This window comes from Anomalospiza imberbis, chromosome 4, assembly GCF_031753505.1.
Source record: "Anomalospiza imberbis isolate Cuckoo-Finch-1a 21T00152 chromosome 4, ASM3175350v1, whole genome shotgun sequence".
NCBI lineage: Eukaryota > Metazoa > Chordata > Aves > Passeriformes > Viduidae > Anomalospiza > Anomalospiza imberbis.
In genome coordinates this window covers 9,601,700-9,673,788 of record NC_089684.1, presented here as the reverse complement: position 1 = coordinate 9,673,788, position 72,089 = coordinate 9,601,700, and the positions used below count along the sequence as shown (strand labels likewise).

General features: G+C 36.2%; 1 protein-coding gene and 1 long non-coding RNA gene across 7 annotated transcripts; one reads left to right on the top strand and one right to left on the bottom strand.

The window, feature by feature from the left end:
* The first annotated feature begins 23,455 nt into the window (after window positions 1-23,455).
* Window positions 23,456-40,378, top strand: LOC137472194 (uncharacterized). Of its 2 annotated transcripts, XR_010998058.1 has the most exons (7): window positions 23,456-24,379; window positions 24,564-24,614; window positions 25,741-25,856; window positions 26,337-26,393; window positions 29,807-29,927; window positions 36,906-36,967; window positions 39,477-40,378. It is a non-coding gene; the product is annotated as an uncharacterized lncRNA (long non-coding RNA). The 2 variants fall into 2 exon arrangements; XR_010998059.1 differs by lacking the exon at window positions 26,337-26,393 and having other exon boundaries at window positions 25,741-25,847.
* Window positions 40,379-42,290: 1,912 nt separating this feature from the next.
* On the bottom strand, window positions 42,291-69,622 carry HPGD (15-hydroxyprostaglandin dehydrogenase). 5 transcript variants are annotated; one of them, XM_068187055.1, is made up of 7 exons: window positions 69,498-69,622; window positions 67,632-67,755; window positions 63,907-64,013; window positions 52,376-52,472; window positions 46,320-46,396; window positions 44,161-44,324; window positions 42,291-43,095 (listed from the first exon to the last, which is right to left on the bottom strand). In XM_068187055.1, the coding sequence occupies exons 1-7, from the start codon at window positions 69,498-69,500 to the stop codon at window positions 42,957-42,959; spliced, it is 711 nt and encodes a 236-aa protein (XP_068043156.1). In that variant the 5' UTR covers window positions 69,501-69,622; the 3' UTR covers window positions 42,291-42,956. The 5 variants fall into 5 exon arrangements, with proteins under 5 accessions (XP_068043156.1, XP_068043155.1, XP_068043157.1 ...); XM_068187054.1 differs by lacking the exon at window positions 69,498-69,622 and adding an exon at window positions 67,925-68,475; XM_068187056.1 differs by lacking the exons at window positions 67,632-67,755; window positions 69,498-69,622 and adding an exon at window positions 66,474-66,492.
* Between the last annotated feature and the right edge of the window lie 2,467 nt (window positions 69,623-72,089).

The following is a 72,089-nucleotide window of genomic DNA, read 5'->3' as shown; positions in this document are numbered from 1 at the left end:
ATGGTGCTTATTACTGTGTCAAGTCAATCTGTGAGTATTTTACTTGCTAATACTTTCTTTTATGCCTTCAATTTCAGAAAAAGACAGCTATTGTTGTGATGGATTTTGTGTTCCAGTGAATCTAGGAACAAGGGAGGGAAGAAATTATCAGGTTTGGTCAAGTACCATGGCAAAAGTGTTGTTCTTGTTACCTAATTCAATTCTACTGGTAGAGATTCTGTATCAATTAGGATTATTTTTCAGAAATGACTGCAGGGGACGTTGTGCAGGCTCTTGCAGAATGTGTACCATGAGAGAGGTCATAGTCTAGAAAAGGTAAATCTGGTAAATATTCCATGGAAGCTGTAGATAAGCATACTAGTAAGATTGTGACTACATTTGCATAATTAGCACGACTGGAGGGAAAATACATAAACAGCAACCATCAAGTATGAAAACAATGTTTGCAGAACAGGAACAGGTCAATAGGAAAGGAACCTGACTATTTCCAATGTTATTTGGATAGGTAGACGTTAGCTTGAGATTCTGCATAAATCATACAAATACATTCTTGTCTTCTGTTTTCTGTTTGAAACCTGGATTCTTCAAAGCAAAATGTAATGTGTCTGATATTTTCTAAAGGGGCTATTTTGCCTCTGTGCAGTGTGATACTGTACATCCAGTATCTCATTTTTGCACAGGGAGAATCAACTTAGAATCCATTGCAAAGTTAGATTTGTCATGTATCTTGTTTAGTGTTTGTCAGCATTGAACTATTTCAGCAAATTGCTTTTTCACTCAGTATTTTCAGTAAATATTTTTTCAGCATTTCTGGTCTTAACAGCCTGAATATTATCAGCCAAAATGGTCATACCACAAGATAACCACCCCTTCCAGAACATTTAGGATTAGATTTGGATTTGATATTTCTACTTTAGAACAGTAGGAGCAGTACACATTAAATCTTTGTCCTAACGATCTCTTTTAAGTTTTCTTCAGCTTTTTGTTGTCTGACTCTTAACAAAATGTTATTCTAGAAGTTTCAGAGAATTTTCCAAAAGAAAAATTCTCCAAATTCAGGAATGTCTGCAATCATCAGAACCTCTTTGAAATTACAGACTTTTATATACACATATTTATCTTTCTTTACTTTTTCATCCTGATTTATCCAAGCAAAACAGTTTTGTCTTTTCCCTTTCTTTTTTTTACCTTCTTTAGGTCAGACATTGGGTTCTTTTTGGCATGTTAGGTCTATATGAAATGTGACCTGCAATGGAGAATATTGGAAGCAGAATATTAAAAAGAAGTTCTCACCTAAAAATCCATTCTAATGAAGATGTTGAAGAAGGGTTCTGTTTCTCCTTTTGAGTCCTTTGAGGGTATTATATACCTAATGTTTATCTGACTTGAAGAAAATTAAACATTTGTCACAGAAAAAATGGATGGATTCTAAGGAATGGGCATAGCTATCACATAATTGCAGCACAACTTTAAGTTTGAGTGCAGCATCTTTCAAAGGGAATTGAATTTCATACTGTCAGTAGTGTAAGATAACTTATTATTTGGTACTTAATAACAACTTTAAGTTGGAGGTAAATTTAGACTTCCATTAAAAAGATAAACACCTTAAACTGACCGCTCCGCTCACTTAACCATGGTGTCTGTTTCATATAAAAGACTTCATGAATTTTTTTTCTCTTTCTTTGGGTTTCTGAGGCCCTTTCTGGTACTAAGCTTTAACAACTTGTCTGCCCGAGACCTTAGGGCTACACAAAAATGTCTGATGAAATTGAGGAAGATTCAAAGCTCCTTACATAGCTAAAATTGCGTCAGATGACCTGTGAGAAACAGGTATCACTGCAAATTCAAGTTAATGTTAAGATTCCTGTCAGCAAAGGCAATCATTTAAGCCCTTTCTTGCAAAGCAACCAAATAAAGTATTACTCAAACATCTGTCAGCAGAGACTTGAGGTCTAGCCCTCAGCTAACCTAGAAACCCATAATGAGGGACACCTGGTCCAAACTGCTTTTGCTTAGACAAAGCTTCAGCGCATCTTTGATATATGGGTAGGCCACATTTGTGACAATAGAAATAATCTGTCCAACCTAATTTATGCAGTCTGATTAACTCTTCTTCATTAGGCCTTGCTATTTATCTTCACATTATAAAAATTTTCTACATCTGAATGTATTGTGCCTTTCTTTAAAACTGGTCAAATTTAAAGTGCTAGTTTTCACTTGTAAAGCAATTAAGTATTTAATAACTCTGCGATAAGTATAAGCCTTCTGATCTCCTTTCCATGCTTATTTACTATAGCAAGCCAGCAGGACCCACTTCCTTCCTTTTCTAAAATAGTCAATGTTCCACTATTTATCCATTATATTACCTATGACTTCTTCCTCTTCTTTGATGTGCATGTTTGCCGATGGAATCTTTTGTCACAGGATGGGTTTATTTTCTGTTGATTCCCCACCTTTTTAGGTACTCAGGTGCTTCTAGAAGTTTTTCAAAGCTCTGGTTTTCTAAAAGCTGAGAACTAAGACATAAGTCTTCATATTACATTTCCAAATAGGGGAAAAGGGGTAAGGGCTGTTTTTAACAAAACAGTGGATAACCATTGTCACCTCAACAGAGAATTTAACTGCTGCTCTTGACTTGAGATGGGATAGTTCATTTACTTGGAAAAAACATAAGAAAGGCCATTAACAGTTGTTTATAGAGCATGATGGATGTCACCTTATAACTACTGATATTCTACTGATAGTAACCTGAATCTTAAAGTTGTGTTGGGTAATAAAAATGTTGGAGTCCCACAGAAAACGTGATCTTTGTCCCATTTTTTCCCTCTTTTATTAAATGGTGCTACTGTTAAAAAGCTTTAAAGTAAATACCTAGTTGTTAAAACTATTGCTGAACCTGAAGATGTTTTACACTGTTAATTTTGTTATTCAAATTTGAATTTTATGGGTTTCTTATATTGCAAAAAACCTATTTTTTCTCTTTTAGCCTTTTTGTAGGGATCCCTGCTTCTTTGTTTCAAGCACTATCTAGAAACTCTTGAGAACAATTTAAATTGCCAAATGCTTAAGGAGTGATGATATCTCTTGTGATATCATAAGGCAGGATATTTTTTTGAAAAGTGAGTGTATACAATGAGAATCCTTAATTTTTCAACCATGTAGATACAAATCCTGAGGGACCTTAAAGATGTCGCCGTAGAGCAGGACGGTAACGAGAAGACTCCAAGTCAAAGGCAAGAGAATGAACTCTGATTTATTTCAAATGCACCGCTCTATTTATAGAGAACATCGTGTGGACTAGTTTCATTGGTCCTAGAGTAAAAACATCTCACACCATTGGTGTGCAGTGAATGACGCACGGTAGCAGAACATATCTATAAACAATGTGAACAACAAGATAGATTAGAGAATTATTTACATTCCTTTCCCAACTGTCTCCCAGGCTCTCGCCTGGTTAGAAAACTTTTTCTTTTTCTCTCTGACTGAACTGAGAATCTCCACATAAAGATCTTCTAGATCCAGCCTATCTGCCATGTAGGGGCCCCTTCCACTAGACCAGGATGCTCAAAGCCCCGTCCAGCCTGACCTTCTAGGGATGGGGCATCCATAGCTTCTCTGGGTAACTTGTGCCAGTGTCTCACCACCCTCAGAGCGAAGAATTTCTTCCTAATAGCTAATTTAAACCTGCACTTTTTGAATTTGAAGCTATTCTACCTTGTCCTGTCACTACATGCCCTTGCAAAAAGTCCCTCTCCATCTCTCACAGGCCCCCTTGAGGTATTGGAAGGCTGCTTAAAGGTCTCCTCAGAGCCTCCTCTTCTCCAGGCTGACCAACCCTAACTCTCTCAGCCTGTCTCCACAAGAGATGGGCTCCAGTTCGCTGAGCGGCCTTGTAATCTCCACTGTACTTGCTCCAACAGGTCCATGTCCTTATTTTAGGATCCTAGAGCTGGATGCAGCATTCTAGGTGGGGTGTCACCATAGCAGAGCAGAGGGGCACAATCCCCTCCCTCAGCTTGCTGGTCACAGTTCTTTTGATACAGCCCAGGGTGTGCTTGGTTTCTGGGTGGCAAGTGCACGTGTCTGGGTCGTGTTGAGTTTCTTGTCAACCAGAGAAAGCAATCTGTGATCAAGGAAGGTCTTGGCAAAGAGTTTATCAGCACTATTAAGTTAGTCTAACCCAGCACCATGTCTGTAGAGCATTTAAGTTAATTTTCCTTCTAATTAAGTAAACCTGAAGTATATCAGTGAAGGTTTATTTTCCTGGAATTGAAATATAGAACATAATGTAAGTGACTGAGTTGCTCACTAATTGAAGCAATCAGTCAAGATAATGAGGGAGGATTTTCTAGTGAGTGGTAGTGGTGGCTGGGGGGTAGGGGAGACATTCAGAAATTCCTTGAAAGTAGTAACATGATTAGTGGGTACAGACTCAGAAGGATTTGTGTTAGGTTTGGCAGTGAGGAAGTTGTGCACGCTGGACTCAGAAATGATATTTGAAAAGGTGTTGCTTATGTTTGTTGTACTAAACTGTTTTGTTCTCTCACTAAGCAGGTTTTTCCGATATATGGCAACTATAGAATAACTACGGGCTAAAATGGAAGAGTAACTGCATTTCTAATTTAAATTGAATTGTTACATAAGGGTGGAAATTTTACGTGCTTGCTGTAGTTCTTTCAAGTAAGTACGTGATCTGGATGGTGTTCAACACTCATTAATCATGTTTGCATACCTGTTTTACAGCTGGATTTTCAAATCTGGTATTAAAGTTCATTTAACATGCCTTCCAGAAAGTAAATATGTCAGTAAGTTTTGGTTGCTTTACATACTCATACTTCAGGTAGTTCAACTTGGTACAAATCTGTACTGCATTCAAACTTTATTCAGAGTTGGTCAAGACTAGTTTCATTTCAGATCATGGAGTGATTCAGGAACACCTGGAGCCAAGATTTATGTCTTTACCTAAATTTTGAAAGTACTGTGTTTTTATAGCTCTTTAGAGGAAAGGCAGGAACTGCATTAACACTTGTTAGAGCAACAGTTAATGCAATGCTGACTAGAACTTAACCCCCTCAAATATTAATGTTAAAATGTCGAAAAAAAGGGGGGGGGTAGGGGGGAGGGGGAATAAGTTTAAATATTTGTTCTTGGGAAATTACTTATTCTCCTTTAGTTAATAAGTAGTCAAGTTTTAAAATATTTGTGAGACATTATAGTAGTGTGAACAAGGTTTGTTTATTTATTTGCTGCTGGTCTGGTATGAAAAGTAAAGAGCTCAAGTCCCCCTAGAAGTTATTTCAGTGGAATAAATGTGTGAATATTTTAAAGCCTGACAGGTTATGTATACAAGTCACAGATTTTGAAACTGATGTATTTCTCAACTGAAATATATAATTGAAAATTACACTCTGGTTAGCTTTTTCTTATGCCAGAGAGATTCAGACCCAGTATGTAAGAAATCTAGATTTCAAGTTGCAAGGATCTGAAAACATCTAGCTTTGAGTGCTTCTGTATAGTAATGCTATATTACTTAGAAAAATTGTGTCTGCATAATGTTGTACACATATTTAAATCCTTTCTCAGAGATGATGAAGATTACGGTGTGTAGCCTCAGGTCCCATAATCTACACTGTGTAATTCCCTTGCTTAAAATAGATAGTAGAAGGCCACAAGCTATAGAAGTTCTGGCAGGTTTCAGCACTTCAGCCTGCTTTTCCAAACTGTTAAATAGAGAAATGATACCATCTTCTGCTTTCTTGAGAAAATTTCGATCTGCTGGAATGGTTGTTCATCACTGACACCACTCCATTCAGTATCATATCACTTGAGTCAGGGTCATAAATCATACCCTGCAATTTCTCTCAAGAATATAAAACCATTCCAACACTACATCTGTTTAGAATATAATGCTTGTCTTTCTATGCAGCAGAATGTAGATTTAATCACCACAGCACCATTTAGAGGTGTTCATTCATGTATTTGAATATTTTGACTAAGCAAGATGGGTTACTTTCTGAATAAGAAACAGATATGTCTTGGGATAATCTCTTCTATTCAAGATCTTTTCTCTATGAAAAGAGATTTTCAGATATACTTGTTTAAAATACCTTCTGGAACTTGAAAGCAGCAAGTGTTTCCACTGTTTCTGCAGCTGTGTGAAATGTTTTGCACCTCAAAATGAAGGTGATGAATTATGGTTATACAAAAGGGGCAAGCAAATTCTATTAAGACAGTCTGCAAAAGTTGGTTTTGTAACTTCCTTGAAAATGATAAAAATTCTCCTGTTAAAAATTACTACAAAATAAATGAAAAATTATGTATTTGAATTTTCATTTATTTTTATGACAGTACTGTGATGCATTATTTTTGTCTGCCTCCATAAATATGTTCTGGAGAAAACCAATTTTTTTTTCAGGTATTAGAGTGACTTAACAAAAGTTGACAAATCTTATCTAAACAGACTATACACTTTTCTTGCCTAAATCCCCATGACTCATTCATACATTATCTTGTCTCCTCAACCTGTAATCTTTTTGCCCCTATCCTAGTTTGTGCTCTGGACTGATCTTACTCCTTTGCAGCCAGCGTGACCCTATGGTGTATAGTCTGCATTCTCTGATTTGGGTTAGACCCAGTTTGTCCAAATAGACTGAATACCTGTCAGTAGTTTGAATGTTTTAGCTCCCTCACATCCAGCAGCTGGCAAACTTGTTTTTGTTAAATCTGACCCATTTAAATTTAATCAGAGGTATCTGTAAATTTGCCAGATAAGTGACAAAAAATTAAAACAAATCTAGTTTCACTTGTGACACTAGCATGAAGTTAGTGCAAATTAATTTGCTAGCATACATTATAATATCATTGTTTGTACTTTTAATTTTACACTGTGACTGCAGTTTGAACAAAATGATGATCAACTTAAATAAGGACGCCTAAGCACAAAGCTGTCTCTCAAGAGACAAAAGAAATATTAAAATATAAATTCATATAATCTAGAGCTTGATAAACTTGAACATCTCTTTTTGTCCAGTTTTTACCAGTGCTCAGAAGCTTTTCACCCAGTCATTATCCAAAAGCAATCAGCTTATTTACACATATTTCCTTGGGGATTGGTCTGATAGATGTCCTTGGAGAGCCCACTTAGTGCACTGGTCAAGCAAGACTGGTGACAGGATTATGAGGGAAAGACTGGACTTGTCTACCTGAACTTCAGCAAATCCTTTGATGCTGTCTCTCACAGCATTCTCCTGGGAAAAAACTGCCATCCCACAGACTGAACAGATGCACAATTCACTGGGTTAAAAACTGGCTGGATGGTCAGGAGCAGAGAGTGGTGGTGAATGGTGCTACGTCCGGTTTTCAGCCAGTCACCAGTGGTGTCCTCGTCTGATGCCTGTCCTGTTTAGTATCTGTCTGGATGAGGGGATTGGGTGACTCTGATTTCTGAGGGAATATTGATCTGCCGGGGGGCACCAGGTTATTCAGCAGGATCTGAACAGACTGGGTCATGGGCCAAGGCCAATTGTCTGAAGTTCAAGGCCAAGTGCCAGGTTTTGCCCTTGGGTCACTATGACCCCATGCAGCACCACAGGCTGGGACAGACTGGCTGGGAAGCTGGCCAGAAGAGAAGAACCTGGAAGTGCGGGTTGACAGCATCTGAACATGAGTCAGCTGTGCCCAGGTGGCCAAGAAGGCCATTGGCATCCTGGACTGTATCAGCAATAGTGTGGCCAGCAGGACCAGGGTAGGGATTGTCCCTCTGTACTGGGGAGGACTAGTGAGGCTGCACCTCATGGACTGTGCCCATTTCTGGTCCCCTCACAACACAAAGGACATTGAGGGTCTGGAGCATGTCCAGAGAAGGGCAATGGAGCTGGTGAAGGGTCTGGAGGATAAGTCTTGTAAGAAGTGACTGAGGAAGTTGGGGTTGTTTAGCTTGTAGAAAAGGAAGCCCAGGGGAGACCTTATTGTTCTCTACAACTCCCTGAAAGGAGGGTTTAGCCAGGTGAGGGTTGGCTTCTTCTCCCAAGGAGAAAGTGACAGGACAAAAGGAAATGACCTCAAATGGCATACGCAGAGGTTAACGTGAGGCATCAGAAGGAATTTCTTCATGGAATGGGTTGTTAAGTGTTGGAACACAACACCACCAGGGTGGTGGTAAGTGTTCAAGAAGTAACTGAATGTGGCACTTAGTGCTCAGGTCTAGTTGACAAGGTAGTGATTGGTGAAAGGTTAAAGTTGGTGATCCTGGAGGTCGTTTGCAACATAAATGATTCTGATTCTGATTCTGAACTTTTGAGTTATGGCTTAGGACATGTAGTAGTTTTCTCAGTGATGGGAATGGAAATATGTGTCTCTACTTTCAGGAATTGTCTTAGCCACCAGTCTATAGAATAGTTCTTATAAGAAATGTGGTTTGGTGGTTTTTTTCCTGCTTCACAAAACTTTTCACTTCTTATTGCATTATATGTACAGCTACAAGGTAAGCAGTCTTGGGAAAAACAAATGGAATGTAAACTGTCTCTCTGAGAGATTCCTGATGACTAGACCAGAATTTCATGGAATTTTTTGTCATTGTGGCCCAGACAATTTCCTCTGGATTACTTTATAGATGTCATCACCACATGTGTTTTAAGAGAAAAATATCTTCCTTCCAATAATAAGTAGGTACTTGTAGCTTAGTGTTTTTTTCTGTGATCACAAATAGAGAGAGACACTTAACTGGAGGTAAAACACCTAAGCACCAAAGATTTTTTTTTTTTTTGCGAAAGTTTTTTATTATTGGTTTATTTCAGGGAGCAGCTTAAAGGAAACAAAGAATGGCTGGGGTCAGGGAGGAAATGCATGCGAACATCTTAAACTGGCTTTACTGTCTGAAGACATGACAATGAATCATGAAACTACACTCTAATACAGATGTTTGTATTCCTTTGAAGGAGGAGCTGGTCAAGTGCTTAAGTAGTTCTGCAGCACCTCTAAACTTTTTAGATGTGAAATTACAATTTATTGGACTGTGGAGTGCTTCACAGTCCCTATCAAAACTATATACTCTTAGCAGTACAAAAAAAATCATTTTTATTTGATAACTTTGCATATAGTCCCAAATGTAAAACTGCATATTTTCATAACCAGCAATTAAGGTATTAAAATATAGATAATATAGATAAAACCCCCCAAACAAGCAAACAACCTCTACAAAACCCAAGTTACATATAACCCAAGAGATAAGTGTGTTGAATACAGTCTGTGGGTTACTTTTTTTCCTTTTTTCCCTCCAAGAACAGTTTTAAAACAAAAGCATAAATTCATCACCCTTGGCCAAAGTGTTCATATTCAGGGAAGACATTTTGTAGGGAATGAACTCTTCTCCCTGCCACCATGCACTTGGATCTCAAATGCTTTTCTGACTTGAGACCTCTGTCAACTCATAAATGCAGAGGAAAACAGGCAAGATTAGCAAGTGAGTTGCTAATAAGAAGGATGGGAAAACGGAGAAAATTACTTGAGGAATATCATTTTATGATAGCTACTTGCAGGTAGTAGTTGTGTATATTTGCTGTTCCTCTTCTTGAGCAGTCCTTGTCAAGAGAGATTATATGCATCAACTACTTTCCCTGATTTAATTTAAAGTGTTTTACTAATTTTGTCTCCATTCAAATGGCACAAACAATTAAAATGATGTTGCCTTTATTTGCAAAGATCACAGTTTGTTCTGCTTTTCTCTGAACTGTTTCATGTTTTCTTTCTAATGCCTTATTTTTTTTTCAGATGTCTTTTGAACACATGCTCACCTGCTTTAGAGGATCCAAAGCTGCTAATAAAAACACCCCATAATATATAACAGATGCAGAAGTGAATACAAGTGGAAACAGTTGAATAAGGGGAGCAGACCCAGAGCTGTCATCAAGCTCTTCACAGTCACTAGATATTTTTTCACCTGCTCATGCAGTTCTTGCTCAAGACCTGTTGGCAGTGACTATGTTTCATCTCTCACCATTTTTTTCTCCCTCCACCTCACAGGCTTTTTCTGAAAGTTTGTGAGTATATTAAATTCATCTTTAAATCCTGCTAAATGTACTAAACAATGTAAAGTGGTCGCCATTAAAAAGACAAATATATGTGCTGCCAATATTTTAACTAGGACCTCCTTCTAAAATCTGTCCTTGGAGACTTTCTGGAATCCTTCCAGCTTTAGAGAAACTGGTGTGGAAGGGTGTATGTCAGCTTGGTGAGGAGACCATTGGTGGGCTAGGAGATCTTTTGATTATTTTTCTTTATAAACAAGAATCCATTTTGGGAAGAAATATGGAAATGCCATTTGACATAATTTTATGCAGTACTTGGAGTCTGTGGCCTAGTCATGGTAAACATACAAAACCTATTGAAAATATCATGGTTCTGCTTGTACACTTGAGAGCAAAAGAAAATTTATCTTTCTTCAAAAATGTTTTTGAAAGCAGTTGATGTCTGCTGTTGTCTAGCCACACATGAAAGGTGTGTTTACAGAATTTTTTTCTAGATTTGTGAAGAAAGTGTTGGGCAAGATGTCTTTAAACAAGATGCCGAGAAACTTTTATTTGTATACAAAATTCGGTACTCCAGAAATTGTAATTTCATGTGCATTCCTTTCCTTCCAGGAATGTTTTCAGATTCCACACCAGGATTTGTTGTCTTATGTTCTTTGTGGATTTAAAAAAAAAATAAAAAAGAAAGTAGAGGCTATTGAAACAAGCGTAGAATCTCACAGCTGATATGTAATAATACAGTCAATCACATTTTTCATTGTGAACTTTGTCTCCATTTGTTGGTTGTAGTAATGTAATTGTACAGTAAACTTATGGAAGAAGGACCTTCTTGGTGGCACACCAGAATAATTTTCTTGTGTTAAACCAGAACACTTAAGAGGTTGTCAATTTGATTTCATTTAAATTCTGCTTACATGTCCTATGTTACTTGGCAGTAGAATGCTGGAGTGTGAAATAAGCTGTAGAGACAAATGTTTTTTAGAGGATGTGTGATCTGAGTATCTCTGTTGGTAGCACAGAGAACACATCCCCAGTTCCCTAGCAGAGAGTACAGAGAAAAAATAGTTTTGGTCTCCTTCCCTTTCTCTCTCCTCTTTCCATTATCCCACGTGAAATGAAATGCAATGCTCCTAACAAAAAGTTATAGATTTTTTTTTCCCAGCTAAATTAAATAATAGCTTTTCTGCAATTGACTGGTGCATGTTCAAAGGAGTTTTGTGTTTTGTGGTGTTTATTGATTTGATCTATCTGTGTTCAATATGACTCTGATTTTTTTCCTTGAACTGAGCTACAGGGTCTTCTGCTTTCTATTCCACAGACCTCTTGAAATCACACACCTCTCTTTGTTATGCAGTCTAGTGTCACTTGCCTGTTCAGAGGCAGAGCAGGACAGCTGTGAAAGTTAGTAATTTTGTGTTATACTGTGCACTTCCTTTCTCCCTGCTCAGAATATGCCTTTAAATAGAAACTTCAAAGTAGCTCTGCTATAGATAGACCTGTCTGTTTGTTCACAGATGCTTTGTATTGGGCACACAGAAAAATTATAAGTGGAACTTTGTTCTCTTTTGTTTGCAGCCTCTTTAGGTCTATGTGGTTGATAGTTTTAAGTATGCATAGAAGTAAGCATGCACTAAAACATATGGATCCAAGTGCTGACCTCAGTTACATCACTGTAAACCTGGACAGGAACTGTTATCATTTGGTTTTATGCTGGTGCTATTAAGATAAAGAAGGGGAGTGATTTATTAGCGATGAACAGAGTTTTTATAACCGTCTCAGCCTTGCACAAGTTTAAAGGGTTGTTTAAGTACCAATACTCACAGATTTAACTCCTTCTTTTATTATGTGTAAAAAAATTGAAGACAGGTCATTCCTTGCATAGCAAGTGAATGGTATGTAAGGGTATATTAATTAAAAGTCCTGTTATTTGACAAAATTGCTTGTTGGATTTTCTTTAACGTTTCAGAGCTCTTGTACAATCCTTAATCCAACTAGTTTATTTTTTTACGCAATATTTTTGTCTGATATGTATCATTATTGCATGAACATATCCTTGGCTCAAAAGAGGACCATTAGCAAGAGAATGAACGCTTGTCATTTCTTTCAGGGATATGGACACATAAATGTGTTTTGACACATTTTATGGACACCTCAAGAAATGTTAACCCACATTCAAAAGGGAGGGAGGCACGAGGTAAACTTTTTTCAGGGGTATTGATTGTGATTCAGAATTATCACTGCTGCTTGGTCTCGTCTTTTCATTCATAGCTCTCTGTATTTTTTCAAGCTGTAAAGAAGAGAGATAAACAGCTAAATAAATTTGCATATATAGAAAGAATAAAGAGTAATATATTTGAAGAAAAAACACTTCAGTCTAAAAACTTTTGTCTTGGTTACTTTAAATATTTAATGAGCATAAAATACTGTGATCTTATGTCTTTTGAATGGTGTCTAAAAAAATTAACATTGTGGGATATACTTAATTATATTATTGATGAGTTTTTTTAGCATTTTAAACATTTTTTAATGTGCAAAAATGAAACTTTTGTGAGAAAAATGCCAATAAAATAATTTTAATTTAGAAGTCACAGAAAAGGCAGGAATGACTGCTGTAATAAGTCCTGACACTGCACCACTGAAGTCTGTGCTGATATTGTCTTGTTCACTAATCATTGACTCTGGATAAACTGTACAATTTCTCTTTAAAAGGGCACCACAGTAATTTAATATTTAAGAGAATTGGAAGGCTCAAGATATATTTATCAACCTCATCAGAATAAAAGTAAACTTTTAGGAGGAATGCTTAAAAAATAAATCTTTTAAAGAAGGGTTCTGGTTTCTGCATTCTGAAAAACTGTTCAACGTCCAAGAGTATAGCACTGAAGATATTGAGTGTATAATTTTTCCATTAATATAAGCAACATGTAGGAATTTTCCTGAGATACATATATAACTAAATGTAAAATCAAGGCCTTAAAACAGCCCAGAAATGCTTAGCTCTCAATGTCTATAGCTTTTCAGAGCAGGCACTACTTTCACTTACCTGAAAATGGTTTTTATCTTGACATGCATATATAAAACTTTTATGAGTTCCCAAGAATCTGTGAGAAATTATGCAAGTATACTCTGGGGGTGAAGGGGCACAAAATCCCCTAAAGGTGGATGTTTAAATAATACAGAGAAATTGTGAACTAACATTAAATCCTTATTGAACAGCTCATGGAGATGTGGTCCTTTCAAACACACTGACTTGAAAGCTCTAAAATATTAAAGTGATTTCTGATGTTCAGGTTTAAGGCAATAAAAATAGGTCTTCAAATATTTATGTATGAATACTGGGCTTATACAATAATAATGGCCATCAGGAGGATGCTGCAGATTTGCAGACCTACCATTTTCTGGGCTGGTATGCTACACATATGTTTCTTACTTACTTATATGTGCCAAGTCTTGTGTTTGAAGTGGAAATTATTTGATGAAGACTTTTTTTAATGTATACTATTAAAGAATGTTTTACATTGGTCAAGACAAAGACAGCGATAGCTGGCATGTTAAGGTACACAAAGTATATTTGGTCTTAGACCAAATGTACAGATATGCATTTATGGGTATACATTGTTTCAAAAGATTGGATGTTTCTATTAATTAATTATTTTCATTCTTGTTACCATTTATTAAAATTTAATAAACAGGTGGGTTCAGAATTTCTCCCACTTCTACCTGGATTTATTCTATCTTCACTTGAAACTCACCCATAATCTAGTTCCACTTCACTTTCCTCTCTTGTGACAAAAATCCCAGGCTGTTTTGGGTATTGACCTACCTCGGACAACAGTACATTCCCCAAAGTGTCTCTGGAAAAATAACTTCATGCTATACAGTATTCACATATTATTAATTGAATAATATTTCTTTAAACAAGTAAACCTATTGCATAAAACCTTCCTATGATTTTGTTATTGTTTCTCACAACTGGATCTGCTGCACAGGGAATGAGGATTTCTGACTTGGGCAAGAATGCCCAAGTGCTGCAGCTGCCCTTGTAGAAGAGCCTAAGGACAGAGGAGGGAAGAAGATCAAGATGTGTACAGACTAATTTACATCCTTAGATAAGTAACCAGTTAGAGTTATTTCTTATAATCAAAACATTTAAGCAGGTTTACAGTTTTTAAAAATTTTAATCCAGTACTTGTCTTTGGAAGCAGAAGTTTTACCTTTCCATTTTTTTTCAAAGCACATCAACTTCTCCATTTTAACAGACATACAAATTTAACAGGCAGGCCAATTTAATAGGCAATGCAGAAGATAATCTTATATTTGCAGGATAAAACCAGCATATTTTTGTTAGAATTGTGCTTGTTGCTAATACAAGCTCCAGCTCAGCTTAGCAGCTGTAAAGGAAATGAATTCATTGAAGTTCCCTATTGAACCAGCAACTGTGGACAGAGAACTACTTGGATGTTTCTTGGGTTTTTAAATGTGTGTTTGAAATATAAAACAGCTGGATTTTTATGATTGGGAATTTCAGCTCTCTCCAGGCATGGGTCCTCCTTCCTATGTGTCATAACTTTAATTTTACATTCAGCTCTGACTGTAAAAGCATTGACAGCTTTCAGTCAGAAAATTTATTGTTGTTTTTCTCATTCTGAAGTCTACCACACTGAGGTGGGCAGAATTTTATTAAGATTTTAAGGTCTCTTTATCACTGTTAATGTCATAAAATACTATGTCATAGCAGCTAATTGTTATGCTGCATACTCTCTGCTCACTGACATAGATGTCTTTGCTTTTCCAGTAGTAAATATTATCTCTGGTCTGGGTAGGCCTATTAATTGACTCTCATATGATTCATCATAATAAAGAAGGGTCTTATTGGTTGCTGCAATTTTCCCTTAGGTAAAACATCTCCCATGTCTCCCACTCCACTTTGGGCAGAAATCTTCTCTACCCCATATACAATGGACAAAAGTTGGCTTGTTTGTGTTTTGGGGGCAAACAGGACCAAAATTGTCTCTTGTGGCATTCAGGATCTTAGAAATCAATAATCTTCCTGCTGAGGACAATAGAGGAACACTCTCTTAATAAAATGCCATATAATCTTCATGAGCTCAAGAATGCCAATATATTTTTTTTATGGCTGCTTGGGGAATGTAATGTGCATCAAGCCATATTCATAGTGGCCTGTGGAAGTGTGGTAGAGAGGGATATTTAGGAAGATTGGCTTGAAGACGGAGAAGGAACAGATAAAAATGTGAAAGACTGGAATACATGTTTTTTAAATATATCAAACGCAAAGCCCAAAAAAAAGCATCAGAGCACATTTTCAAAACTTCAGACTTGATCCCAGCTGTAGTTTTGTTGCAGTTAGTGTTTGTGCTGCATGCACGTTTTGTACCCCGTGATATGGTATTTTGATTTTTAGCTTTTGTGTGTGGTCCCTTCAAGATCATCAATCTCAATATTTAAAAAATCAAGAAAATAAAAATTAAGCAAGTTGTTGTTCTTTTGCTGAATCTATCTGATATAACAGCATTTGGAATTGATAAACGTTTATTGACCACCCCTGAGTGAAAAATACATACCTTGTGGTTCTTACAGCCTGCAGTAGAATGGAAGTGGATTTTAACCTGTAAAGGGTGATGAAGTGCTTCCTTCATGTTTGCAGTTTAGCTATTCCCACAGTGACCATGAATTCTGCTCAGTGACAACTCCTCCAAGGGTGAGAAATGTTGTACAGGTGTTACTGGGGGCATTATTTGAGATGCTGAGCAGGTGCCGTTTAAATTGTAGGTGAGAGGATGTGTTTGAAAGGGGGATTTTACATATATGGTCTGGAAAATGAGAACGTTCTGACTGGTCACATCTGCATTCACTGTACTATGATTTTTTTTCTCTCTGAGTTGCTGGTTTTATCTGAGTTGATATTTGAAGTACTAATTTGGTGCAGAATCTGTCCCATCACTTTTATGTTATATAGAAAAATTAGTTGAAGTTAAACTTATACTGCCAGATTTAAAAAAAATAAAATTTTTTACCTGTCTGATAGGTAAGAGCACTGTACTAAAAAAAAAAGAAGGGAATTTCTTTTTGGGGGAGTGTTTCATCTGGGAAAGTTAATCAATGGAAAATGGATACTTTCCACAAGATGGCAGTGTAGGTGCATTTTTTTAAAAAAACTTTCCTGAGTTAAGCTAAGTCGTTCTGAAAAAACCAAGAGAGGATTAATGGTAAATTGGACAATTATGACTACAAAATAATTACTAAATGTTGTAGTAATGTAGTTAATACTAGTGTATCAGATCCTGAGTAATACAGATTTTCAATGGTAAACTTCAATTACCACTGGGTTTTAGTACCATTTAACTAAAATACATTTAACTGTTTTCTTGCCACTTGTTTTGTGGTTAGAAGACATAACCACTCTAAAAATGAGCATATTATATTTATAAAACATCTGATAAAGTCGAATATTGCAAGCTGGAGAGTTAATACTACTTTTTGGCTGAATTTGATTCACCAAATGTTTGAAAACAGACTTCTGTGCATTATTGTATAGTCAGAATTTCTATGTGTAGAGACCTGTGGTGCTTTCCTTGGATACTCATTTATCCGTGTGTGAATTCTTAAAGGCCTCATAATACATTCAGTCCTCTACTTGTTATTAACTGCTGTCCATGTTACAAGCTTAAAAGCAAGGTAGGATACTCTTAAATAATAGAAATTGTGACTTGAAACTCTTCACTGCATGTTGCTTGGGTTTTTTGGCGTTTTTTAACTAAATGCATGGAGTTAACTTGGTGATATCTTTCTGTATAAAAATTTTTTTTCACTCGTAAGTGCTCCAGCTGGCTTTTGCACACAGTGCTTGAGCATTTGCTGTTAAGTGATCTGATTTGTAAAATGTAAGTTATTTAATTTTCTGGAATTTAAATAAAATAAGCTCCCCCTACCCATTTTCCCAAGTACTTGAAAAGGCTGGAAAAGAATAAAGGTCAAACCACAGTCAGTGTTCCTTGTCCAAATAGGGCATTAAGAGCATATTGAATCTCTAGTGTACAATTTCTTTTGATTTCAGTTTGTAAAATTATCATTGAAGTAGAAAAGATAAAAAGTTTCTTGGATTTTTTTTTTTTTTGAGGAATGTGTTGCATTCAAACCAGATTCAAACTAGATGATTGCTGCGCAATGCAAGCTGACAGTGTAACAAACTCAGTTGCGTTTTAAAATCCCATTAATTTGCTGTCAAGCTGTTTTGCTCCAGGTTGAGGATAGCAATAATGAAAACCCAGAATGTGAAGACTTAGGCTTCCTATAACTTTGATTTGATTACAGCCATGGGAAAGTGGAAAAAAAAAAAAGAGGGGTTCTTCAGTAAATAGGAACCATCTTGCATCACCATGTAAAATGTAATGGTGTTTATCTCTGTTGAATACCTTGCCATGTTGTAGCTGTGCACAAAATCTATTCTACAGTCTTGGAGGCCTAACAAGTTTATCTTTGTCCTTTTGGCCTATTTCTTATCTGGCTGGCACAACCAGGGAAGTGTTGAGTCTTCTAGTACTTCACATAGGTATGTTACTGATTAGCAGTACAGCTGGTTTGTGTATTATATGTCTCCACAACTGTAGTGAGGATGAAAAGAACAACTTGACAGCGTATGAAAGGTAGAGTATGTTTGATTAATCCCAACAATGAGTGATTTAGTGCAAAAATGTTTATTATTTTGGTGCCCAGTAGGATTTGTGTTATGTTACCAAGGTTATCATACAGTTTCAATATACTTCTTCCATTTATGTCAGCTTCTGATGTTCAGGAACTTCACTGGTTGACTGACAATTATTGTACTGAAAAGTATTTAGTAATTTGTTTGTCAGTGAAGTCATGGAAATTTACTGTACAGGTTAACTACTGATGTTTGTTTAATAGATTTCAGTACCTTGTTGAGGTCTCAGGCACTGCCCTGAGGAATTTACAATCAAAGATACATAGAGATAACAAACCTGCATTGAGTTTACTTGGTGAAAATTGTTAGCCAAACCAAACATGACACATCAAGCATGACAGATAGCATATATCTTGCATTCCAGCATTAGTGAGCCAGTGAAAATAATTCAAATTTATAAATTAAATACTGGAAAAATTAAATTTTAATTAGGACCAGAGGAATATGGTGGAATATGAGATAGCTTTCTTTGCCCAGTGAAAGCTTTAAAAGGAGAAGATTTTTATATTAAAAAATGATATAAAAGTTGGAGACAGGATTATTTATTATTCAGAGCAAACTGTTTACATTGAGAAATGGCCCAGAAAGGGTTGAGCTTCAGTATTGTGTATAAAAGTCAGGATGAGAGAATTAATGTTTAATACTAGGAGATTTTCAGTTATTCCTCAGCATTTTGATGAAAGAACTGATATGAACTTTGTATGGGATATTACTTTTTTTTTATTGCCTTCAGAACAGACTTTTTTTCCTAAAAGCAATTTGTCTCATTTAGTTTATTGGGTCAATGAGGCCCAGTCCTGCAGCTGAGTCACAAAGTGTGCCAATTTCTTGGCAGGCCCAATGCTTGATTCTCGGTTTTCTCTATTTCAGAACACACTCCTTCATCACATCAGTGTCAGTACTTCACAGAGCATTCAAGTGCAAGTCCTGCATAGTTATGTGTGCTAAAATAGGCCACTGAATTTTAATCAGACTTACAGCTGTCCTTTCATATCTCATCCAACACTGGTAGTGATGTATTTTATCATTCACAGAGAATTACTGTACATAAACTGAATGTCTTGTCAGTCAAACCATTGTTATCTATGTAACAAAATTGTTACAGATCCATTGTCAAGGTCACCTCAATTCTTGCTCAGTTTAACTGTACAGATTTATGTTGGCTTTGCGCAGTTAGATGGAAAAGATAAACAAAACACAAGAAATGTGTTTTATTTTCAAATTGGAAGATTAGTAAGGTAGATAAATTGAGTAAATCCAGATTTACCTCATTCATCTTCAAATGTTCTCATTTGTTCAGACGACAAAAGCTTCATCAGAAGAGAGAAAAAATTTGAAGGGGAAAGCTATGTGCTCTTAGGAAAGAATCTTATTATGCTCAGGAGCTTGTAAAAGGAATTTTGGTTTACAAAACCCAGACAAGTAGCTCCAGGAGCTTTGATGACATGAATTTCAAAGGGCAAAACAAACCACTTTTAAACACTGGTAAGTAGAAGGAAGAGCCATCAGAATAGTCTGAAAAAGTAGGCACTGGAACAAAATAATAATAAGGAAGGCTTAGAGAGCCTTTTTAAAAGGGGATATGGTATATGGGGTAGAGGAAAAATACATCACTCTCTACAATTACCTGAAGGGAGGTTGTAGCCAGGTGGGGATCAGTCTCTTCTCCCAGATAACAAGCTGTAGTACAAAAGGAAATGGCCTTGAGTTGTGCCAGGGGAGGTTTAGATTAGATAGGAGGAAAAACTTCCTCACCAAAAGGCATTGGAACAGGCTGCCCAGGGAAATGGTTGAGTCACCATCCCCAGAGGTATTTAAAAGAGATGTAGATGTGGTGCTTGGGTCATGGTTTAGTGGTGGACTTGGAAGCGCTGGGCTAAGGATTGGAATAGATGTTCTTAAAGGTCTTTTCCAACCTAAATGATTCTATGATTATTGAATGATCGAGAGCATGAGAGAATATGCATGTGGTCCTTGCACAGAACAAGACATCAGGCTTAATAAAGGTAATTTCTTGGAATAAAATAAAGTCTTCTTTTCAGTGTGAGAAGGAAGAGGGATAGTTACTAGCAATTAGGTTTATCAATATTTATGTTTGTGAATATTGAATGTAATAATGCAGGCAAACCATCAGGTCTGGTAATCACCCTTGATGTTAAATTCAGCAGCAAATTTTTGAATTTTCATCTACTAAAGGAGATATGAGAAGAACTGAAAAGTATCTGATTTTTTTAAAGAAGTAGGAATAAGTTATTTCTTCACTTTTTCTTATGCTTTCCAGCTCCATGTCCAATAGGATAGAATTATGTTATTTCATTTAATTATTTTTCATAGTCAGGTCACTTAAATTAGAATAAAACTTCCAAGGGGTTTGTGCATTGCAGTCTAAGCAAGCTCAGGAGTATGTTTTAAATCAGATGACTTCCCCAGCTTGTGGATTGATGGACCTACATATTATTCTATTTTCAGTTTCCTTGGGGCAAAATTTAGTGTGATGAACAGGAAATGTAAATGTCACTTGAATTAAAACAAACAAACAAACAAACAAACCCAAAACAAACAAAACCAAAGGGAAAAAAATCCCAACACAAAAAATATCAGCAAAGTCAAGAAACCAGCTCTGCAGGAGTGGGATGTTAGTTTAGAGCAGAGGCATTAGACCCTGTAATCATTAGAGCTGGGTAGGAGTTGTGGCTGTGTTATCTGGGCCATAGATATTTTGTACCTGTTGAGTGTACTTGACTTTGATGGGAGTCACAGCAGGAGATTTGTGACCTGAAGCTAAATAGTCCATTAAGGGATCATGCTACTGTATTTTTTGCTTCCGTGATCCTGAAAATCCTAAGCAAAGGGATGTTTAACTAATAGGTCTAAGGAATTTTACGTGTTTCTAGTAGAGTAGTTCTGGAGTTGTAAAGACTCGTGTCTCAATCCTGTCTCAATCCAACTCGTGTTGCAATCCTGATTTGCTCTGGATTTTATTATAATCACCTCTCATATATGGTAGAGTAGGGTCATAGCATCATCCTTTATTACCAGGCATGCACACAGTTACAACATATCCTTCAAAATTCTGGAGAAAATGGAATTATGAAAATGATCTCTAAAGGTCACAGTGCATTTCCCCTTGTTTGTCATAAAGAAAGAAAACAAATGAGAAAGCCCCTGGCTGAGGATGTCCTGCTTGCAAGTGAATGATTTCCTTCTCTGTTTCCTTAGAACTTTGTAGGGCTCTTATTTTCTAATTCAATCTCAATCACTCAACAGCAATGTATTGTTGAAAGCTGTCAGTGTCTTGTTTGGTTGTTAATCCTTTAAAAAACAAATTTCATATTTCAGATTTTTCTTTTCCATTTTCCCATACATCCTGGCATCTTACTGTGTTCACTAGCAATATGCTCTTTGGGGATGAATCACACATGTTATGGCACTAGTAATATAGACTGGAGTATCTCACTGGACTCCCCATAATAATAATAACAATAATAATAATAGTGAGTATGAGTCAGTGCAGGAGTGGCTAAGATTAACTCAGAGTTTCGGGGAGCCAAGAGATGATTCATCCTTTGAAATAAAGAGAAGCTGCTACTAAACATTAATACACGTTTTCAGTTTTCTTTGCAGCATACCAGCACTTGCTGTAGATACTGAGGAAGCAACATGAGGAACTGAGAATGTCATAGTAGCAGCAGTTTTATAATCAATGACTTATGCATGTTGATTTGTCACTGCTGTAGATATTGGCACTGTCTACTGTCAAGATACAGCAAAAATCCTTACTGGCTTTGCTACTGTGGCAGCTTTTCTTCACAGTCTTTAGTGCTGCTCTTTTGCACTTGAGATTTGTTGGGTATTGCCTCAAATTTCTGAATGCTAAGTGCATATCAACAGCTACACTAATTTATAGTATTTAAAGTGGCAAATGACTCAGATAACATGAAAGTCACGCTGATGTAGATTCACTGGACAGTAGAATGAATTTTTTCTACACAGAGTGGATGTGTTTGCTCCTCCTCTTTGCACCTCTGCCAAATCATTTTAATCGGGACCTCATGCTACTCTGCCTTCTGTGACAGTCACTCTGAACCCCCTACTTCCTTGTGAGAGTCACTCTTGAACCCCGAAGCCATCTTCACAACAAAATGCTGAACTGTACCTGGCTGTTGACCATGTGCTCCCAGCTCATGGAGAGCTTGCTTGCTTCAGGTGAAAAACAGTGTGATGCTCACTTTTCACAGCTGTCAGGCAATGTCTTTGACTTCCTTGCTAGTGTAGCCACTTGCAAGAGAGCTTTTATGTTTTCTAGTCACTGCATGTGGGACTCGTTTTATCTGGTCAAAGGAAAGATGCAGGTCGGCGTCAGACTCGAGAATATGGTGATAAACTCCCATTGGTATCCAGTGTGATAGAGAGCTTTCTGCCCTCGGGAATTTCGTTCCTCCCAACACATTGCTCAGAGTGCAAGCTAGTCTGATGTGTCACAAACTGTCATCTTTTCCTGTTATATTTAATGAATGTACAACTGCTGCTTTTGTTGTCTGTGCACTGCCTCAGAGCACGGTGGCCACTAATAACTTTATTTTAGAAACAGAAACAGGATAGAAGACACTGATGATACTTTTACTGGCCATGCTTGTTAATATCCTTGATTTGTTGAAAATTATTTATTAATTTTTTTTTAGTATCAGGCATTTAAGTTGGCCCACACCTACTGCACAAAAAAAGATATGACAGGCACTTCCCTTAACAAAAAATACACTTCTGTCATCTGGGTGTCTGTAAAATTAATCTTCAATACATACTCTTAAGCTATGGTTTTGGTGTTTTTTTAAGCAAGAGGAAAAAAAACCTGTAATTTTCTTTCCAATTCCTCTTCTGCATTATTGGTTTGTCACTGATCTTGTACCTCCTTTGAGACTACCATTCACACACAAATATATCCAACATTTTTCTCAGCTTTCCTATTTGTCTTCTTGAACAGAATTCTCCTGTACAAAGGTGAAAATACTCAGAAATAATTTTGCAATTTGTCATCTCTTTCAGCATTCAAATATCTCAAATTCAACATGTGCACTGTTAAATGTTCATTAGTTCTCTCAAAAAAAATATTGGCTTGAAACCTTGAGATAGCTATTTGGGTTGTGTCTGTATGTGCCTGCTTTCACATGAAAAATTAATTAAAAATTACTGTAAAGTACATGCCTGCCTTTAGAATTTGATTTTTTACTTTCTTTAAATGAAAAATGTTGAACAGATAGTGATTTCAGAGACTGCCTCTACTGCCTCTACTCCTCTTCTTAAATTTTTTTTTCCTTTTTCATGTCTTATAGCAACCTTATTTATGAATGGATTTGAGCTGACTCTGTTGCATATTTGACCTATATCTTGTTCAAAATTTTTATATGTTGTGATCACTTTGTTGATGTTTGTGAGTGTACTGGTTTTGACTGGGATAGAGTTAATGTTCTTCACAGTAGCTTGCATAGTGTTATGCTTTGTATTTGTGACCAAAACAGTGTTGATAACAGAGGACTGTTTTTATTATTGCTGAGCAGAGCTTACACAGAGTCAAGGTCCTTTCTATTTCTGTCCTAATGAACTTGAGAGTATTGTGCTGCACATGAAGAGTTTGTTGATCTGCCCTTCTTACCTATTTAAAAGTGGGTACTCCTTGGCTTCAATGAATAATCTATTTGCATTGAAAATAATCAGACACCATATGAGTAGCTACCACATAAGATAACACAGTGGAATTATCTGTAAGACAGATGGAATTAAGAACATGTAAATATATTTTTTTTAAGAAATGTAAAACAATACTTTTGTGATCAGTGGAGTGATTACTACCTTTTTGTTGTGCTTCAGGTTTTATGAAATCAATAGTTTTGTCCTAACAACTCTTCAGAAAAGAGAGTTGTATTGTTGTAATAATATATAATATTAGTGAATTTCTATCCACCACAGGTACTAGGAATCCTTCTACCTTGGAAGATGAACTACTTTGTACAAGTACTTTATTTTTGATTTCTCACACTATCTAGTTATTGCATGTTACTTCAGTGGCATTCAAGCAGATTAACTTTCTTCCCCTTTCAGATTGGAATACACACAGAGAACACTTCTATTTTTTTCCAGGTAGAACTGGTAAGCGTTATTTAAATCAGATACTTCCTAAAACTTTATGTTACTCAAGGAAACGATGCAGTTTTCCCAGGTTGAGGCATCTTTCTCCATACCTTCTTACAAAAGAACTCAACTCTATTTAATTAGCATTGACGTGATATCCACTGACGATTGTACAGTGTGTTCAGAGACCTTTGTGTTGCAATGTGGTGTTTCTTTTCATTGTGGGATGACTCTGCACTACTGGCCTCCATCATAACAAATTAAAGTTTAACCCATTCATGTTGTGGAAATAACGGGGTTTGCCAGGCACCACTACACTTCTGTGTAGGGGTAGAAACCTTCCTTGGTGGAAAGTTTGCATCTTGACTAATTTCATGGGAAAAACTGTAACCATTTTAGGATTTCTGGATAAATAGTTCTCAGACAATAATTAACAACATCTATATACATACAAAAAAGTTTACACTGTTGAACATGGAGCGAGAAATAAGGGAAAGAAGAACAAGTGAGAGAACTGAGAATCTGGTTTTCTTTATGCTGAAGATATATCAGATTCCTAGTAAGGTAGAGAAAGGATCAGAAAATTGCAAGACAATTTAATATTGAGCTCTCAGGCAGATGGAGTCTATTGTGTTTTCTTTCTTCTCTAAATGGTAGACTAATGCCTTCCAATTAAATGTGCATTTCAGAGTTGGAACATTCCTGTGGCCTTGTGAAAGCCAGACTTGAGGTGATTCATAGTAAGACTCTCCTTTGTGGGAATTCTGAATTAATCAGAATACTTACAGAGAAAATAATGTAGATATCCAGCATCCTGTAAGACTGAACAGTGCTGCTCAAATTCTTTTTATATGGTCTATTTTTATTCATCTAGTTCCACATAAAATGACACTGCCTCATGAAAAGCATGTAAACATCATACTCCCCCTCCTTCTGTTGTGAAATAAATCTTCATCGTGCTGTTAGTTTGGAAATTTAAAGTACATTAGTCAGTTGCTAATTATTTATTAAACAGAAGAGTTGGCAGTGTCAGTTATCTTGGAAGTTTGCATTGCTGTGCTGGTTCCCAGAGTATCTCACACTAACTGTGAAAATTTTTCCTTCACTTTTAGAGCACTTGGTGGCCTCTCTCTTTTCTGTCTCCCTTTTTTTGACACTCAGCTGAGACAGGGCCTGCATCTCTGTCCTGATACTATTAGTTCAGATGCAACAATGAGGAATTATTTCATATAATCCACTGCGCTGGAATTCAGTACAACAGTATGGAGTCTGTAAAATAAAATTCAGATTTGAATATATGAAATCTTCTTGAGAGTGAAATCTATGAAGAAAGGGACATTTGGTAGGAGTTGTGGAAATCCCAACATGGTAGATTTCTGTAGAACAAACAGTCTTGTCTAGGACCTATCTGTGTGGAGATATGCTGGATGATCTAACCCAGCAGGGTCTGTCTAGGTTTTTTTTTGGAATGGCATAGAAGAACTGGATGCAAAAGATAAGGAGAAAAGTTAACTTTGAAATCCTATTTTACTGTTCTAATCATCTGATATGAAAATACCCAGCAACAAGAGGAACATTAACTGGTGTTAAGGTAAACTGCTAAATTAAAGCTCTCCAAAATCTCACCTAAATCCTTCTCCTAGGTTGCCTATTTCTCACTCAATACAAGAACACTTTTTCACTATATTTTTTCCTAACCTTTTTTGAAAACTATGATTTTTTTCACCAGAAATTTTATTCACATAACATCGGATATTGATGAATAATATTTTTGAAGCTTTTGGTGGAGAAAGTTACATGAGTTTGCAAAGGATGTTGTTATTATAAAGCTATTTAAACTTATTTAATGCTTAATTTTCTTTTCAGTTTTCCCAGTGGAAATACTCAACATTTACATCGAAAAAGCCCCTTTTCCAATTTTCTTTTTCAAATCACATTTGAGATTACTTTGAAGAAGTCATGACTTCTTAAAGGTAAGCAGAGTACTAGGGCTGTGGAAAAAAAATTAAATTGTTCTTTTGGTTGGTTTCACATCATGTCTTAAAAATTATATGCATTTTTGGGAGGTCTCCATGACTTCCAAATTGTGTTGTCTGATGCTAGGAAGCAGCACCAGGTTCACTAATAAAGTAGAGAGTGTGAGGGAATCTACTTTGATATTGCTAGTACATTTCCATAGAAAGTTACGTAATAATATCTAATACATTCTGAATTTTTATGATGGCCAAATACATTGCATAATTTCAACATCACTGTTATATATTGAGAGTGGCTGTAGAGTAGAAACCTGGTACAATTTGTTTCTGTATGCTGCCACTGGCAATCCTGTACTAGAAGTGTTTCTTCTGCCTGGGGAAAAGAACGGTCTTCTATCGTTGGGCAATACTATTGAGTGAGAGATGGGATCTTGTGATGTGATGGAGAAATGAGATGTTCTCTTGGAAATACACTATGAGATCAAGAATTTTCATGGAACATCAAAGCCAAAGAACTAAAGAACAGGCTGCTGCTTTGTAGAGGTAACAAGACTCTTTGTATTTTTTTTACAGTTGTTTTGATGTTATCTTCTAGACATGAACCAATTTCAGAGGGTGGGAACAGCTGTCCATGTTGATAGGGATATCTTGTTACTGTTGCCTGCTTTCTTCTGACAGTGATAGTGACTGCTATCAGAAACAGGATATGGAAGTTTGACAATTCCTGTGTACTCTCATACATCCACTGTTTACGTAAATCGAAGGAAAATACTTTCACTCTGCCTTGCTTGTAGTTTTAATGGAGAAAAGATCAAAAGAGACTAAATGAAGAGCCTGGTGCCAGAAAAGTGCTTCATTAAACATGCAGAAACTGTATCCATTTCAGACGTGTAGCTTTTTTACTCATTTTTTCTTTCGTCATCCTTTAGGAGGATGGAACACAAAAACTTTGCTGTCTCAATTTCAGCAATTTCATAACAATTTTGACCCCTGTTTTTCTGTTTAAAAAAATCCAAACACTGTAAAATACCTGCTGAATATTCCCACTAATGTACTCTGTCCTACTGTAGTCAGTTTTGGTGCTTAGGATCTGCCCTGTTTGCAGTTACTGAAATGGATAGATTTTCTAAGTTTATTGGATTTGTTTCAGTATAAATTGATTACCCTGCATTGCATTGCATTGCATTGCACTTTTTTTTTAATATGAAAGTGGTTTAGAAAAAAGAACAAGATTAGAGTAGCTACTATACAGACTGTTCCCAAAAATCCCAGCAAAGACAAGGAAGCCAAGATTGCGACAGATAAGGAATGTCATTATGAACATAGCTCAGGGCTATTCTGACTTGTGGCCATAAGTGCAGGAAGTAATTTTCCTCCTGGATCCTTTGTAAATATAGGAACAAAATAAAAGTCTGATGACTGCAGGTATAGTGTGTGGGAGATACTGAAAGGTCATATAAATTTCTAGGAAATAGGATGAAGGTGCATGTATATGAACTCGTAACTTCTAACTGTTAATTTTTTCAGGATGTTACCACTAATCCACCAGTATCTGTGATGAAAATACATAACTTCTTAATAGTACTTCCCTTCTTAACAGTCAAATAATGTGGTAGGATGTCCCTGTTCTTATGCTCTGAACAGTATGTTCACAAAATTGCTTAGAGAAAATCTTCAATTCTGTTTCCATTATGTCAGCTACAAGAACTACATGCAGAAGCTTTAGGCATTTTAATAATTAACTGGAGAACTGTCAGGATTGATTAAAAATCTCAGACAAACACCATGTATATGAAACAAATTAACCCTGCTGAGATAATACATTAAAAAAAAAATTCCAGAACATTACCTTCTTCTTTAGTACAGATCAAATAGTACATATGTTTCTGTCTACATGCACATTTTATATGTTTATCTCTATGACTTTTTTGCTATGATTAATAGGTAATTACCAGTTTTTATTTACAGCAAAACCAACAGTACTCTCACTGCTTTGTTATGAGTGTTTGCTATTATGCATATGATCTTTAATGTGCATTTGTATATTACATACATGATCTTCAATCTCTCTATAAATATGTTCTTTAGAAGGACTTTTTTGGCACTAAAATGAAGTTGTAAATCTTGCTATTGTCTTTTTGACTCAACTGCATTTTTTCAATTGTATTTCACAGTTAATTATTGCAAATTAAAATTGTCATCATGTTCAGCAAAAAAAGTTTCTTGTTTATCTGGCTTTCTCATTTTTCAGTTGCATATATCCTGCAGTTTACTGATTTTTTCTGATTAAAAAAATATTTTATCTGTAAACATTTTTCCCTTACTATTTATTCTGCATTTTAAATTAATTATTTCCCACTTCTCTGTTTGTTGGAAATAATTAATAACTAAACCCTGTGGCCAAAGCAATTGCCTTCCTTTTAGATTCAGACAAGCATCTTCCAAAACAAACAGGAGTGAAATTCTAGTGACATAAACAGTTTACACATTACAGGAATTCTTCCTGTAAAATTCAATATACAAATTGAAGTTCTTAATGAAATCACAACACTTAGAGTGAAATAATCTTCTGTCTAGGTGGGTAAGGGGTTGATGTGGTGGTAATCTTGCAGGTTGTTTAATTTCTCAGGGTTTTCTAAAGAAAGTGCTATTTTGCTTTCCTCCACTAATGAAATGCTTGCTAGGTGCAAAGAGCAGCACTGGTTTGTATAAAAAGAACAGTTAAAGTGGTTAAAGAGCTACCCAGAAGTTTTTTTTTAAACATTCCATAGCCACCAAGTGCCCATATGAATTTGTTCATACAAAATACTATCTCCTTTAAAGAAAATTGTAAAAGTTTGTAGGCTTCTTGAAGGTGGGACTTAATCTTTAATGTCTTCCTGTTTCAAGTGCTCCACTGAAAAATGTGGTCATTCATTTCTGCACAATCAAACATAGAAACTAAAGAGTATGTTTCATTCATGTGAGAACAGGTACTGTAGTAAAACATAACATAGCAGTACGGAGTGTCATTACAAGACTGGGATTTCTCCAATGTATTTAATTTTGCTTAAATTTCTCTTTGTCTGGATCCCCAACAAAATTATGGATATTAAAAAGAAAAATTATGAAGTAATTAGCATTCCAGAAATCGTACAACAGACTCTGTGGGAAAGCATGCAAGCAAATTAAATAATGCATATTTCATTTCATTAGGGATTAGAAATTGTGTTGATCAGTATATAAACAAAAGATGGCAGTGAATTTTTAACTCTAAGTGAAGAAAAATGTTTAAATTGAATCAGTTGAATTAAAAAATAAAATTAATATGGTCCATTCACTTCAGAGTTTGACTCAGTCATCCTTCTGGGTCCCTTCCAACTCAGATGATTCTGTGGTTTGATGCACATTAGAAGGATGGAAAGTTGGCTTCAGTGGCTCTAAGTGTAGGCTGCTTTTCCTAGAAGAGGCTCACTTACATAACCCATATTCAGCAAAAAACTGTGTTTCTGAAAAGGGGGTTCTTGGTGTTTTCTTGTTAAGAGAAAGAGTTTTGATTTTGTTTTGATATTTGTCATGTAAAGCTTTAGGGGCTATGTCAAAACATGAGCTGAATAAGAGATGAAACCAGACAACATTGTGTAATATTTCTATTGGAACTTCTGGTGTTATTTTGAACGTCAGTATTAATTATTTTGACCTCCATTTTTCACTCTGTTTTCTAGTTAGATTTTTAAGTCTTCAGTCCCAGTCAGAAGCTGCTGGTGCTAACTTCTGCAAGTTCCTCTTCTTCAGTAAGGGCATTTTGAGAAAGCAGTTTAGGATCAATGTCAGTGGCTTGATAGACCTGAGGACAGAGTAAAAGGCTCCAACAAGTTCCTGGATGAAAGAGGCTCTTGAGTGTGGTGTAGCAAAAAAATAGGAGAAGGAAAGAGGTTGCCTGTTCCTGTAAACACAAACCATTTTTCATGTACTAGTTCTATCTTTGGCTGGTAAGAACTTGTTGGTAGAAGACAATGAGAGCACTGTCTGCCACTGCCTAAAGACCCCATAGTACTGCATCAGATTTCCCTGGTTTTCCATATACACTCTAAGAAGGTAACTTCTGCCAAGCTTATAACAGGAAGTTAAGATTTATAATGAACACAATTTTTCTGAAGCAAACTTTTTTTACTGAAACTACGGCTGCTAATTTTGCAATGTACTGTTTCTTCTGAGAATAAATTTCACATGGAAATGTCCCAGAAAGTAAGGAATTCACAGGGCATTTTTCTGGCAATGTTTCTCTCCATATTTTCTTTTTAGTTGGTCCATAGATCTTTCATATTCTTCTGTTGCTTTGGCTGGTGCAAGGTTTCTAGTGAGAGAGAAGAATTCATATTTGATAAAAAATGGTATCATAGTGTACCAGAAATTGCAAATTTTTGGAAATTATTGATCCAAGGAATCCTCTGATGCAGAGCATTCACATGCAGAGAAATGAAAGAATTTTTTATAACAAATTAGCAACAGACAGCCTAAAGGCAGAGAAAAAAACCTGAAGCTAAAGGAGAAAAAATTTTAAATGTACAATTTAATCCCTCAAAATTTCAGCAGACGTAAATGTCATCTATGCTTTGAAAATGAAATATTTAGTTAATCCAATAGGCTTTTCTCCTCAGGCCAACTGTATGAAAGAAAAGCAGAACATGCAAGCCTGGTCATGTACTTCTAAACATCTTTCTGAGAGATCAGGATGTGGGTTTGCTAGTCATCCTTGTGCCTCCACGATCCACACCAGCGCTGATGTCAGTGTTCCCTAGTGAGATGAACTGGCTCAACCTTCTGAAAGTTGTCACACGCATTGTGAGGTACAAGGACTCTTAGGTTACTGTGGCACTTTGCCAGCAGCTGGCTTGTTTAGAGGAACAACTCATTAAGGAAGCCTCTAACAGGACCAAAATGGGATAAGCATCTGGCAGTGAAGGACGGGGCAGCATGGGTATAGGCAGGTTCTTGATTCCACTGTCTCTTCCCTTTTAACCTGTCATCCTAAATTTAAATACTGCCTGTGTATTGAAGCATGTCCTACAAAGCTGGGGCTTTTCAATAAGCCCACTTTTGCTGCTTATTTTCTTTTTTTTTTACACAAGAAACAGAAGGTGGTATATTTTGTTTCATTTTTTATCACAGAGCCTGTGTAATAAAAGTGATTATCTGTGAGCAGGAAAAAGCCCCAAACGAACATGCACACATATTTCTCTATCTAATGTTTCTTTTTGAAGAAACTTAGGAATCACAGGTGCTACAGATCATAGGTTTATTACTACATATTGCCACAAATGATAGCAGAAACATGGTGATTCAGCCTTTTTAAGAAGCTTCATTCATAGTAATGTAATGTGACCTTCAAAAACCTGTCTGGCTACTTCAAGTATTTACAAGAGGGTAGGGAAGGTATGGCGTGCTGTTACATAGACATTTTTAAATATAAATGGAAAGAAAGTGTCTTTCAACTCTTTACCCAATCAGTTTCTTTACTTCTAAAATGTATTATAATTTGAAGCCTCTTTGCAATGTAGTATGATATCTGTAGGACAACTAGTGTTCATGAAAAAAATAGAAATTGTATTTGAGTATCAGTTACTAGTTAAAAAATAAAATTGCTACCCCTGCACATTAGGGTAGTCACAGCAATTAGTTATTCAGGGTCAAAGTGAGTTTCCGTTCCAAAGATGTCATAGATTCTCGAGAAAAAATATGAGTTCAGGCCAGTAATGATAGAAATGCTTTCAGTGGTGAAAAAGCATATATTACCATTGAAATAGAAGTATTTTGGCCTGAACTCCCTACCTGCAAAGGAAAATAATGTTAGTAATTGCATCTAATACTCCTAGTCTGAAACAGATTTAAAAAAATTCAGGACTGTGTCTATCACTTACAATAAAATTTTCATATGAAGTGGTTATAAGCTTCCCCTTAATGTTAAAAAGATGTTAAAAGACTTTTCAACATGATGCTAGCACAGAAATTAATATTTTCTTAGAAATCACAGGGAAATCAGAGGTGTGAAAATATTTAAGTAATTTAGAATTTGTTGCTTTAGTGTGAGGAATCCTGCCTTAATAAAGTAATCTCATTTAATTTCTTCACGGAAAGGATTGTTTTGCAGTGGAACAGGCTGCCCAAGAATGTGGTGGAGTCACCATCTCTGGAAGTGTTCAAAATACACTTGGACATGGCATCTGAGGACATGGTTTAATGGTGAGTATGGTGGTGTAGTTGACTTGACAGTTAGATTTGGTGATCTTAATAGACTTTTCCAACCTTAATGATTTTATGATTCTATAATTTGGCTTCCATTTTGAAAATTGTCTGCTTTTGCAAAGACAAAAAATGCTGTATCTCACTTAATCTTGCAGTAGTGTCCTCTGAGTGTAAATTCCTTCTTTAGCCTTTTAGTCAATTTTGCCCTCTTGCTTTCCAAGCTTGGAAATGTGTTTTTTGGATACAATTTGCAAGCTGTATAATTAGGACCACCTAGAGATGCATTTCCTTCACAGTCCTGATCAGCTGAGCAATTCCTGCTGGCAAATAGGCCAAGAAAGGAGATGAGGAAGGCAGATACAGTAAAATCCCCAAACTTCATTCTGGGCAGAATTGATGTTGAAAGGATACACGAGCATTGAGAATATTCTATTCCATCCCTGTCTGTCATGTCTAGAGTTTCCTTAATATAGCAGCATATCATGACCTAGGAAGCCCTCTGATATATTGGATCCCTCCTTTCCACAACCATTTCCAGGCCAGTATAGGACAAACCCCTCCTTTTCTCAGACTAGACTAGATGTGTTCTTTCAGTTGAGCAAGGGTAACTCAGAAGAAATTAAAACATTGTGTGTGTTGTCCTCATGCTGCTAACAGCACTGGGCTTTTTCTACCATAAACAGAAATTTCCCCTCTTTCATCAGGGTGTGCACATGGAATTAGAACCTCTGCAGTTTCAGGCAGAAGCTGACCTTACAAACGGTTTCATGTTTCTGCGTATTTTTTTCCTTCCCGTTACACTACAGTTAGCATTATTATCAGTTACTCATTACAAGATAAAATCCTGAAGTCCATTCTTCTGTGTACAATTTCTAAACCTCTGGATCTGGTCATTGAATGTAGAACTAGGCAGCCACACTCAGTGATTACAAGCAAAATCAAAAAAAGGGGAAAAAAAAAAGATAAAATGTGATTTCTCTTTAGGAAGGAAATTCCTAGCCACACACTGTCACTGTGCGGTGGCTCTTTAGACCATTGCTTGCCACCATGACATGAACTATTTGTTGACTGATTAGAGTTCAGACTGGTTGTGAGGTGTGATGGTGGATTGAAGATGAGTAGTCCCAGAAGCACCCTAGTACAGCCCATGTAGAGGATATTAAAAAAGCAATGTGCAGAACCACAAAACAGGCCAGGTTGGAAGGGACAAAATCATCTGGTCCAACCTTTAATTGGAAAGATTATCAAATACTCTAGAACATCAGAGAGCTCTTTGTTCCAGAGGATATGCCCCTAAGAAGGCTTTCCTGCAGCTTGTATAGATTATTGCCTTTCTCTTTATCCTTTATTCCCTTGACTGGTACTGGCATTTGTTCCCTCATTAGAATTTTGACACTTCACCTCTCAGGCTGTGGACTAATTACAGGCAGTGAGTGACAAATTTGTTTTCAAGTTCTTCTCTGTTTAGAGAAGAACACATCTGATGAATGTGTTTCACCAGAATTCAAGTGAAACTTACCCAATACTAGTCTGATTCTAAAGAGCAGGGAAAACACACTGATTCTGTGTCCTCTATGGTGATCTCAGGCTCTACAGAGTCTCTTCCTTGATGGATTCCTTTACTTCACCTTCTCATCCCTGACCGTCAGACACCCTACCTCAAAATGTAAAAAGATCAAGTTTTAGGTGTGGAAAGGTCAAATATGAAAAATAATGTAATTTCATTTCAGCCTGGCACTAACAGAACATGAAATTAAAAACAATACTCTACTTGATAAGGAAGAACTTACTGCATGTAGAGAGGCCTCAGTTCTCAACTATCAAATGTTCTATCTGAAACCACATCATTTAGAACAGGAAACCCAGAAAAATATGTTTCCTCCAGATCATATTGATGTAATGGTGTATATAAGGTAATTAATATTCTGGATTTCAAACTGGCCTAATTGAATCCTCCAAGGCAAAATGATATGAGAAAGCAAACAAAACATTTCCTTTCTTTTCCAGAGAAAGATAAATAGGAATATCTAAGTAAGTCCTGACAAGCTTTAAAATCTGATATGAAGTTCAATTGTATAATACCACCTAAACAGGATGCCAGAGTTGTTGTGAGTTGGTTATTCCACTAAATAAACCTTGTTTAGGAGCAAAAAAGTAACAGTTGGTGACCAGGAACATTTTCAATCCAGAGCCAAAATGTGGTGTATCAGACTAAGAAGTTTAAAAAGCCTAGCCATTTTCTAGATGTTAGAGCAAGCAAAACAAATTAGCTCACAAAGTGTTTACTGTTTGAGCCATTTAGTCAGGAAACAACTCTCAGTTTTTTTGTGCATAAAAACTGCAGGAAAATAGCAGAACAGATCTCTGAATGGTGGAGACCAATTATTTTGGTATTGTATCCAACTTAAGCTTAAAGAGCAAACAGATGTGCTTGAAGTTTATTACCCTTTGCACTGTCTTTTCCCTAATTCGATTAAGTAGATGGAGAGAGAGAGAGAATGTGATTTCTCTCTCCACTTAGGGGTGGTTATTGATATGCAGCAGCCTAAAGTCAGTGGTTATTGTGACAAATTGATTAAATTTGCTCTTTTGGAATACCTCCCAGCTTCTGCTAAAAGATACGCTATCCTCATGGATTTTAAATCTGTTCTTTTAATCAAAAGTCTGATGTAAGTCACGAAGTTTGTGTTTTACCAGCTTCAAGTTCTTGCCTTTTCTTTGACCGCCAAGTTAGAGGGTGGTGCAGGATGTAAAAAAAATACAGTGATCTCCACTAGATTTAATGAGTACAATTTTAAAACTAATTTTACACAAATTTATGACTCTATTTATTTTTTTGATATGTGAGTGGAGTTATGTATCCAGTAAGAGATATGCAAACCCCTCAAAAGCTGCCAAAGACTACAAGTTATACAAGCGGGCATGTCACAGGCTGACTTGGTGACTCACGTCTTGGCAGCTGCCCTATAAACAAAGCTACTGAATTGGTTGAATCTGTCAAATCATAAAACCTTTTATGCAGCTCACTTTCAAAGATATACTGTAAAGAATTACTAGAGAGTGAAAATTTGATCAAAATACATTAATTACCAGTGATTTGAAAAATTAGACTAGGCTTTAGAAATTAGATTATAATAGTTGTATTTCATTCTCTGAGTTTTAATCAGATATGAATACATATTAAATCTAAACCAAAGATTTGCAAATCAAAATGCATTCTCTTAGTAATTACCACTTCTGCTTTGGGAGTCAGCCAAACACCAATGCCAGAGCTTCTGATCATCTGAAAATTTTTGACTATCAGGTAAATATTGAGGATCCAACTGTAGTCATAGTTGCTTTAAAGGTGATTAGAGTCCTGCTTATATATTCTGAGTGCTTTAAATATTCAAAAACATGTGGAATGCAAGGAGAAAAAAAGTAAAGACTTAGAAACCAGTAACTATGATTCTGCAGGTCAGATCTTTCCTCAAAATTGTAGTACTACAGGGGTAGCCAGGTTCCAAGACAGGGTAGTCATGCTGCTGATTAGCAGTTATTTGCCAGTTTCTAGAAGTGTAAAATGTATTTATACTCCACGGTTCAAGATCAATGAGCATTAAGCATTAACAGTTGTGTAGGATAACTTTGCTGGGTTGCAAGCCCCCTTTAGAAAATCTCAGTAGTGAAAATTTAGAATGATTACTATACTGTAATTACTATACAGTCTTTATAGGTAAATTTGTGTAAATCTGCACCTGTGACTGTAAAGTCTCATCTTTCTTTCTCTTTTCAATTCTTCTAGAATGCTGGTTTTTTGAGTTTCAGAACTGAGGACTCAATCACCTCTGCCTGGAGCAGAACGAAAAGTATTTGTGGTCAATTTGCCTAGACATTAGCACTTAGAAATTACGTGAGAACTCAATTTATGCATATTTTCAACTACCCTTAGCAAATCTTCACAGTTTGTGGCATGCTCTGGTTCAGCATTTACTGTTATATAACAGTAGTTAGACTCAGTTCCTAAGTTCATGTTAACTAATTTCTTCTGCATTTTCTCCAAAATTGTGCAGCTCAGAAGTTGTAAACCAATACATATGGAGATGAATTTTAGTTTTCTGGGATAGGCCAAAATTACTTTTAACTGAATTTTTTCTTGAATTTCAAGAAATTAAGGGACACTGGAAGGAAAGTGCTAACAAACTAAGACAGCTAATGCAGCTCACTTTTATCCAGAAGGTGGAGAACAAAGCTATGCAGGAGAGAAGTCTTGGAGAGACGCAGAAAATTCCATCTTGTTTCTTTGGGGGATTCTTGCATGGTTTTCACCTTCCTTGACTACAAGGGCTGTCCAAAATTCTTAATCTTCACAGAAAGATTGGCAAAGAAGGAAGACTCCATCAAGACCAATTTGCAGTTCATGCAGTGAAATATGCTATGCCATTATTTTTTTTCTAGCACAGACTTGAAAACAGATTCCGCTGACTTGTAGGCTGGTTCAGGCTCACTGAAGTTGATGACATCTTACCATTTCCCTGAAGCTTAGCATGCAAATCCTGCTTTAAGTACAGATGTTTCCCCAGCATGACAAATATTTTAGTGCTGAAGTGTCATTTAACTTGAGAACAAAAGTGCTTTGTTATAAATGCAGCACAAAGACTTGAGATTTACAGAAATGAAACACATTTAGTTTATTTAAAATGATTATGATTGCTTTTCAAGCTGCTGCCAATTGAAGAGGCCAAAACCAATGTCTAATAAGGTTTTAGTCCTTATGTCTGTTAAACAGACTCCACAGATCTTTGTTGGCACCCTGGAGTATTTTAATTTATGCTACAAATGTGTTTTCAGGGCCAAATGTTTTAAGAAACTCTCACTGGAAATTAAGTTTGAATTTCACTCCATTGTGTAGAGTGAGTACTGAATAGTTTTTCTTCCTTAAGCTGTTTAAATAATTTTTTCCTAACAGTATGGTACGATGACAAATTGAGGGAAAAATAGTGGCCAATAGGAAACCTACTATCCATGCTAATATTTATACAGGCTCTTTGTTGTTCATAGGAATGAACCTTACTCTTTCAGCCACAGAGTTTGTGCCATGTACATGTCATAGACAAATATCTGTACTGCAAGATACAGCTATTTATCTTCAGTTCAGTTGAGTGGCATAAGCTTTCTACTTTACAGAAACATTTTGTTCTATGTTTGTGCTTTTTTTTTTTGGCTTTTTTTTTTTAATGTTTGACATATTAGACATAATGGGGAATGACAAGGAATAATGAGACTACTCAGATGATATATTTGATGATTTTTCAAGTAACACAGTCCCAGAGGTCGGCCTAGTGACCATATTTTTGGTTTTGGCCACAGTGTAGAACAATTGTACTTTTTAAGCAGAGCCCACTGTTGTATTCAGTGCACAGTTATGTTCAATAAATGAAATGGCATTGTATGTTCTTTTATGCCTTTTTGGAGTTTTGGCATTATTGTTTTATTTTGTTTGCTCTTCTGCAAGTAAAAATTAACAATGCTAGCAGCATAAAAAATGAAGGAAAACCCATATGAAAAAATATAAATTTGCCCTGTCCCAAGGGTGGTCTAAATGGTTTTAAATATCTTTTCCAACCTAAGTGATTCTACAATTCTAAAGACTGTCATGAAATATTTGGGAAATGTCCCATGTATAGCATCACAAACCTTCCAGTGACTGTGATTATCTGTGATAGTATATAAAATAATATGTAAGAAATTGTAATAGATAAGAGCATAGATTTGCCTCAGCAGGTGGCATTTGAGGGATCCATAATACCTCAAAGATTATACATCAGATAGTGTATGATTGTTTAAATTAAAGAACAAATTTAATTTTGATGTATTTCAGGAACTGAGAAGAAAAATGAAACAGAAAATCCAACTAGGTAAAACATTCTCAATAAAATGTAATTTATACAGATTTAAGCTTATTTCATTATCTTAAGACACCAAATTTGGGAGATAAAAATCACTGAGAAATAATGCTTCCCAACTTTTATAGAAGTTACTATCTCCAGGGACATGCAGAGATAGTGCCTATAGCTCTAAAACAAGAGACTTATATTGCATGTGTAGGTTGGGAGTATGTAGTAGGCACATATATGTGAATATATATGTACATATATACATAGATATAGATATGTAAAAAAATGGTAGCTGCCTTGCATTAATACGTACCAAGTACAGTAACTCAAATCAAAACAACAGCAATAGCTTGATAAGTGCCAGCTAATTTGTAAGCATTGCTGAAGGCAGTGTATTTAAACAGATTTATAATTGCAGAGAAGGATAAAAGCTCCATAAAGGAATGCTGTATGTGTTTGAAGTGAAATTGCCAGAAGGATTTTGTACAAGGAAGCTCTTTTGTTTTTGTAAGAACTCTTCCAGAACAAGTAGTAGAGAATTCAGTATTTTCTGCCCATCTCTGGGTCTTTCTTGAGAACTGCACTGGTTGTGTGTGTATGACGTTAACTGCTTGTAGTGTTAATTACTGAAATAATGCTTCAAGGTCAAATTCTGTACAAGATTCTGAAGTGTTACTAGTTTAAGTAAATCTGAGTAGCTAGATGATCTAAAATACAACTGTTTTTTCTGAAGAGTTTTACATTCCTATATTCCAAAAATATCTTTGTTTCCGCTTTGCTTCTGTGGGTTTTGTTTGCAGCTATGGGAAAGTGCACTGAAAGTTATCTATGTGTGGGGTTTTTTTTTCTGCAAGCAAGCACAAGTGTGCTCATCCTCATGTCCTACAGTGAAGAGTTCAAAGCTGTCTGACTGAGATCCTGATTTCTTTTTCTTCTTTCTTTCCTTTCTCAGGATTGTGGCTGCTGGGGAAAGGTTCCATTGCAAAGAGAAAAAAATCTACTGAAATATCTTGAGCCATTTCTTTGATGTGGAGCATTATGTGAACTAATAACCTTGCTTTACAGTTTCTCTGAAATCAGTGAAATGAGTGGTCTTAAGTGAATGCTTGAAATAGTTCAATTTTTTCATTAAGATTAATTTTTACTGTGAAGATCCTGATTTTATTCCCTGAATCCCTGAGAGAATAGTGTGTTAGACTGTCTTTGTACAAATCAGAAAACATCCAGATTTAAAATTGGGCCACAGTGCATAGTAATGGCCTTTCACTTAAACAGTGGGGTTTAAGTTACTTATTTTAAAGATGTTCCAGGTTTAGCCTCATTGCACCTTATTTTACCACATCTGATCTCTTCCTGTTTACTGTCCCCATCAGAGTAACAGCATTATGCTTGTTTACTGCTCCTTTCTGTTTTAATTTTAAATTTGACCTGACATTAAGCTGTTCCTTTATGTACTGGAGGGGAAAAAAATCTAAGTCATATGGTATTATCTTTCACTTTCATTGCACCATCTGGATTCCTGGAGCTGGAGCTGAAAGCTGTCAACGTCTCTTGATGCAGAGCAAATAGAAGTAGCTAAAAGGGAAGTTCAAGCTGGAGAATCATCCTGTCGAAAGTTTAGAGCAGTTCAACACTGGAGGAAGGAAATGATCATCTGTCAGAAGAGCCTGTCCTGCCCAAAAGCCGTATCTTTAGGTACATAATGCTTTCCTTTAAAGATTAGTCTCATATTCATGATTTCAGTGGAAATCAGGTTTTGGTTTTATTGAAATTTATTTTTGGTTTACTGTTTACTGCAAAGCATGTGTTCCAAACAAGAGGAAAAGGTCTAGTCTCTCATATCTGGACTTCCTTAATTTCAGAGAACTACAAGAAGGAGTTGTTACTCCATGGTTCACCTCATCAATAACAAAATTGATAGCATATGATTTTATGGCACTCATAATACAAGTTAGATCCAGGTCGTTCTGAACTTTACAGAGTGCAATGAACAATCCACATAATTATGTAGATTATATACCTCTTAAATGCCTTGAATTAAGGCATGAAATAATCTAAATAAACTAACACTGGCATGTAACAAAGCATTTGAAATGTTTTATGATTTTGGCTTTTCTGTAGGATCATAAGCACTGAAAAAAATGGAGTTCATTAGTAATATTTATTTTTTACCCCTAAGAAAAACCCTACTTGAAACTCTAAGGACACACTGAAAAGTAAACTTGTGTCACATGGGGTTGAGTGTTCATTCCAAATCATGATCATTATATCAGTCTAGAATATTACTTGTTATTTTATGTTCTTGGCAATTAGCATTACTCATTTAAAATATTTATTTTTCCTTTTGGCTGAGTTTCTCTACAACACTGGAACAGTTGTCTTAAAAATGATAGTCTCTCGGGCAAAATAAATTAAGTCTTGGAATTATGTCAAGACTTAACTGTAGTTTCAAAACAGTCTTTATGCAAAAAATCAAACTCACTTTTCTTCCTCAACTCCTCTTTCTACCTACTGCTTCTCTGGTGTTTCTCTCTTTAAATCAAACATATGCTCTCTTTCTTTATGACTGGAATTCTTCCAAAGTTTGGGGGGAAGTCTTACAGGAAACCCTTCCAAAACATATGTAGAACTTGTTCATCCTGTGCAGATAAAACCCCCAGATGTGTTTAAATTCAGACTATCTGAAACTGGAAAGCTGTAATTGGTTTGGGGCACTTTTAAATTAAAACGTAGAATTTTGATGGTTATTTTTCACAATATGATTTGCATCAAGGATTTTGCGTCACTGTACATATTTCTTCCAGTAGGTTCCAGATTTATCTTAGTTTAAATGTTTATTTGATTCTGAGGCATTCTTATCAGATTATCAGATGGAAATCAGTGCAGTATATGCCTTTCACGAAGTTTTCTGTATGGTTTTGATTTGAAAACATCTGTCTTTTGAGTTACAAAATTAATCCAGAAGAAAAGACCTATACATGTAAGATACAATTTAAATTCTTTCCCAGATATAGGCTTAGATTTTTCTGATGTCCTGGAATCTAATTGCATGTTTTATGAATCTAATTTTTTCTAGTGTGACTATTGATATACCACATAAATGGAATCTTAGAATAATGCCAATTAATAGATTAGAATTTTATAGAAGTGCAATATCACGAGTTAATTGAGCAATGACTAAAATGATTAACTCTAATTAACTTCACATTTCTTTCTGGTTCTCTCCTTTCACGGAGCATACATTGGACTCCTGGTCTTTTATTACTAACATTATTAAATTTATTCTCTCACTTATTCCCTGGGGAAGTCAACCCACCCTGTTTAGCAGAAATTTCTTCTGGGGTATCAAAGAGCAGAGATGAGCAAAAGCAATCAAGCCAGCAATGTACCATCAATAATATTCCTATCGTTATTTGAAGTGAGTAAGAAGAAGCTGCTGAGTTATTGTCCTAGTGGGGAGTTTGGTGGTTTCAAGTTTTGCATGTACAATCATTATTATTAAACCTTCCCTAGTTTCTAGACTACATTGAAACTGGATTGTAAACACAACTAGATTATGAGTTTAACAAGGAGACACACAGAGGTAGATGATTATTAGCTTTAGGACCTAACTAACACATGCTGACTTCAAGTTTTCATCACATCTTTTACACTATTCTTCCATGTATTGGGAAGTGCTCTGGTTTTAATGAGACGGACATAGAAACGAATACTATGAAATCAGATAGTAGTTTTTAATCCAGAGGCATATACAGATGCTGTCAGGGATGCTAAAGGTGTGGCTAGCATCCTGTGTGCGTTCAAAATGGGCTTTAAAAATAGTGCTGACATACCCAAAAATGTAGGCACTGGGAGAAGGATGAGTAATTCAAAGTATGTGAATTTCTTGCCTGTTTATTTTCTTCTCCCTGAACAGACTTATTGCTCTCTGACTTCCACAGAAGGTTAGAACTACTGTTTCCACATTTCAGTAACAAAAATCAGTGGAATTAAAGACAGTACTCCTAAGAAGGGTGAATATTAACGCTCCACCTTTCCCAGGAGCTATCAAATCTTCTTATGCTATGAGCCTAATTAAATTACTGTGCAAAAAATTACTTTTGTTAGGCATGTAATCCATGAAGTATGCAGATTTTTTGCATAAATATAGCTGAGGATTATCCTGGATTCAGAAGTACTGCTTAGGAGGTAGGAAGCTAAATTTTTATTCTCCTTGCTACTACATGACATTCTAAATCTGAGAATATGTACTGTGAAACCAAAAGGCACATGTATAAAACATGATGAAAACCAGATTATTCAGGATTGAATTGAGATTTTACTCAATGAAGGCAAGAAATTAAAGGTTTAGAAAATAAGATTTAATAGGCAAGCAGACATTTCAATCAATGCCAAAATATTCATCTTTGTATATACAGAGTGAGAAAATTCACATAAATATTTCTGAAATATTTTATAAAAATCTAAAATCCAAGAAGTTAAAAACCTGTACTTCCTTATATGATATACAACATATCAAGTTGCACATATTTAACATTTCATAAGAGAAAGTTAATTCTTAACTCCTTATGGCTACACTTGTGATCTAGATTCCTGAACTGAATTCCTGGTCTGAAGAATTCAAGATGTAAAGAAGTAGGCATGACAGTGAAAAGGATTATAACAAAGTAAGTCAGATCAACTAAACTATGCTTGGAGTATGTAGATCAGAACAACCAGAGTGAAAAAAGTGGCCACTACTACTAAACAATAATTAAAAAAAACCTTCAGAGCAGTATGTTTATTCTACTAAATAAATACTGTTACTAGTGCTTATAGAATCAGAATAGTGTGTTAACATCTTCCCACAACAGATTTTCTCACCTATCTCTTTGTTATTAGGATGCAAATGTTTGAACACTGTCACTGATCTAGAAACAACACTAATATTTTTTCCCTGAAATTAATATTTTCAACATTTTTTCTATTTAAGAAAAGCCAAAAGGAATTAGTCCAAAGCAATTATTTATCTCTTTGATGATGTAAAAGGTGTTTGGCCATATTGGTGAAAATGAATTCCTTGGGATGCTGTGATCTTCATAACTTCTCCATTTAGAGTATCATCTTCAATTATTGTTATCAATCCCTCAGCAATTATTGATGGGCTGAAAAAAAAGTTATTTCAGAGTTATAATATAATAGATCATGTAAAAAGGACAAGAAACTAAATGTAAATCCATATATCTGAAAATTAAAAAAAAAGGCATTTGAACAAATTTATTTTGAGGAAAAGCAGAGCTGGTATGAGTGTTTCAGGAGAGATATGTATTCTCAATCAGGACATACATCTAAAGTGGCTACTTTTCATCATCATTTGTTTGCTCTAGTTTCTGATAAATGCCTGTGGATATCCAGCTGACACAAGGCTTCCTATCAAAGTTTTCTCTGTCAGGGAAATGGACAGAAGTAATCCTTACATAATCTTCTGCAGCTCTTTGCTGTTGATTTGTCCTGCTTCTGTAGCAGAACTGACATACAAATTAGCATAAAGGATAGTTTCACATGCAGTTTGCTGTGGTCAATAGGTGCAAAATATTTTACATAAAGTAAAAGTATAGGTGAAACAACACAGTCATACAATTTCCTTTGTGCAGAAGCATCTTGGAAGCTAATTGTTAGAAGCTAAGAAAGTGTTAAAGAATATCACTTTATGCTTGCCATGTTCTCACAGTCTGTCCAAGCTGTCTGCTTTTGGCCTTTGTTGGCAAGATGCAGTGGGCCAGGTAACTCTTTGATCTGATCCATCATGGCTGCTATTGTACTCTTAATCCAATTTTTTCAGTTCATGGTCTGATTTCTATTTTGGTTCACTTGACAATTTTGTGAAAATTCTGTGCAAATTATATACCTTGTATCTCACAATAAGTTTGATTAAACAAAGTCATGAAGGAACACCAAAGGCTATTAAAAACTAAAATCACTATATTTAACTTGCTAATTTGATTTAGACTTTGCTGGGAAATGGGAATGCATAAAAGGATATATCACTGTGCAGATGGTGCTCCTAAAATAGGCTTAGATATCTGCCATTTTTTTCTTTCTATACAGATAACGCATTTGACAGTCTTTTATCTGAGGCAGTATTTCCCTTCTGTTTAATTTTGCTGAAAGTGTGTCTTTGTTCTTCATCAACAAAGTGCAAAATCTACATAGTATCTGACTTGACTTACTCCATCACGCCATAGAACTGCATCATATTTTTTATCTCATCTTTGTATGAATAGTATTGTCCCATATTCTCTTCTTTATCTATTGACTGAAGTATTGGTGTGTTGACAAATCCTGGACAAATTGTGTTCAGTCTCACACCGTAGTTTTCCATGTTAGCAGCTAACTAGAAAAGAGAAAGGGGTAGGCATTTGTCATCAACATTTGAAGACAGTATTGTGTAAGCAAATTTTCAAAGAGTGAAATTTACCACAAAGTATTTTTCAGCCTTGCTAAGTAAGGAGATTTTGTTACTACTGATTGTTTTAACAAATAAGTTTGAAGCATGTTTTCTCTAGTAATCATACTAGATTACTGGAAAAAAAAGCATTTCTTTTGTTAGGAGAATAATTCTACAAGAAAACAGAACTCTTTCCATGAAGCTGCTTTTTTTTTTCTCTAATACTTTTTGTTCTTAGTGCTCTTTAGCATGTCATTGGCAGTATTCTAGGGTAAGGAAATAACTCTTCTAAGCAAAACCAAGAAAAGGTTCTCCCAAATGTATGCTTCTGCTCTTATAGGGGCTTTTTTTTAATAAAAGAAAACTCTGAAATAAATAAAATAATCTTTAAGATACTGTATTAAGATACCTTCCTCACATCTACAGAAATACAATATGTTCTCTATCCCTATGACTGTAATGCTAAACTTTTCTACTTGCTCTGCTGTCCCTGCCAAGGTATGAATCTATCACTGAGCATCTCCACTGGAAAGTCCCTGTGAACTGATTTTTTTTCAGGAAGCAGCTGAAAAAAAAATCAGCAGCATGTTCTTGCATCAGGAACATGATGCAAGAAAGAAGCACAAGTTGTTCTGGGAGAGGTAGGACCCCTTGTTTGTGGTTCTACCAAAATGTGCATGTAGCAGAAAAGTCTGATCAACATCCATGTATGAGTCGAATGAACTGGATGAACTGGGTGAGCTGCATGAACTTAGAAGTAGCACAGAACTGATGAACTATACATGATATATCCAAGAATAACCGTAACTGTTAAGCACTGTTTTGTATTTAGTTTAACATTTAATGGACTCCTTTCAGGTATTATGTAAGTTACATGACATTTTCATGGCATGGTAGCCTGCCCTTTTGGTCTGGGCAGACAAGAAACTGAAGTCCTAGGTGTAAGGTATCAGACCTGCCCAACATCAGGCTGTAGTGCCTTTCCTGGTAAATACTCTTGTTCTCTATGTTTATTATTCTTTTTTCTTCTGCATTCTCGTGTTCCTTAAAGACAGCATTTCCTCTAATTTACTTTTGTGCTTAGATGCTGATATTTATATTTCTAATGAGAAAACAAAAATGGAAAACTCGGTGTCATGTTCTTGATGTGTTTAACATGATATATGGAACACTTATCCACACTATTTATGTTAATCTGAAAAAGGAGTTATTTGTGTGGGGATGGGGGTATAAAATATGGCTACAGTGTAATTAATGTTAATAAATTGATAGTAGAATTTCAGGTATTTAATTCTGGAAATCAGATTGGAAATCTTATGTGGGCAGATTATCTTTAAGATCAATCTATTAAAGTGTAATTGCATTTTCTCCCTCCAAGTTGTTTTATTACACTGCTTGTTCAATTTAACTAGACAGTTTTGGAGTCAGAGGCTGAAACTTATAATATGGTCACCTTACATGCCCCGTTCTGAATGTGTCATTTTTTCATTTTCATAGTATTAAGAGTCAGTAAGAATAAATAATGATGTATTCAAGTAAATTTTTTACACTTCAGTGTCTATTTATCATTTAAAAAAGTCATTGGCTTGACTTAGAAATAAAGAAACAAAAATGTTAAATGACTGGGACAGGGTTCTGAAAAAAATATTTTTAAAACTTGGATTAGAATTTTGTTTTTGGATGCCTCTTACTGTCCTTAAATTACTTCACAACATCTTTCTTCTATGTTCTCCAAACCTCAAATTGGTCATAAACACACAGATGCCATGCTTATTCCATCTTCAGATTCCCTTTGTGAAAGGGGGGAACCTCCACTGTTTCACACACTTTGTTTTCTTTCATAAACTCAGTGCCAGTTGTGTGGCTATAGAGGAGGAGCATGAAAAATGTAAGCATGTTCCCAAGGAGCTGCTGACACCCTTTTGGAAAATGCATACTTACTGCTATGGACCGTGTGAATCCAATGACACCATGCTTTGTAGCACAGTACACAGGCTGGAATGCAGCAGGCATGAGTCCTTTAAAATAAAAAGGTAGCTGAAAGAAGATGCGGCATATTCCTATTTTATGATTACCTTAAACACATATATAGGTCTACAGTGTATTTGTGACAGAGATGCAACAAAATGGATTAGCAGACATTTGTAAATTATTTTGTGTAATCTGGGATAGGCTAAGAAAAAGAATTAGATGAATAAAAGTGTGTAGGCAAGAGAAGAGTAATAAAAAAGCATAACTTCTAAAAGGAAAAGTTGCATCTATGAAGTATGACTTAAAATAGAGGACACAATCTGGAAGAAAATATTCAAGAATGAGATTTTTGAGGCATCTATGAATGAGTAAAGTATTTAAAGTATATTGAGGAGCAAAGTCTTTTAGGTAGGCTTTGATATCTAATGTGTGAACTGGATACCTGCAATCATTTACAGTGTGTTCAGGGTGGAAGTGTGGGAATAGCAGAAGCAAAATAAACATTTTCTGCTAACACTGTAAACTTTTATGGTCTGAGTGGGAGAGCACAAAATTTTTATTTGTTGTAGACAAACAAGAGAGAACAGAGGTTTTGGAAGAAAACTAAGAACTTAATTCTGGTAAGACTGAGTAGATGGCAAAAAGCTAATCAAGAAGAAATGACACACCATGAGCACATATTCATTTCCACCAATTATGCCAACAATTTCTACTGTACAATGCAAGCTTAACTGGACCAAATAGATGCTGTAGTTCCACCTGAAAATTAGGCCCTTATGAATAGCAAACTTCAGCCTGTCTGAAAGCTAGAGGATAAAATGTTTTCCTGAATGTGCTATTGTAAAACGGGATAGTAATTTTAATGCCTTGATGTTTGATTCTATTGGAAATAATCCAAATTAATAGCTCTTTTTTTTTTAATCTTTCATACTTCAGATCTTAAGGTGATACTTTTAAGAAGGGGTGTGACTGACCTCAGCGGAGATGAAGAATTCACTATCTAGCTCTAAGTATGGATTTACCAGAAAAATTATATATGCCAGACTGGGATCTATTTTGTCTGACAGAAAGAATTTTGTAAGACAGCACAAAGCTCTAATTACCAACCTGACAGCTTCAAGGTTTTAGCTTGATTTAAATGCTACCTTGATGATCCTGTGAAAGCAGCACTGTTAAATAATGGGAAATGAAGAACTTAACCTATTGTCTGGTTGTTCTTTTAAATTGTATTTATTTGCTTTGCTTGGATGAATGTGTTATGCTTCTGCCTAAGAACTCACTTTATGAAATGGATTTTGTACTGCCTCCTGTGGGTTGCAATCACAACAAATGCTTAATATTCATCTGTTGGCTTTTGAGGATCACCATTCTTCAGATTATTGGAAACATTGGGATAGTGGCACATTAGAAATAATACAATACTATTTTTTAAAAACCCCAAACTCTCAAGTACTTTTACATGCTCCAAATAAAGGAAATTCTAATCAGGTTGCAGCTAACAGAAATAAAACAGACAAAGTCTACTGGAAAAGACAGAGGAAGAATTTAGAATTTACTTTATTTTTATTTTTTAACTACAGTAAGAAAAATCACCTTTTACTTGAGAGGGAAGAGAAACAAAGTCAAGAAATAAACAAAGGAAGGGCACAGCTCACAATAATGAAGAGGAATAAGGTTCAAAGACTTGCTTAAATGCCAAAGATGGCAGGAATAACTAGGCAGGAAGAGAGGAACAAATAGCTGGTTTTTTTTTTTTTTTAACAGTTATTTTCTAATTGAAATTATCTTTGCTGAAGTGGTGAACCAAGAAAAAATCAACTCATTTTTGAATAACGTATCTAAGACTAGTCCTAGCATTCTTCACACAAAACAATAACAGTCCTGTCTCACTTTTGTGCTTGAGTTCAGTACTCAGAACCACTGTGCGGGCTTCCCAGCTCTGAGCCACTTCCCTGCCCTAGGAAGCGCTGGGCCTCTGCTGGTGGTGTGTCCCAGGGACTCTCCTAGCCAGTATTTTATGATAAACCTCTGTGTCATATTGAGACTGCTCTGCCCACATATCTGTTCAACCAGTGAGCAGAGATGAGTTCCTGACATATTAGTTAGGGCATTCGTTTGTTAGAAAATCTGGATTCTATTTGCTGCTGCCATGAATATTTAATTATCTTATGCAAAGCAGAACGGTAGTGAAACAGACTAGAGACCATTATGCACAAAGTAATGGGGAGAAGAAGAGGAGGGTGTTCAAATGCATAGTGAGGGGTCAGTGTACTTCTGGAAAGTGATACATTTGGGTTTTAATCTCTCAGATGAGGAGGAGAGGGGTGCTGCCATGGCTAGATTTTTCTCTCCCTCTAGATGTTGCTGCATGGCAAATTTAAAATGACTTCATAATGACTCAAGATGCTCTTTGGTTTACCAAAACCAGTCCAAGCAGACCAACAATAATCCTGTGCTCCAATGTTAACTGCTTTGTTCTATTTTTCTCAGTTCCTGGCAGGCTGAGAGAGACAGTTCTTGCCCTTGCTTATACTCTACTCTCCTTGTTGGTGTCAGGAGCACTCTACCATTGAAGATACGGTGTCAGGTGTCTCAGAACAGCTCCTTATTTGTCAGGGTCAGTAGTTTCAATAACCACATCCTGAAAAATTAATACTAGAGGCGGAGAATTCTATCAACAAGTTTGAATTGTATCAGTAGGCCTTGCTGAAACCAGTATTTCCTTTCATTCCACTTTGAAGAAATGAAAGGTCTTTGATAAAAACAGAATTAAGCATTTTTCCCCAGTTACACTCTCCCACTGAACGTGTTGCTCTCAGAGATTTGAGTAAGTTCCTCTCTTTGAATGAGATTTATTAGCCTTTCTGGTTTTCTCTCTGAATAACCCCATGACATCATTTTAGTCTTCCTGAGTGCCAAAACAAAGGTGAAACAGAAATCCTAGTAAAAATTCTAAGCTGTGCCATTTCTATGATTTTTTTTTTTTGGTAGTGGACTGAAGTCTGAAGAGAATGCCTTCTAATTCTTCTTAACCCCTTCCTGCAGATTCTGCTGGGCATTTTCCTTTTCACAAAGGGGAGGGACCAGAAGCTCTGTTATGATGCTGAGCTGAAGGCCTCAGTTGTACAGCCATTGACACTTCTGCTCCCCTGTATCGCTGTGACAGAGTCCTTGCTTGGTGATGTAACCATATGCTTAATTTTGTTCTTGTAATACGTATAGGATCTGGTCCTAAAAAAGCTTGTTTGCTGTGACAGGTACTTTAAGTATTTCTTGTGCCTGCAGCTTTCAATAAAGGGAAGGCAAACCAGCTGTTTGCAGAATCTGAATGTCTGAAGTTGAGCGCAGTCAAACCACCGATACGGCTGTGCCACAGAAAGGCATCCAGATTCACTACACATTGAACAGCCTCTCAAAAAAGTAGCATGATGCTATGCAAAAAATTCTAACTTTTTTTAATCCCTCTGTGAATACTTAGACTTTTTTTTTGTCTGCTAAAATACAGACAGATGCAAATTCGTTTTCACAGAAAACCTTCTTCAAAATACGAAATCCATCAAAACAAAAGTGTGTGCCATACTTGAATTCCTTTTGCCCTTTTACCTTTTGCAAAAAAGGTACAGGTAATAGCCACCACAAGGTAAAAGACCATGTAGAGTTCAATAATTTAAACAGCCTCTTGAGTTAAATTTAGTTTTTTATGCTTTCTCTGTTGCTTGTAACTATTCCATTAAATGCAATTAAAGGTACCATGTGTAGCTTACTACATAAGAAACTTTAGAATACTTTATTACTTGAATTTGAAACTTAAGTCTATTCCAATGCAAAATTCTGCAATCATTGAAATTATTTTTATGGAGCCAAATTTGAAGTAAAACACATTTCTCATTATCTCAGTTTAGCTGAATTACTTCTTCTTGATATGAATGCACAAATCAAATAAAATTAGATTTTGTAGCTTTGAGACATAGTTGAGTGCTTGTTGCATGTGCTCACATATTTCTCTCCCTCTTTTAAGTCTGGGGTCAAGACTAAAGAAAGGAAGTCTCACTACTGGATAAACAGGGTCTGGCTTTGATCCAGCTGAATTAACACTTTTAAGCATCTACTTCAAAGAAATAATTTTGGTAGTACCATGGGTGTTTAGAAATGTAATACTGTAAGGCTTGATTCTGTGCCTAGTCCAAATCACTGGCAAAAGTCCCACGGTGATGTACTGATTAATATTAATGTAGCTAATTGGTGTGCAAAGGAAGTATTATTGAATTTTACATAAGCACTATGTACAACTCTTCTTGTTGCTCAGAAAGACATAGGAAGGTTTGCTGTCTGTATCTTACAGAGAACTTGGACAGTGGGGATCAAAACCACTCAGAAGTTTAATGATCAACAGAAGCTAGCTCTGAGAAAACACTTTAAGGGGATGTTAAGCGAGCCAGTGGAAATTTGTCTTTCATATATGGAATAAACTGCAGGACTTAGACCTTCAGACTGGAAAGGAGAATTACAATCACAAAGCACAAACAGTAGTAAGTAAATAAGCATTAAAAATTAGTATAGGTTAGCTTTTAAAGTGTGTCTTTCCTTATGACCTTGGAAACAATTGTTAAACACGAGCCATGTAAAACCAAACAAAGCAAAGAAACTGTTGTTTGTCTTAACAAACAGAACAGCCAAGCCTTTAGGTCTTAAAAACAAAATAATTTTGTGTTCATTTGAGACCTGTTAGAAAAGGAATCAAACCGCTTGCTAGCCCTACCCTTTCTTAAGCACTGCCTTGGGCATCATTGCCTCTGCAAACATGTTTAATATTTTACTTGTGTTGATGACCTCTTGCACTGAAACAGCAGTTTCCTTCAGGTTAATTTGGACCCAAAACAATGTTCATTTCAGCTTATAGAGACAAATTTGTCAGTAGACAATGTATGACAAATGCTGAGTTAAAGGTACATGGAGTCTTTTAATAAGACACTCACCCTTTGGACATACCTGCATGCATTAAGTCAGATCCTCAAGATCCACATGCATTATGCAAGTAGGGTGAACTGGACTTTTTATCACAAAAGCTAAGGTTTGTAGGGGAACTTAAAACTACTCAGAACATCCACACCGGTGCACAATCAGTTAACTGTAGCCAGTGCTATCTTAACTGGCTTTTCATTGCTAAAACATATAGGAATATCCTGGAATGAAATTACTAGGATTTGGTCATCTGCACAGATACAAAAAAACCCCTCTGACAATCCGAGTGTCAGGTATCATATGTATTACTTTTCACAGGCAGTATGACAGGAGAAAGAGAACAACCTCTCCAAACAAAAAAGAGAGAATGCAAGTGCTACCCCACAAAATCTTTGAGGAGGGTTGTCAGGTGACTTCATTCTCCATGTACAGTTTCTCCCTCAACTGTGCTTTTTTGTTGGGAGCCCAGTGACTGAAACATTGAGTATACCTACAGGAAATGGTGCAGAATTCTGCCTCACAATGGGGCAGCATTACCCGCAACTGATGTAGGATTCATAGAATTAAATTTTTATACCAATAATTTGAAATACAGTTATAGAATAGATAAGTAGTAAGCAGAGAAAGTGCTTGCTTAAGCTTGGTGAAATATGAGTGTTAATTTTATGACTTCTCAAGTACAGGTAGATCACAGCTGAAAGCACTTAGAACAGAGTGGGTGTATGACAATCTTTGCTAATAAATTAGATACAGTCTAGCCTTAGAGATTCTTACATTTGTGTTCCTCTGGACTTGAATGGAGGAATTTACATTAGGCTCAAGATTTTAAATACAAGACTGATAGGCTGGAAAATTACTGATTTTTTTCTACTGAACTGTGTTTAAAAAACAAATGAAATTTCTGTTTGCTTGATATTCCTTCTATTGTTACAATGAAAACCAGTTCAAAGTATTGCTAAACAGGAGAGGGCCAGAAAAAGGAGAAAAAGTAAGTCTGATCAGTATGATTCATTTACTTAAGAAGAAAACCCACCAGAATTTGTTTATGCAGAAAATTTTCTCACCTGCCAAGGATGAGATATTAATGATTACTCCTCCCTCGCCTCCATTTCCTTTTTTCATGTATTCTAGGCCAAGGTAGGTTCCTCTGATCACAGATGTCTGGTATAGAGAGGAAGGAATTATTGAAGATATTCAAAGATTATTTGAAACTATTCAAATCATTTTACTGAATTATTGATGTTCAAAATATCTATTGTGCTTCTACAAACTGAAACTTACTTTTATTGTGGTGCTTAGAACCTGTATTGCTTTACCAGTGATCTTATTTATACTTTGAAGTTTTTAAGCACAGAGACACTCCACAATATTGCAACTCAATAACTTCAGAAGCATAATTGCAATAGATAGAAGTAATAGCAGTTTACTTATTTCTATCAATAAGATATAAATAAACAAACTAATATATTGAAATGCGGAATAAGAGCTGTGAAGGAAATGAAATAAAGAGTAAGTAAACAGTTTATAGATGAAACTCATATATTTATCTAAAAATATAAGTGGCAGATGAAGTGATCTAAATCCCATCATTTTTATTGAGATGGCCTGTTCTATATTATAAAAAATGTACTGACTTTATTTGAAGATAACATTAATACTTAAAATTGCATTAGGCTCAAGTCAAAAGAAATTCACACTTTTTAGGATTAAGTACCATTATATATTTCTGGTCCCAAGATATTAAAAATGTGTATTATTTTCTGACTAAAGTTACAGGAGTTTAACCATTCCTCTCAAATGAAAGTTAGCCCCCACAAGCAAATACAGAGAAGGTAAAAAAGGCATTCTAAGAGATGTGAGATGTTGTTAGTATAATATTAGCTGTGATTTTTACAAACATTATTTTTAAAGACAGAACTTCAAGGAAAAAAAAAATTATGAGACCTGTAGGTATCATCTTGATTCCTTAAAATCTGTTTTTGAACCCTACTGCAGTCAGAAACTCTGCTGAGATTCCTCTCACTGAGCTTCAGACTTGTAAACGGACATGTCCAAAGACACACCAAGCCTTGGGTTACCAGCCTGCTGGGGGAATCATGAAAGAGTTTCTCCCAGAAAGTCACTTTACCTGAGAATGAAACGAATAGTAAGAAAAAGGCAGCAGATATAGTTCCTGGTGGAAGATAATAACTTTAGAGAAATGTTCCACTATTACTGCAATAGTGATGAGTTCCACAACTATTTACCAATTTTTTTTTTTAGCTCTGTCTGGAAGAATTTAATATTTGCTTTATAATTTCGACTTAAAATGGACAAATACATTAAGACACACTTTTAGTCTTTTGGAAATATTATTTCAGCTTTTAAATAAGAACTTCATTGGTACTTTTTGAATGTTTAGTGCTATTTATTGACCCAAATAAATTAAGATGTCCAAAAGATGAAGTGTGCATGACTATTTCAATATTTTTGACCAGAGAAGGTCTGCAGAATAATGGAGACAGAAATTTCCCATAAAAAAAAAACAACGAAAAACAGAGTGAAGAATCTGTATTTGCCTAAAACCTATTGGTTAGTGACTAGAGAAACTGGGGGGAAAAAAAGAGAAAAGCTTTTAAGACCAGAATGTTAACTATTTTTCTGTCACTATCTAAATTCTTAAAGCAAAATTAGAATTATCTTGAGATGGGTATTATATTCCATTTTCATTAGCTGATATTTTTAGACATGCATGTTACAAATATACATGCATGTATATTTGTATATTTTGTATATACAAAATATAAAGTAGTACTTCTAATTTATTTTCAGTTATCCTTCATGCTTTTTTGGTTTTAATAGGAATCAGATTTGGAAGTGTGCATGTCCCATTTTATTAATATCACTGCTTGATTTTTCAATTAACATAAGGCTGCCCATTGACAGAGATACAGCAACCTGAGGCCTCATTACCAAGTTTGTTTTGGAATCTTGATAATGAATCAGCTTTTCTCATTTTCTGTAGTTTCAGCTCTTAATGAGATATTTTTATAATAATATACTTTCAGAATATCTATTTCCCAGAATAGTGTAAAACTCCACAAAATATTAATATTTCAAAATTCTGAAATAATATTTTAAGTTTTTCTTAAAGAAAAATATTCCATTCTTTTTCCTTGAAAGTCGTGTTTAAGCCATCATTTTTTACGAATTATTTTGATTAATTTAAAAAGGATGCTGTTGATTAAATGCTTTAACAGAAACTTTCAAAAGAATTGTCTTCAGTATCTTGACACATACCAAACTAAATCAGATTTCTCTTGCATGTCCTGGAAAGTAGCAGAGGCCTTATAAAGGTTGATCTAATGCTGTTTAATGTCGATTGTCACATGTAAGTTTGATTTATTTAAACCAGGATTGTTAATGTACAGTAGTGTTGCTATAAGATATACTTATTCTGAACATAAACTTATTGGCACCTCAACCAAAATTAGATTTGGGCTTAAGAGTGGAGTGTATTTTCTAATATATATATATATGTATATATGTATGAGAGGCTGTACAGAAGACATTTAAGGAAGAAAGGGGTTAATGCTGTCTTTGGAGAGCAGGTGCAGGCCCTGTCATGCCCTGGAGCAGTGGCTCAGCCTGCTGAGCAGAAAAGGAGAATTCTACTTAGGATAATTAGAGAAAATAAATCAGTTGAAGAAGGAAGTAGCTTGGGGCTCCTTCAAGGCTTTTCAATTCCTTCTAATTCAGAGATAATAGAGCTAGATGAGTCCTTGGCCAAACCACAATCATAAACCAAGAAAAAAGTGGGTAGCTTGGCTGTCCAATCAAAATTACTGTATTGTTCTTTTTCTCCCTCTGGAATCCATTAACTTAGTATTTCTTCAAGTGGCTGGAGACATGTTCTCCTTTACATAAAGGCATTGTGAGAGGTTGTCTTCAAGATAAATGCAGACTTCCATCTGGATATTGCCCCTTACACCTGCTATAGCCTTGTAATGCTCACCTGTGATCCCCACAAAAACCTCACTGAGTGTGGCTGATCTTGGGTCAAATGGCTATTTATGAAGTTTGGGCTGATAAAATACAGAATTATTCTAGGTAAACTCTGAACCACATAGCCAGGGTGAGAAGAACCTGCCTGCACTCTCAGCAGATGGCACTTTTCTTCTTTTGTGTGTTGGATTTCCCATTCTCTTGAAAAAATTCACCTCTCTCCAATCGTCTCAAAATGTATGTGTTTACTGAACCCAGTTTTTTGGTTTTAGGTTATGATGAAAATGTCTGTCATTTCCTTTCAATTAAATGAAAGAAACTAAAAGTATTTTCAGATTGTGCAGTTCCCCAATTGTACTTTTAAGACTAATTTAATCCCAGGCTCTTAACCAACAATAATTTATAGATTATCTATTGAATAAAAATTCTGGGAGAGTTAAATTTAAAATTACCTAATAAAAATTTGTCTGACTCAGCTTAAGATGAAAATATGCTGGGAGACTTTGTACGGGAAGGCATTTTAGAGCTGATTTTTTTTATGTTTCCTTTGTTTGCAACTGCATTTAGCTCAAGGGTTTTTCATAAATATGTCAACAAAGAGTATCAAAGTAGTCAGCTTTGTAACTAAATGTAGGTAAATCAAAAATTGATAGAGCTGACTCTTACCTTTTTTTTTTTTTTTTTAATCCTGGCTATGGAAAACTAGTACCCTTGAAGTCAGAAAGTAATCTAAATTACAGTTCTTCTTGATGTTGACAAACATATGATATCTCAGCAACACTGCTGTTTATTTTCTTACCAATATACAGTGTTTTACTACAGCACAAAATGAAGATAGGCCATTAAGGTGCACTGGAGGCCTGAGTATGCTCTCAAGGAAGGCAATTTTACTCTTCAACTGCCAGCAGAAAATTTAGGATTCTTTTAAATAAAGTTATACTGGTGAATGTGGTTATATGTCCTAGCATTAATTTTCAGATTTAAATTAAAGGAGATCAGACATGCTGAAGTATCATACAGGAACAAACCCAATATGATATCTGACATGGTAAACATTGCAAAATAATTGTGCAAATACTCAAAATATTTGCAGTTGCTTTTGAGAATAACATATCAGTAATCAGTGACTTATTTAATGATTTCTAAAACAGCAATTTAGTTGCCAGTGCCAAAATCAGAAGTAAAACTTTAAAAATCTTTGATTATTCACATTTTTATGTGCCCTTTGGCTGTATAGCTTTTATTCTATCATTCTAAAAAAAATCATATATTGAAGCTCTGATTCTAATTAGGCTAAGAGTCTTCAGTAGAGCACTACTTAATTTTTTCCTCCTTTAGGAACTAATGTCAGCCAATGTGTACAATGTTGTTCTATTCCAACATTATATTTGTCAGTTTTCATACTTTGTGTTTCATTTTAGATTTATCTATTAAAAAAAAAAGTGGTTTTTGGTGATGGTGCCCAGGACATCATTAATCATCATCATTTTCAAGTGACAATTGCTTTGAAAGTAATTGAGTACACAGTGCTTTTTTTCCTAGTGTTTCAGGGCAGCTGTTCCAACTGACATAGTTTCTCACACCTATTTAATAAGGTTTTGCTTGCCACCACTTGTCAGATACATCTGGTACTTCATGCTGAGAAAATACATCAGCATCTTCAGTGCTGAAGATGAGCACTATGTTGATATCGAGGTGATATGGTAAAATGAATTCCTTTGAGAAAACAAAATGGTAACATTTTATGTAAGTTCCTGAACTAAGATAGTTCAGTGCTAGATGTACTGAACAAAAATGAAAGAGCTGCTAACTTGTGGTTTCATAAAGCAGGTTAGCACAGAGCTGGAATTTGACCCAAGATCATTTGCTTATCGTATAGTGATATTGTAAATCAATGACTCTCTCTAAGGAAACATTTAAAAGTACTTTGTTAACTGCGTAAGATGAACTTCAAAATTCTGAAACTAAAAGTGCTGCTTGTGATATCCGTGGAAAATTTTAGCATTTTGCTGTTGGACAGGAACGTGGGACTAATTTTTTTTTAATGTAGATTTTCTAGGATGTAGGTAAGTTAGAGCAAGCATGCAAGTTCCATGGCATTCCTATGTATAGGTTAGTTTGATTGCTATATGAAATAAAATTTTAAGCTCTTGAGTATGCATTTCCAACTCAAGCTGTGGAAAACAAGAAGTTTAGAGAGGAAGAGGCAGAAAGGAGAAAGGAATATATAGCAGGATCAGATAACTTGCTACAAATCAATAGCTCTTTTACAACGTGGGACTGAAACACTATGTTTCAGATTTTATGGTGCAGATTCCTTTACTTCCCTCTCCTCATTCAATACACCTCAACATTCCTGAAGGACATAGGAATAGCATTCCATTTTGATAGCTGGTCTTATGTTTTTAGTTTGAAATCTGTGCTTTTCATTATACTTCAACACTGGTCACTATAAACATGCATTAAAACCATAAGCTAAAAATTTCATTGACTTACTGTGCTATTAAGTTAAGTAACTGTGTCCTTCTTAGTACAATATAAACAGCAGAAATAATTATACCTAGAGGCTTCTTTATGTACTTAGAGGATTGATCCTTGTGCTACTAATTTCAAGATAAGTGTCACTTCTCATTTTTTGGCCACATCTCCCCCTAGACACTTAGTCCTCTGACATCAAATGATGCTGAAGAATAGGCAAGTAAGCCATTGAGGTTGTCAGTAAACCAGTCACCTATGCCATTTCATCTACTACAGATAGCACTGCTTGTTTTGGTTTGTTTCTCTGTTGCTAGCACTGAGAAATGATGCTTGTCATTGTCTCTAGTGTGGGACCTCGTGGTTATTTCCAGCTGCTGAATCCAGTTATGTGTCCAGGTTACATTACTTTGGGATGAAAGTTCAGTCCTCATTTCTCCTGGTATACTGGGAAAGGCCAGCAAGGTGCATGGACCAGAAGAAGGTTTCAACATACTCCATTTTACAGCTTGCACAGTGGAACAGCCTTTTGATGATCATGATGCCTTTGTCACAAAAACAAATTCAATGAATCACTTCTGATGTTTGCTTAGTTACCCTTCTGTCTTCTCCTGAAACATTAATTGGCCTTCTGAGAAACAGGTCCTTACTGATGAGCAAACATTGATTTTACAAGGTTTGCTAGTTGCTGGAACATGTATTTCACCATGAGCTATATTGAAAGAAGTCACACATAAGTATACAGTGGTGCATTATCTTCTCTGTAGTTCCAATTTAAGTATTTTGCAGGGACAAACCATGATGTTGGTAGACTTAATTTTAATAAAGGACTTTTATAAATGCATGGAAATTTGTTACTTCTGCCACTTACGGAAAGAAATTGTGCAAACTCACAAAAAATGTAAAAACTTGGAATTTTTGCATATTTCTACATTTTGCTTAGTAATGAAGATTAAGACTCATGCACCTGAAGAAAATTTATATGTGTATTTGAATTCTACTTCTGGATAATGATTAAATAATTGAATCCCACATGATTGGGGTGTTTTGATATGGTCAGGTTCTGGCCTGCAATTTAAAGTTTTGCCAGAATGTGTTAAAACCTGCAAATTTATCACATAAACAGGAGATAGTTGTGATTTTGCTTTCAAATTTTTTCATAAATTCATTTGGGGAATTGGTTTAAATATGTATACAAAATTAATTTTTTGTCATAATAAAATAGTAAGGTGGTCAAAATGCCACATAAAATACTTCCAAACTTTTAATTCAGGTAATATTTAAAATGTAAGCATAGGTGATACCAATACTGCTACATTTAACTGTATACTGCAACCTATGTCAGTTTTCAGAAACCTCTGACATGAGCATAAAAAGAGACCCTGTGTGTTATTTGGGGAATTGTCTTTAGTGCAAAAAGTGCTAAGTGCATTTGTAATGACAAAAGACACTGTAATTATAGTGGCCACTCTAATTACAGTTGTTCCAGAAAGCCACATCACCACAAGATAAAATTATTGAAGCTTCTTAGAACACCCAATTGTGTTTAAATAACATACATGTTCAAGGCTCGTAAAGATCTGGGAGGGATTTGAAGACTAAAACAAGACAGGTTATAAAATTTCTGGATCCCTTAAGCAAAAATTTTTATGAATGCAATAAAGACTGTCATGATGGAGGACTCTAGCTAGGACCCTTAATAAGAATTTATGTGTCATACACCCTTGTGCTATTCTGTGCGCAAATCTGTGTGTGTGACAGACTGCTGAAACCACAGTAGTAATATCTCTTTAAAATGGAATTCTTGTGTGATTGCCAAGTTTTTTTTTTTTTTTATGTGCCATAATAACAAGAGTGTACCCTTGTATGAGTATCACTAGTTGAAGCCTCTGATGATCAAGCTGATATTGATCAAGTAAACACCATGAGATTTGGAGTTTTGAGGTGAGGAATAGATGGCTTTGCTGGAATACTTAATTTAAAAAAATAATAGATGTATTAATAAAGTAATAAAAAGATGGATGTTTAGCACAAAATATAGCAAAATGGTGGAAAGCACTGCAATAGAAATATCATTTTAGTAGCCAGTACTCCTTCCTACACCCTGTCCCCGGCTTTATCAAGTTGTCTTTTCTTGCTCTCCAAAAACTGTAATGGACACGAGTAGGAATTGCCTTTTACTCCATTTTCCGTCCAAATTAAGTCCCACTTTTTAAACCTTCTTCTTGATGCTTTCTCAAGCAGTACTATCAGAGAACTTCCTTACACTTCTATAAGAAAGTTCCTGAAGACCAACAAGTTCTGTGAACTGTTTTAGCTGTAAAGAACACACCCCAGATGTGTTTGTTCTGATTTATCTTGCTCTGTACTGCTCTACTTTTGTACTTTGTACTTTAGACTGGGGCAGGGAATATTTGTTATATCAATATATAAATGAAATCACTAAGACAACGACTGGCATGTAGATTTTTTTTCCCCTTAAAAAAAAATGTGCATAATGTGTATCACACTGTATGGCTACAGAACCTATTTCTGTTCTTCGGAATAAAAAAAAACAATACTTCAACTGTCCTACAAGAGGGAAATTGAGACATTTTAAAAGAATGTATTTCATATGTATATTGCTCCTTTCTACAAGAAACAGAAAAATATTTTATAGAACCAACTCATAGAAGATATTACATACATCAGCTTTTTTGTTATAATTGAAAAAAATACAGAATGTTATATCTTGCTTTACAGAAATTACAGTAACTAGATAAAAATGCTTATGGAGATAAGCTAGTTAGTTGACTTGGTATTAGACAGGGAAAGAATAATCAAATCAATAGGTGAGTGGAGATATTTGGATCTTAGAGTGGCTTTGACTTAACCCACATAACTGTATTTCTACTCTGATCATTTTAGATGTTCTTCCAGTCGCCACCACGTATTTATAAAATTTTTCAACATTCAACTCTGTATTAGGTCATTAGACATTTATGGTAAACTTACATATATAATAATGTATGAACTGTATAATATTCCCTTAGGAAAAAAAAATTAGAGGATTAACTTGTTAGTTAAGCATAGGTAGGTTTCTAAGACTTGGATTTCAGATTTTGAGACCACTTATGGTCTGCTTCTGCTTAATTATTTGTAATAAGAAAAAAGAAAAATAGATTCATGGAATTGTTTAGAATCATCAAACACAACTTTTAGCTGAGCACTGCCAAATCCATCACTAAACCATAACCCCAAGCACCACATCTATAGGCCTTTTAAATATCTCCAGGGATGGTGAGTCAGCCACTTTCCTGGGCAGCCTGTTCCAGTGCTTGATAACCCCTTCAGTGAAGAAATCTCTCCTCATATCCAATCTAAACCTCTTCCAGCCCTTCTGACCATTTTTTCTTGTCCTATCACTTCTTACCTGGAAGAGAAGGCTGTCCCCCACCTTCCTACAACCTCCATTCAGGTGTTTGTAGAGGGTGATAAGGCTCCTCTGAGCCTCCTTTTCTCCAGGTTAAACAACCTCATCTTCCTCAGCTGCTCCTCATAAGACCCTTCACTGCTTTGTTGCCCTTTTCTGGGCATACTCCTGCACCTCAATGTCTTTCTTGTAGTGAGGGGCCCAAACTGAACATGACATTTGAGGTGCAGTCTCACCAATTCTGACTACAGAGAGACAATCCCTACCCTGGTCCCACTGGCCTCACTATTGCTGATTCAGGCCAGGATGCCATTGGCCTTCCTGACCACCTGGGCACAGCTGGCTCATGCAGCTGCTGTTGACCAGCACCCCCAGGTCCTTTCCTAATGGGCACCTTTTCAGCCACTCTGCCCTAAGCCTGCAGCAATGCATGGGGTTGTTGTGACCAAAGTACAGGACTCAGCACTTCACCTTATTGCAGAGCCTTCTGACCCCTCAGCAGATCAATCCCCCACCCAGCTTGGTGTCTTCTGCAATATAGGAGGAGGATCTCAACATCTTTTGTTTGAAGCTCTTGGCATAAAAAAAATTATTAAGATATCACTCTAAGTGAGGATATTTACCTTGACAGCAAGCATCACAGTCAAACATATTTCTCACATGGACTTTAGTATTTCCAGTGATGACTAATTATCTCTGCTTGCAAATTTGACAGGTGGATGGATGGCTGCCTACGTTAACTTATATCTTGTTAAAACCAAGCAAAAAAAGTAAAGAGAAATAAGTCATCTAGAACGCAGCCTTCTTTTACATTCAAAGGATCTGTACTAAGAGATAACCTAGATGTTGCCTATTGCTGAGGATGACAAACTACTGTTACTTCACAATATGAAGTTTCCCAATGTTTAATTTTTTGAAACATTTTAGAAATTAAATAAAGAGGAAGAAATATATGTACTTAAATCTTGAAGAATACATAAAGAATAGATATTAAAAAAATCAAGAGAAAGACGTTATGAATATTAAATACTTTTTGTTTCAAATACTGATTTTCTCATAATTTTTCTGTGACTTGTCTCATATACAGATTACATTATTTGTCCTGGAGTTATTTTGTTCATTTGTTTTTTTGGAGGCATTAGGATTCAAAGATGGATATCTTTGTCTTTAAAATTTTTGACAAAAACACACCTAATTTTCATATTCTGAGCTTTCTTGTTGCACAACAAATTTCAAATGAGAAAACTTCATATTTTACTCTTCAAATCTTCCTTTTGCTACTTTCTTTGCAGTAAGTATGATCATGGGGTGGCTTGTTAAATCACCATTGAATTAGGACTTCACAGATGGTAGACTACAAGTTGAATTTCATTAACTTAGAAATTCTATTAATGCTATAAAAGTCATTCCTTGGAGCTTAGATGTCCTAGAGGTGTACTTGAAATCAAAAAAACTTTTCAGCTGAGAAACAGATATTGTGGTTTCCTCTGACGAGATACCAGATAATATCCAAGTGGTAACAGTTTGTTTGAAAATTAATTTTACAGGCTTGTTGAATGTACTGGATTTTAGGGAGTAAGTGCCCTTAAGTAGTGTGCTCCTACCAGTGATGGTGGTTGTGAAAAATGCATATTTTATGATTGGCCTTTTGCAAATATTAAATTGAATACTATATGTATTATGTTATATTGATTAGAAGTGCTGTATTAATATTTTAATAGTATGGTAAATCTAGTTTTGTAGTTAAAATAGAAACTATGTATGTGGGTTTTTTTTTTTACTAGCTCAAGCAAGAGATGAGATAATCAAGAAACTCTTCCCACAGAGATGACAGTGATGGGGGCCCATAAAGAATTACTGCCTCCTTATCAGAAAGCACAAACATTCTTCCACCTTCTCTCCGTCTTTATGGAACCACCAGGATTAAGGGGAAGAAGTTGACAAAAACCAGAAAAGTTCTTAATTTGCAAGGAATTTATGCATCATGTATGAGATATATGAATATGCAACAGGCTATTGCATTTAAAGGTTATTCCTTTGTTCACAAGGCATGCTTATCGGGCTTAAGTGCCCGAGAGCACCCGGATGTCTGTAATTCTTTGATTTTTATTGTCTTGTAATTGTCCTAACTCTAAATTTTTATTAGTCTAATTGTATTACTATTTCTATAACTATTTATTATTATTAAACTTTTAAAATTTTAAAAACCAAGTGATTGGCATTTTTCACAATGGTGAAGTGGCCTGTATTAAAACTCAGATTTTATGCTGGCATGGGTGGTGAGGAAAGTGTGGAGATCTTGATTGAACAAATTTACTTGTAGTATCAACAAATGACAACTCTAATGCAGGCCAGCTGAGCCTCATAAGTAACTAAAATGTTCTAAAATGTTCATCTAAACAGACTGGCCAACTGTGGATGCAGCTCTACTGCCTTGGGCAGTTAATTCTTACACCTATTTGGGAAATAATTGGATTTTCTAGAAAGGGAGTGTTGTCAGGTGATAGATAATCCAAGCACCTCTACACAGTCTATATGTCTTGGAGAGACAATTTTAGGGACCCACCACACACTAGTTATGTGGTGATTGTTTCAATAGCTGTACTTGCCAATCCAATAATTAATGTTCTGTCATCTGGCAAAATCTGTACAAGCCAAAGGCTGTTAACTGTATTCCAGCATTAAATACTGAAATATAGACAGGAGAAAAGAGATAATGCTTACCAAGTTAATTTGTATAGTGCTTTCCCAGTCCTTCTCATTGTTCACTCCAGCATTATTAACCAAAATATCCAGCCTTCCAAAATGTTCAATTACTTTTTTGAAAGCACCTATAGTAAGATCCAAGAGTGACATTTCTTAGAACTTTGGAAAGTCAGATATAAAAATAAAATGCATGCATAAAAATTAAAGGTTTATTAGTATACCAAAATGTCTTCATTATTTTCTTAAACATTAGTGAGCAACATGCAATTAAATATTTTATCTAACATGCAACAACATCAGAAATATTTAGGGAAAGTGGAAGGATTAAGATAATGTTGTTGCCTTTTCATTCAGTTTGATAATGTCTGATAACAGGAGCTGTAAGTTCTTAGCACTTATACATTTCGTATTAGATAGGATGTTTGGCAACCCAATTACATAAATTAGGCATTTATAGCTTGATTTGTAGCAGTTTGGTATAGCTAGTAAAGTCAATATTTGACACCATCTATTTTGAATGAAAAACAAAAGCTTCAAATGTTCAGAAAAAATTTCCTCTTTTTCTTAAGTGAGTCCAAATTTATCCTAAGAACACAGTTTTTATTTAATGAATAACTGACATGAATATTTCAACTACAAATAATTAATCAATATTCTTGTTTAGATGTTTCTATTTATGGATAAGTTGTTATATATCCTACTTCTCAGGTAACTTTAATAATGTGTTTCTCAAATTCAAATCTTCCCCCTTTTTCTGAGGATAAAAATAGTGACCTGTCTTCCAAAGAATTTCAAAATGAGAACTGGGAAACGTCCACAATGACATTGTGTTTTCCCAGGTGACAGTGTTAGAACTGAGATAAAAGATGTATATAGAAAAACATGATGATGTCATAATGAGGAGCAAACTTCTCAAGTCTGACTCTGCTTTGACAAGATGGTTGAGATGACTCCCAGATGTTCGTTCCAGACTAAGATGTTCCAGGATTGAGGACATTTTCTGACATGTATATGCAACTTGCTTGTTTTCCCCTCCAAATATTGTTCCTCGGCACTAAATATTTACTATGATGTAAACCAAGACACCACCTCCCCAATATTATTTTAAAAAACATTGTTTGGTATTTGACTCAAAATCAACAGTATTTCAGGTATACCAAAATTATGCTTGGTAGGCCTTGATGAAATTACTTCACTGAAAGGTGATCCCAGGAGCATCTTCCTTCTCTGATCTTTAGTGCTTGGCCCTTCAGGTCAATCAGGTGCATAGCATCAGCTTCCAAACATCCATCTTTTTCTGCAGCAGTTGTAGGGGTTTACAAAGCTTTTCCTGCACCAGCCTTTTCTTTGCCTCAATGCTTCAGGTCCATCATAGTCCTCATCTTGTGATCAAAACAAGAGCTGGGCAGCTGATGAGACAGGTTTTATTCGTCCAACTGCCTTTATGGTACAGATTTTGCTAATATTCTTATCCTATACTAGAATATTGTAATTTTAATAAATCTTCTGGTTTGGTCTGTCTGCCTTTTTTTCCTTTCCTTATGGTTGTTGCCAATTCATTCTCTGATTTCTCAACTCTTCAGTCACTTATCTTTCCAATTCTCCGTCAGCAAGGGCAAATGAAAACCTTCCGCTTTATTAGAAGCAGAAGTGAGTATTTAACTTATTTTGAATGGATAAAATAAATACAAATTGGGTCCTTAATTATCTTCCAAATTTTGGAAACTGGCTAATTCCCTTTTAAGCCCTCTCTAAATAACATCTTTCCTAAGAAAGATGTTTTTGGAGATTCTATCAAGACCTAGAAAATTCAAAAACCACCATAGATAATAGTTATTTTGCCAATGATTTTTTAATTAAATTTACACAGACTTGATGAACTGTAGTTTTCTACTTTACCTATTGAGAAAAGAGCAGATGTTTTTTGCATATCTGTGTTTGGAATATTTCTGTTAAAAGTTTATCTGCCTGCAGTAATCCCATCTATCACCTATCCACAAAAAGAAGAATCTTGTAAATTCTTAGTGAATTTGTCACCTACACTTCAGTATAAGCTGATTTATTCTTCCCTCTTCAAACGTAGAATAATTCTGTGTTTGCATTGCATGTTAATTAGTGCTTATGGAACCATAAAAAATTAAAAGCAGATGTTTGTTTGAAATATTGAGTGGGGAAGGAAAAATTAAGAGAAGGATCCATTTTAAAGGAAACTTAAGAAAAACAATGCAAAGTCAGCACAAACACCAGTTATATGTGAGCTTCTTAAATGTCCCTGGAAGGTAATAGTAAGTATGGTGATTTTTCAAAAGTGGGATGAGATAGGAGATTATTTGTGGGGGATTAGGTGAAAGGATTGTGAGACATGATTCCAAATTTATGGTAAGAAACCTGTGGCAGGATTAATGCAATGATCAGAGAGGCATTAGTAGCAGCAGCTGCCTGTTCTTGCTCTTTTTCTTTGCAAGGGCCACTACCGATTTTACTCTGATTGCTTTTTTCCTACTAACTTGGTTCCAAAAACTCCCTTGCTGACTTGTCCTACTCACTCCAGCTCCTGGTTCACACCCTGTTGGTCCTGCACTCGCCTGGCACTAAAGAAAGAAGGAGGTGTGGGAGACAAGGCACACTGAGGTAACACCCACACAGCAGCACATGTTATTCCTAACCCTAGGATGCTTTTTCTTGCTCTGTACTCCTCCCACTTGGAGAAAAAGTCAATCATCAACCTAGCTGATAAAAACTTTGCTTATTAAAGCAGATCCCAGACTTAAAGTACAGCATCTTTCTTACAAATAGACAATATAGAGCTATAGAATTAGGAATAATCATGCTATGTTGGAACAGTGGACAGTACTGTTGAATTCTGGAATACCAGCAATGCTTTCTGAAATGGCTGTGCTCAATGATCACTGTTGAGAAAGTGACCAGTGAAGTGTAATGAACAAAAAACAGACCAAAACTGTTCACATCTAGCATGGCAGAAATGAATCTGGGGAAAGGGCACTGACAAAAGAGATGTCAAAATCCGAATCTGAGTCACTACCTATGAATGTACCATTTAATAATGAAACTTCGATGAAGTGATGTGCCTGTTATGAAATGTTATGAAGGTACATCAATGTTAGATGATACTCAGTAGTGAACACTGTTTATCCACTAAGTGAAAACAGAAACACAAGTCATTCATGAAAGAAGCTGCTTTCATTCCATGCAAAATGTGTGTGAAATGTTATTACCCTATAGTTAACCTCATGATAAAGCAGCACACCACTTTTTGCCAGTTCTTCCAGCTGTGGCCGGACACAATGAATGTAAGTGTGCTGTAAGTAAAGAGCACTGCAACCCAGCACAGAATTTATTACTCCTGTGATGAGGGAATGCAGCTTGGAATCTGTACTGAAACCTCATAAAAAGCAAGTCTGAGCTTTAAAGTTTATATATATTACTCATAAAACAGCAATTATCTTCTGCAGAGGCTTTCGTGCAAAAATATCACCCACAACACTCAATGGAAATGACTTTGGCTTTTCTTTCCGATGCGCCAAGGAACAAACTGAAATTGTGGTAGCAATGCTGGTAGCAATATTTCACATCTGCAGGCTCAGGAACAAGTCGGTTTTGAGTCAGTGCCAGAAGCGATCGGGAGGGAGCAGGCTGTCCCGCAGAGCTCCGTCTGCGCTGAGCGCTTACCGGTGCTGCAGCCCGGGCGCGCTCCGCTCGCTGCGCTCAGCGCTCCCTCCTACCTTTCAGCTGCTCCTGATCCGTCACGTCGCACTGGATGAACAGCGTCCTCTGCGCTTCAAACTGCTCGTCCAGGGCCGCCTTGCTCTCCTGTCCGGCCTCGGAGTTGCGGTCCAGCAGGGCTACCTAAGCGGGGCGGGAGGAAAATGAGTGGCTGGCGGGAGGGCGGATGGACAGACGGACGGGTCGCCCGCCGAGCCGAGCCGAGCTCCGGGGGCTGCCACCACCCCCCGCCCGCGGGTGCCGGCTGCAGGCAGAGGGGAGGGAAAGGGAGGACGCACTTCCCGGGACTTACCTTGGCGCCCTTGCCCAGCAGCGCCTGGACGAAAGCCCGGCCGATGCCCTGCGCCCCGCCGGTGACCAGAGCCACCTTCCCATTGACGTGCATGGCCGCCGCGCTCCTGCCGCCCGCTCCGCGCCCGCCCGGCCGGAGCAGCCCCGCGCGGTGTCACCTGCCCGGTTTCCTTTCTCCCTCCTTCGTGCCCTCCCTCCTGCCCTCCCTCCTGCCCTCCTCCTCCTGCTGCCGCCGCTGCAGCGGCTCATTCCCCCCCACTCCCCACTCGTGTGACCGAGAGCCTCCCGGAGCCGCCTGGGCGGGGGGAAGCAGGGGCGGAGCGGGTCATTAAATCGTCCTCCCGAGTGTCGGGACGAGCTCTGGAGAGCAAGAGCCGGAGAGAAGACCAGCTTCATCCCTCTTCCCACCCCCAGGCTTTCCGGAGAAGACAGGCTCGGGATGTCCCCCAAAGAAAGGGTCCCAGGGCAGCTACTGCTCCGCTCGGTGGAGAGGGGGATTTGTGCGTGCGTGTGTGTAAATCGCGTGAGAAGCTGCTGCAAGCTTTGATAAGGGCTGTTGGCAGCTCCTGAGGCTGTGTGAGTTTTGGCTGGCCCAAGTCGCACGAGGAATAGGGCGAGGACAGCCTCCAAAAAAGAACAACAAAAAAAAAAGCCTCTCTTTCTTCCTTTAAAACTTTAAAACAACCCACCAGCCTTCTCCCTTCTCCCACTCCTTCCCCTAGTAGGCAAAATCTATTTGCATGAAAAAGCAACCATTTAATGTTACAGATATTAGACATATCAAGATAAGTGCTTTTGAGAAATTTTTAGGTCTGTGGTTAATGTAGCTTATACCTTAAAACATATTTAACTGCTTTTATAGCTTATAAGCCAAATTCTGTCTGCTCTATTAATGTGAACTGTATGCAACTAAAATTCCTCAATACAAATGCATATGACCATACAGTAGAAATAAGAGCACCCTTAATCATGTAACAGCTGAAATAAATGCTCTTGTTCATTAGCTTGTTCTGACATTCACAAATTTTATCCCATAGAAAATGCAATGTTGTGGAGTGTTGGCTAGGCAGAAACAATCCTTTGTTCAGCCCTAAGCTCTATAAACATGTGCATCATGCAAGTGTGCATATATATTAACACACACGCTTGTCTTTTATGTTCTCTGTTTTCTTTTGCCTGGTGTATCAGGTTTAAATTTTTTACTTGTGCTTTCAAGGCCCTAAAGTACTCTGACTCAGACTGCATCTCTATCATTAATGCCTTGTAATTTCTCCTTGTTTCTCAGTAACAGTGTTCCTATTTTGCCCTCTCTTATCCCTCTTCTGTTTTCTACTACCCTGCCTTTATCTATGGAATTCCCTTCTTTTGTATTACCTAGAAGAAAGAAATTACATCACTCCTAGCACCCAGCAAACTGTCACAGAACCATTAAGGTAGCTATGTTACCTAATTGAATAAATCGAATAACAAAAGATCTTGTTATTATAACCTTTGTCCTTAAAAATGTGAACTAATATAATCCAGCTGCTAAATTAGATCACAGCCATTAAGTTTTCCTAAAGATCATGATTCACCATACTTCAGAAGAGCAGTCAAAGGTGGCCTCTGGGATAAGTGATTTGTTAGCATATGATACCTATGTTTCTGAGTGGACTCCAATTTGTTTTGGAGCCGTGAAAATTATGCCACCCAAAGTACCATAATGAGCTCTGTACCAACCAGCTGAGCCAGCTTCCCTAATTTGTTGGGACACAAGTACAGTGCCAGGTTAAAGTCACATCATGAGAACAGTATTACCACATAGGGACCTAAAAATAGCATTGCAATAGAGTCTTTCACCTGCAATTCAACCCTGATACCCACCTGCCTCTCCTTTCCCTTCCTTCCCTCTCCTATGGCAATGATCAACATCTGTCATGGTCTTTATTTCCACAATGTAATTTTTTTAAAGAGCTGTGCAAAGGAAAAGATCAATAAACCCCTCTGTATTCCAAACAGTTGTAGTTGGAATGACCTTTGGCAAGAGTTTTCTAAATTGTTGATAATTTGGCATGAATGTTAAAAACAATCTGGACTCTTTAGAAATGCTGGAATGCTTTAAAATCTGAGTGCACACTGTTTCTATAAAAAAAAAGCTTATAGTTCTGTGTCCAGAGACCAGCTTCATTGAATACAATCTTGGGTATTATAGGTTGAAATTGTTTAGAAGTATTCTGATAAACTAAGCCAGAATTTCTAATCTGGTTTTGTTGGCTGAACAGACTCTTGCCATTATTCCATTCAAGAATCTAAATGACACATCTTCTAAGATGGCAAAAAAAGGATCCACACTGATACCCATAACCTTGGAGAAATAAATTTTATATAAGACACAGTGTTCCTAACTAGAACAGGATGTGCCAATCCTCTGCAGGATGGAAGTAATAGAAAGATGGCTCTGTGATTTACCCCTGGAGCCAGCAGAGATTGCTTGGCTGGAAGGGATATGTGTACTTTGTTCTTTCAAACTGCACTGGATTTGTTGCCAACTCACTACAGGTAATCTTAAGAAATTTGCTGTCACATAGTCCTTTACCATTGCAAGTTTTTAATTTGACCAACTGCATAAAAGATAAAATATTGCCCACAGGAAGAAGCTTCTTGTAGACATCTGTTAGAAATCTTGAGTTAGCATCTCAGTCTTCTTGGTGAATCTTGAGCAGGGGGGTAGGGAGCAGTTATGAAATATTTTTCTCTCAGATTGATAAATTGACATTTTTTGAACCTTTCCTTCAATTTTAAGGAAAATTTTCATAGAAGCACGAAAACTTCCATTGTCAATTTTTCAATGGCCCACCTTTTCAAATAACCCAACCTTAAGAAAAAAGTACTCAACCTCACATAAAAAGTTGAAAGAGCTGTCACATCAGGCACTAGCATACCATAAATTATCTGTTTTCATAAGTGGTCAATTTACAGAAGACTGAGTATATGCCTTGGGTACCCTATTCTGTGTATACTGGTATGCTTATTTAAGCTGATATGCTGATTTAAGAAAATGTGAGACAGTTAATAATGGTGCATTATTCAGTGGTCAAGAGTCAAACCAAATCTTTTCATATTTGTGATTTTTTTTTCATCAAAATGAAATTTGCACTAACGCTTGCCCTAAGGAGTTTTTGTGTAATACATTAGCTAGACTCAAAATTATATAAAAAAACTATTATCTGAAATCACAGGCATGAAAAGATACTAAGTAAGTACACAAATATTTGATTTTGGTGCTTTGATAGAAAGGTAATTCCATGCATTTTCTGTTCAAAGTTAAGAAATAATAATATTACTAAATAATGTCTTAGACGCTGAAGCTGCTGAGGTCAAATTTTTCACGCAAACTCCTGCACAAGGGTGCAATGTTGAATGTTTATTAACCTTTGCATATTGTTTGTATACAGAATGTCATTCCATTTATTGCTTTCTAGTCAACTTCTTGGCTAGCAATAAGTCTTTTTTTGCTTTCCTTTTATGTCTGTCTCTTCCATTTCTCTCCATTTACTTAGTCTGTGGCTTATACTGCACTGTTCCTCATATACCACAGTGGCATCAAAGTGAAGGAGCTCCAGGTTGTGTAAATGTATTTTCGTACACAAGACAGAAATATGGCCTCTCAGACATATGTCACCCTGTTCATTCATTTTTTGTTACCATTCTCTCATTCTCTGCAAGGTGTTATCCAAGTTGCTCTAAAGACCAAGTAAGTGTTATCACACTGGGAATGAGGCAATCAGGCAATGTGTGTAGCAGGGCATACAAACACAGCTAATCAGCATGTGTGCTTTGGTATGTAGCTCAGTGCAATTCCCCAGCTTCTATTAAGAAGAACAGGTGGAATACAAAGCTAGAGAAATGCCACAAATGTCCAGCTTTGCATGGGGTACTTAAAAGACAGATTTCAGGCCACATACATGATATAGTGTGTGTTTTTTCATTAACAAGAAACTTACAGCAAGTATGAAATAGTTTTCCATGTCCAAAAGGCTTATTCATAATGCAATTTCTGTATTTTCTCCCTGCATGTATTACGTTGAAAGGCATAAATTACTGCATAAGAAGAGGAGCTTATGCAGCTGTGCTACATTTTGGATATTACACCTGGCTGTGTATACAGAAGAATTCAAGACATCGAC

Coding starts and splice junctions, on each gene's coding strand:
- HPGD (XM_068187054.1), bottom strand. CDS start 68,017: ATGCACGTCAATGGGAAGGTGGCTCTGGTCACCGGCGGGGCGCAGGGC. Junction 46,397..52,375: donor TAATATCTCATCCTTGGCAG/GTGAGAAAATTT, acceptor TTTATTTTAAAG/GACTCATGCCTGCTGCATTC. Junction 43,096..44,160: donor CAGTTCTATGGCGTGATGGA/GTAAGTCAAGTC, acceptor CTTTTTTTTCAG/CCCATCAATAATTGCTGAGG.